The sequence below is a fragment of the Vigna unguiculata genome, chromosome 10 (assembly GCF_037176805.1).
Source record: "Vigna unguiculata cultivar grain cowpea cultivar isolate G323 ecotype 2 chromosome 10, ASM3717680v1, whole genome shotgun sequence".
Classification (NCBI taxonomy): Eukaryota; Viridiplantae; Streptophyta; class Magnoliopsida; order Fabales; family Fabaceae; genus Vigna; species Vigna unguiculata.
In genome coordinates, this window is record NC_140801.1 from 13,254,535 (window position 1) to 13,319,149 (window position 64,615).

Below are 64,615 nucleotides of genomic sequence, written 5' to 3' on the forward strand. Positions count from 1 at the left end.
GAGCTTAAGATCACCTCTCAACCCATTTTCAAACTTCTTGCACTGCTAGTCTTCAGCCATCTTCAGGGTATGAAATCTGCCCAGATGTTTAAACTTTTCAGCATATTCAGACACTGACATGTCTCCTTGCATCAGCTGCAAGAACTCGACCTCCTTTGCATACCTTACACTATCTGGGAAGTATTCGGCATATAACTTTTTCTTAAACAGTTTCCAAGTGATGGGTTCCCTGCTATCTTCCAACATCATCTTCATGTTGGACCACCAATGTACGGCCTCTCCAGCAAGAAGGTACTCAATGTATGCTAATCTGTTCTCCACAGGACACCTTTTGGCATCATAGATTCGTTCCATATCCCGCATCCACTGGTCTGCTCCATCTGGGCTAATCTTGCCATCAAAGCGGGATGGATGATGCTGTAGGAAATCCCCCAAACTCCAGCTGATGGTGGAGCTTGGGACGAACCGACTGCTGAACGGTTTTCTCCCAGCTGATGTAGGGATTCCAAGTGCCTCTGCTGCTACTCTTGCAGACTTCATCTGTTGTAAGGCTAGGTTTTGTTGATTCACCATGTTAGCATTCTACTGCTGCATGGCTGCAATCATCGCCTCTATTGCTCCCACTAAATGAGGATTATCTGGGTTTGGAATAGGAGGAGGAGGAGGCCTAGGTGCCATAGCTCTGACCACACAAAGAAAGAATCATCAGTCTAACTAATAGATACCACAACTATGCCAAAACACTATGATGAATACGCAACAAAAACTAAGCAAGCTCACACCTACAGATCCTAAAGGAACCACTGCTCTGATACAAAAAATGTAACATCCCATTTAATAATATTCAAACTACTAAACAAAACATCATATCATGATTTAGCAAAGCAGATAGTCAGAATAAGCCATACATGAGTTTAATACAGTCATCCAAAGTAATTGTATGAACTTCCAAGCATAAGTATGGTCTATGCTAGAGAGAAGACATAATATGTATATATATATATATAGTCCAAAAGGGCTCTAATCCCCAGTCTAAAGAAACAAAAGTTCTACCAAACGTCTTTGGTTGTGAGTCAACTCTGGTAAAAAAGGGGAGTATCTTCTCCTGGATCCTTTTCTGCTCACACCAAGACATAGGTGATCATTGCAAAAGAAAACATACACAAAGATAAACAAGTCCATACAAGAAGGGTAAGCTAACCAAATAAATCAAGCAATTTAATTATAATTATCAGCAAGTAATTTCACATCTATCAGAATATTTAAGCTACTAACACAAAGCAACATAGTTACATGACACTAGACTCGATATCTGGATTATGTAAGCAACATTGGATCTCTTGGTGGCTTGCACCTGTGAAGGTTCCCAAACTCTGCAGAGTTTAGGCTCAAGGGGTTATCACCCAACCACTCCCAAGGTAAGTCCCTTTCGCGTCTATGATTGATCGGGTCCATAGACTAGGACCTCCCGCTACTCCTCACGACATAATCCATCACACACTACATGAGTCTTAAAGGATTATTGGAGCGTCAGGATGCCAACCAAATTTGAGTCCTTAAGTGCTTACACACACTAAATACTTCTCTTAGAATTTCCCTAGAAATCCTATTTCCATCACATCTCATCACAATCTCATTCCCCAAAATTTCATCATACAAATATATAAATAAATATATATATATATATATATATATATATATATATATATATATATATTACCAATCATGGTTATCCAAGCATACTATGAGCAAACATCACATTATTTCACTAAATAAAGCTTTTGTTCATCTAAAACAGAGAAAATAACATAACTCTGTAGTGAAATTCGCTTAAGCTAGAGAATCTCGCCTAGGCTAGGGGTAATCTCGCTTAGGCGAACCACCCTCGCCTGGGCGAGACCCCATACAGTGGGCAACCCAAAAACCTGAGCGAATTCTCGCTCAAGCTAAGCTGGTTCGCTTAGACGAGAGGATCCCTCCCTCAAGCGACCCTAGCTTGCCTAGGCGAGACCTCGCGCAGTAACAGATGTAACTCTCTAATACTTTCGCTCAGGCGAGAGCTGCTTGCCTGGGCAAAATTATTAGGATTCCAATTTGTTCTTCACATGCAGAGCTACGAAATTCATGCCAAATCCCAAATTTACACAGCAAGTAGTTCCAAATAGCAATTAAACAGAGAATCATGCCATCCAAGCACTCAAAGACACTATATACCCGAAAATTTAGTTAAAGGTTAGCTTCCCTTACCTTTTTGCTAAGTATTGAGTTTGGTGGAGTCAAACTAGTTGCAAGGAGGCAAAAATCTCAAATTAACCTAGAGAATTTATCACCAAGACATAGAGGAAGAAGAATCCCATAATTAAACTCAGAATTCAGAGATTAAATAGCGAATTTTAGCTGGAAATGAACCAAAACCGAAATAGAACTTACCTAAGAGGAAGGGAGTTGAGGGAGGAAGCTGCAGAGGGTTCTGTTGGGTTGTTCCTTCCGAAATCTGATCACGGTTCAAAGAATTGGTGAGGAAACTGATTAAAGGGGTAGAGTTTGAGAGAGAATTTGAAGTTGAGGAGGAGGGTGGAAGTAGCTGGCTTTTGGGTCTTTACAACAGAGAGCAAAAAGAAGCCAATAAAAGAGGGTTTCACAATTTTCATTTTCGTTATTATTTTTATTTATAAAATTTCGTTTTATTACTATTATCATTATTATAATAATAATAATAATTAGTATTTATTTATTTTTTTTATTATTATTACTATTTTTATTTTTAATATTTTTATTATTCTTATTATTCTTATTATTATTTTCATTTTTTTTATTTTATAATTATCTTTATCTTTATTATTAATATTATTTTATTTTACTATTATTTTTATTATTATCATTTTTTTATTTTATTTATGATTTTATTATCATTATTATTTATTATTATTGCTTTATTTTATTTTTATTATTTTTTATGTTATTATTATTATTTTATCTTATTATTTTATCTTATTAGTATTATTCTTTTACTATTATTGTTTCATTTTATTTTATTATTATTTTTATTTGTATTGTTTCATTTTATTATTATTATTATCATTATTGTTATTGTTGTTGTTTTTTTATTATTATCATTATTACTCTTTTATTGCCCGTGTGATATTTTGGGACAATGATTATGTGTTCTTCTTGGTTTGTATATTGTTTGGTTGTGCATGATTGTGTGTTGGGTATAACACTTTGTTTTGATAGTTTTAAGTGGATTTATTATGATTCTTCAGGATGTATAAAAGCAAGAATATGGTTGTGTTTGATGTATGACCATGTGATATTGTGTAGTTGAGTTCAACTTAATGATATGAAAGTGTATTTACTTGTCATGGATGCATGTTTTTCGTGCACTGAGTCTCATGTATAAATAGGTTCATTGGAAACTATTCTAAAGTGCCAAATACCAGTAAATTACCAATTACTAGTGTGGCGTCTGGCGGAACGGTGTAAACTGCCAAGAGATAGGCCACAAAGCGAACTCTAGAGTAAAACCTGAGAGTTGGCGCTTGGCAACGAAAGTGGTTCCGCTAGGCAGTGTGTTATAGAACTGGGCTTGGACCAAAATCCAGTGGGTTGGCGCTCGACGGCGCCAAGTGTTCTGGCAGGTGGTCTAGAACGCGAGTTAACCTAGCGACGTGGATGTTGTGCTAGGCGGTTTTGGATGCTGTAATGGATTACGCGAGGGATTCTACATAGCTTTGGATGGAGGTCTTGATGCGATGCTTTGTTGGGAGCCCAGTTATGAGTGTAACTTGTATTGGGATAACACATGGCCACTTGAGGTTGTAGCCTGGTGGTTTTGGAAGTCCAGTGGAGTGTGCGAGATCGTGGCTCGTATGGCGGGGTTCCGGAAGATTGTAATCTTCAGTGTAACTGATTGAGTTTGGTAGTTCGGGGACAACTACGGACTACGGTTCATTTTGGGGAACTCCACTTGGTGTCGCGGATTGTGGCTGTGGCAATTTATTCCCGCGTGTGGACTATTAGGTGGTGGCCTGTAGTCGGAGGGGCGAGTAAACACTCGTGCAACAAAGATCGATCAGTGTACTCATCAAAGGGTGTAGAATCAAAAGGCGTCCAGAGGAAGATATGAAAGTTTGGGTCCGAGATTTGAGTGTAGTAGAAGTGTTAGGGGTTTTTAATTGTTATTATAATGTACCTTGTAATGCGTTTTTATTTTGAGCTCACCCTATCTGTGTGTGTTTGGCGATGATCATGTAACTCGTTACATGGGAGCAGATGTTGATGCAGGTGAGCATGTGGATACTTAGAGCCAGAGTGGGATCAACATGAGAATTTTTACATGGAATTATTTTATGGATTATTTTTGCAATCAATTACTATAAATTGTTTTATAATTGTAAGCGTGAAACACATTTATGGATTTGATATTTTGGCGCGTGTAAACTAAAGTTTTACTTTTCCCATGTTTTTGGGCTGGAGGTTCCGCTGCATAGTCTGCTTGGACTGGATCTAAATCTTTTTGGGCTTTCTGGGCTATGGCCCATGTACTAGTTTGTCTTTTAAATTCCTTTTTTATTACTGTTGAATGTTGTAACTGGTTTAGTTTTGGCGTCGTGGTGTGTCATGGATATGTGTTAGGAGTTATGTTTTAAACTCTAGGACTGCGCTGCTATACTATCTGTGTGGTGACGTTTCCTTTAATTATGTTTATTGATTAAATGAGACGTTACAGAAGGCTTCGTAGCAATTTTTTGTTCTTATTTTTGTAACAATAATTCAATGTTTTTCCTCTATTTATTTTTACTCCATGTGGTTTATATATTTTTTAAGAAGATTTAGTATGTTATATTAGCGTCATTTAGAAGATGATGTAATGTATGATCATTCACTCTTTTTAAGTATTTATTGTCCGATCTTAGAAACCAAAATAGGAATAATGATGGTAATAGTGATCTAGTATAAAGATAACCATTTAAAAAATATAGAAACCAATTAAATAAAAGAAATTACTAAATAATTAATTTACATATAGAGACCAACAATGTTATTAAACTCCATTCGAATTTTGGTGATGAGAAATGATAAAAAAAAAAATAAAAGAAAAAGGTTATTTTTATTAGGCCTTTCGATAAGATTGCGATGTATAAGCACTACGCTGGTCCTAATGTCCTATGATATAGTCCTCGTGCATGCCTACGATGGTGTGGTCTGGTCATATATACTGTTTTTATGATTATTTGTGTGCTCGTGCACTTGGTGACCAGACACAAATATGGTCCCAAAAAAGAAAGACAACTCAGATCTTCAATTGGATCGTCCTGTTATAAATTCGAAATCAGAATCAAAATTATATTATATTGGGATAAATAAGATGGTGCTGTAACAGTGAGTTGGAGGGAGGACAAATTAAAGGAAACAACACAAAACATTCTTCGGGTTTTTTCTTTTCATCATTCATACATTGAATTGCATTGCATAGTACATTTGTACATTTTCCTCTATAGATTCTACAACTGGTCCATGCTCTCATAAGGGGACCTCATGTTTACATTTTCTTTTTCACCTTCATAGAAAAATTAAATCTAAGTTTTTTTTTAATATTTTATTACCAAAAAGATTTTGAAGTTTATCACACAAATTTATCTCTATTTTGTCAAGAATTGTGAGTGTGATCATGCAATTATATGAGAGTCTTTTTTAAAAGGAAAATACAATGATTCAAATTAAAATCTTGTTGAACTTCAAGTGGATCATTAATATGAAAAATAATTTAAAGGTTCAATATAAATTTTATTTCTAAATTATTATGGAAAAGTGTGTTTTTAAATTAAATGACAATATATTTTGTCCCAATATTTTATAAACATTATATAAGATATTTTTTTTAATAAATAATGTAAAGATTATATATATTATAATTTATTATGAAATTTTGTTTGTAAAGAAAACACCTATTTAATAGAAGAATATTTTACATATTTTATATAAGCTGCAAAAATAAAATGTTTATAAAATATTTTTTATAATAATTTAGAGGCAAAAACATATTTAATTTTTAAATAATTTTTTTCAAGTAATACATTTGTCAATATATTTTAGAAAAATTAATTAGTTGAGCCAAAAATAACATTTATATAGAAATGAAATTCATGTATTTCTTTTAATAAGAAGAGATGTTTGAGGAATTAGAAGCTACTATTATGGTTGAGAAAATACAAATGGGAATGATGTTTGAATGGTAGGTAGAATTGAATGAAATTCATTATAAAAAATTGAAAAAAAGAAAACACAAAAAAACAAAAGTGATACAACAAAAGGCACAATCCCCAATCCCCATCACCTTTAGTAAAAACAACAACCTCTCATTGTTTATTTTCTGTAAATAGTGACAAGTTCTGACCCCATAGAACTCCACACTCCACACCTAAAGTTAAAGCATCAACCTTTATTTTTTATTTTTTATTTTTTAAAAAAAAAAAGAAAGTTAAAGTAGCAACCCAAACAAAACGGAAAGGAACCAGGTCAGAGAAAATACTAATAATATTCATAGTAACTGATAACGAGATCTTATTATAAATAACCACAGTTATATGAGTTGCTTTATGGATTAGCAAATGTTTATGATTCTATATTATTATTATTAAAGAATTTCGACTTAATCTTAAAGACTTTTAATTAGTTTACAATTTTGTATGCTTTCTTATTTATATTTATTTTAATAAGTAGAATAATATTTTTATTTTATTTTTTAGATTGAGTTACTTGAAATTGCTTAAAAAAAATTAAAGTTTAATGGATGACTTTGAAATGTGATATGAAACCACTTTAAGAAATAGATTGATTTAAACCATTTAAAATAGTTCGATAATATCTATTGTTGGAAATGGCTAACAGGAAAAATAAATTAAATGATAAAACTCATGTGTACAATAATATAAATATATGTCATTCTGAATTTATTGTCTATTCTAATTTGTAATTATAACAATAACAATTATAATATTAAGAATACTAATAGCGTTTTATGTAATAAATTTGAAAAATAAGAAACTTGAAAATTCAACGTTAACAATTGTTAGGAAATGAAAGACAGTGTTGAGAGACTTATGAAGAACAGTAATTTTAGGTTTCCATGCTTTCTTTGAGTTTGAGGCCTTTAGAGTCACTATCAACTTTTGAAAAAATAACTCATAATATGCAAACAAATATTAAAATATCTATTTTATTTAAAAAAATAATTGTTTGTTGTTCATAATTTATCACAATGATTGACAAGGAAAACACTTGTTAAATTAACAAAAAAATGATATTTATGCGTCAAAGTTTCATAGTTCGAATTGAATAATTTTATTATGTATTTAATTGACATAGAAATAAAAAAATTGTTAATATAATTTATAAAATAAATATCATAAAATTCAACAAATTTATCGAATATTATTGTAAGATAACAATATAAAAATGTATTACAAATTATTTTCTCTTACGAATATGTTAAGAATCACTTTTATGGTAATTATTAAAAAATCAATAAATTTATTCAAAAAAATTATGAAACTTAAATACATTATTTTAATTCATTCTTTAACCAAATTTAGACTTTTGTCTCATTAATTTTATACAATAAATAATTCCATCAAATATAGAAATCCATCACAGAAAAACTATGATTGTATTTTAGAAAAATAACATAAATACCACCACCTGCGTCTATTTGTCATTACAATTTTTGAAACGGACGCTTTACACTATCTTTTCTATACATTAAATTGTCTTTTGAGGTCATCCACGTTACTTTAATACATATAATATTTTCTTAATAAATAGATTCTTAAACCCTAATTCTTTTTAATTAAAAATTAATTTTCCACGTTCCCTTTTAAAATACACACTTATTACACTTCAATGCAAGGAGAAACTCCAAATTCTTGGTAACCGACCCTACATTTTTCTTTACGTAGTTTCTTTCATTGATGTCCATTAATCCAAATACTTTAACAAACAATCGACATAAGAAAAATTAAATATTAAAATTGGTTCTCCAAAAATTAAGATTATTGTATAAACGAACCATTAAAAATTTAATTTGTGTATATATAATTTAATTTGTACTATATATATAATATATAATATCAAATATCCTCACATAGTTTCAGACATATGAATTTTTTAAAAAATTTTAATTTTTAACACATTAATATTCTAGGGATGAATTTGAGTAATTACTCTGTATAGAAAACCCATATCATTATTATTATTTTATTTTGCATTCGTCCACATAGTATAAACCTTAAATTTTTTTGTCACGCCACGCCACTTTTGTTTTCTCGCTGTCCCTGGGAACCAAACAGTGCCACCAACCTTCACAACCTCTCACTATCATCACATCACTCTCTCTCTCTCTCTCTCTCTCTCTCTCTTCCTTTCTCTGTCATCACTCCACACAGACAAATCACACTCAATACTCACTCTTCTTCTTCTTCTTCACTTTCTCTTTCACTTCATTCTTCATAACATGACCAAAGCTCAAATATCTTTTCCCCACTTTCGGTTATGAATCCCCCCCAACCGCCGCAGGCCCACCGTCCCTCCACCTCCTGCCCCCGCCACCCCGACGAAGCCTTCACCGGCTTCTGTCCCTCATGCCTCTGCGAACGCCTTGCTCTCCTCGACCCAAACAACAACAACAGCCCGGCCACTGCCCGGAAACCTCCATCCACCGCCGCCGCCGCCCTTAAAGCCCTCTTCCGCCCACCCGCCTTCCCGGAGCTCCGCCGCACAAAGTCCTTCTCCGCCTCCAAAAACGAACCTTTCTCCACCTCTTTCGAACCCCAGCGCAAATCCTGCGACGTCCGCGTCCGCAGCACCCTCTCAAACCTCTTCCACCAAGACCTGAAACCCCAAAACGACAACCCCCCAGAACTAAACGACGTTCTTCCACGTGTTCACGACCACCCAGAAGATAAACAAGAAGCCCAAGAAGAAGAGGAAGACGAGAAAGACGAGATCAGGGTTGTGGAGGAGCCCAAGGCCAATGTGAACGAAATAGTTGAAGTCATTGAAGAGCTTGAAGTTGAAGAGATAGACACAGAGAAAGAGAAAGAGAAAGAGAAGGAAGAAGAGCTTGTTGCTATCGTTGAAGAAGAGGAGGAGCTGAAGACAATGAAGGACCATATCGACCTTGACTCATCACAAGCGAAGCAGCAAAAAGCGCGTGACTTCAAGGACCTCGCGGGAAGCTTCTTCTCCGCGGCTTCGGTTTTCAGCAAAAAATTGCAGAAGTGGCGCCAGAAGCAGAAAGCGAAGAAGCGGAGGAACGGTGCTCTTCCGGTGGAGAAGCCGATCGGGCGGCAGTTCCGGGACACGCAGTCGGAGATCGCCGACTACGGCTTCGGGCGGCGGTCTTGCGACACCGATCCGCGGTTCTCGCTGGACGCAGGGCGGTTCTCGCTAGACGCGGGGCAGTTCTCGCTTGACGCCGGGAGGATGTCGTTCGACGACCCTCGGTACTCGCTGGAGGAGCCGCGGGCGTCGTGGGACGGGTACTTGCTCGGCCGGAGCAATTTTCCGAGGATGCCGACGATGCTGTCGGTGGTGGAAGACGCGCCGGTAGCACCGTTGCAGCATGTGGTGAGGACTGATACGCAGATTCCGGTTGAGGAGGAGCCGGTGAATGACGATGAGGGCATTCCTGGTGGGAATGCACAGACTAGAGAGTACTACTCTGATTCGGGTTCTAGGAGGAGGAAGAGTCTTGATAGGTCTAATTCGGTTAGGAAGAGTGTTAGTTTGGAGGTGGATGAGTTGAGTAACAATGGAAGTGGTGGTGCAAATGGGAATGGGAATTTGAATGTGAATGTGAATGTGAATGCTAAGGTGGCTCCTTCTGGAGTGGATTATGTGCAGGGTGTGAGAATGGGGTTTAATGAAAGGGAGTTCGGGTCAAATTCAATGCGGGAAGATTGCTATTCTGAGAAGATGTTTGATGTTGGGGTGATTGGGAATGGAGATGGAAATGGGAATGGGAAGGGGGGGAAGAAGGGGCGGCGATGGCGGTGGAGCATATGGGGGTTTATTCACCGGCGTGGTGGCGGGAACAAGGATGAGGATGAGGATAGGTATAGCAGAGTGAATGGGGTGGAGAGGTCTTATTCGGAGACTTGGGGTGGTGATGGTAGAGGTGGTGGCGGTGGTGGTGGTGGTGGCGGTGGTGGTTTTAATGGGAGGATGTTGAGGAGCAATAGTAGTGTGAGTTGGAGGAATGCTCAAGGAGTTGGAAATGGTGGTGGGGGGTTTGGAGGTTTCAGAAGGAACGGTGTGCAGGGTAATGGAAATGGGAAGAAGGGGAAGGAGGAGTTTGTGTTGGAAAGGAATAGGAGTGCAAGGTATTCACCCAACAACATTGACAATGGTCTCTTGAGGTTTTACTTGACCCCCATGAGGGGAAGCAGAAGAAATGGCTCTGTGAAAAGTCGCTCAAATCAAGCACATTCTATTGCAAGAAGTGTTCTTGGATTGTATTGACATGGAAGAAGGTCCATAACGTGTTCTTTTGGTTTGATGTTGTTCATTTTGCTCTGCATTTCTTGTGTAAACCACACATGCCCTATGTATTATTACTATTTACTACTATTCTTCTTCTTCTTCTTGATGGTTGGTTGGTTAAAGCACCTGCATTTTTCTTTAACACTGAGTAGTAGCATGCTTCTTCAGTTTAGTTTACTCTTAACAAGTGTTTCTGCTTCTGCACTATGCTGCTGGCGTTAGTGAATAGTGACCTAAAACTCTTCCTTCACACACCATGTTCACTTTCTTTAATTTGCCAGAAAAAAAAAAAATAAATAAACGAGACATGTGGCTAGATTCATGGCGCCACTCAAAATATGCTTTGTCTTTGGACCTGATATGGTTTCTTTTTCTGTCTTTATGCTGCAAAAGCAATGCTGATTGGCGTAGGATCGGAGGGGTTATAATTTGGGAGCATTTTAACCTGAATTTTGGCATGTTTTATATTCCTGCAAAAGTGGTTACATTGTGGGCTCATGCCACCTGCAATTGCTCTTTGTCATGAGTTGTAGTTTTGAGTACAAAGATAACCGGTCGATCCTTTTTCCCTTTGGCATCAATTAATCACACTTTATTACATGTGACTTAGCACAGACCATGGTCCCATAAAACATCCATCAACGTATCTTTGTCCACAAAGAAAATGTTGGAGCCTTGAAAATTTTTCTAGTGAGATTGAACTCAACAAAGGTGCGATCTTAACAGTATGTGAAGAAATTACAACATTTTACTGGTGTGGAAAGAGAGCAATGGGTGGAGGTTGAGATTAAGACAGTTGCATTTGGGTTTACCGAGACAATGAAGAGTGTGTGGACATAAGGAGGGTGTTAACAGGAACAAGACATGAGTAAAAGAATATATAGGGATAAGAGTGCAGAAAGCTGACCCTCCATGTTTGTAAAAGAAGAACAATTTTGCAGATTCTGTGTTGGAGCTACTGATTGACTTGAAACTAGAGGAATATTAATGCTACTGGTATGTCAGGTCAACGTCAACTGAAACTTGATAGTGCAATAAAGGGTTATTTTTCAGTATACAAATGTAAGAAAGTATAGCAGGTGCTTGCCTCTTTGGTTCTTCAATTCACAAACTATGCTAATTAACTGCTCTATGTAATATTTACTGTGCTTTGCCTGTTACTTGGGTTACTCATAAAATTAATTTGGACTAATAACCAGTTCCTAAATTTGAAATCAAATGTCTATACGTTTACTAAAATCTTTGGTAATTGATATTGTAACATGACTCTGCATTAGTTTAGAGTGTTGTAAAATTTTTTTGAACTAAACTCATTTTAAAGTGAAGTGATTTAACTTTGGATATTTTTATATTGAAAGTTTGTTGCTAACATAGTGCAAATTCTTCTAACTTAAAAAGTTGTTTTTTATTAATTATAGTTGAATTGTACATTGATCCGAGTGGTTCATCAAACACTTCTCCCTAAGCTTTTTTTTTTCTTCTTTTCTTTACTTAAGAACGTAGTAATTTAAATTTTTCGATTGTGACTTGATCTAAACAATACATACTACAAGGTAATTGTGTTCACTGGAAATTAAATTTGCGACTTTGATTCCTATACAAATGATTAGATTGAAAAAGAATATTTTATGGCAAGCACAGTTGAGATTCTTATGGAATTTAGAATTGTTGGTTGCATTAGAATATTATTTGTTGGGAGAAGTTTTCTTGTGTGAGCATGCAGATATCGAAGGAAGCAGATTTTGGATGCCCCTAACGAGTTTTCTAAGAAGAGAATTGCCGACCTTCGAGAACTACAGGGAAAGCCAAATGATGCAGAATATATGGGTCGGTCCCTTCTAACACAAACAAATGCCTAAGTGAGATTTTGTCGGTCCAACCTCATAATTTATCATCTCCTTTATCATTATTTATCTTAATCTTCACAATATTTTTTCTCTCTTAAGAATGTGTATAAGAGAAACTTTGTAGATATTTTAAAATTTCTTAACATGTGAAAAAGTTCATGTATGATTGATTTCTAAATTTGGAATCGGGTTTTCAAGATTAAAACTATTGTTGTTGGAGAGTTTATCCATGTTCAACACATTCTTCTTATAAAGTAAGAATTTAATTTGATTTTGTGACGGATTTAAATACAAATTGATTTTTTTCTCATTTAAAATAGTAATCATTGAATTATATTATCCTTAAAGAAGAACATGGTGTTTTGGTTAGAGACTACATGTATCTGTTTATCTAGTATTTAAATATGACACATTAATTAAGTTTGAATAATCTCTATCTACCATGTGTTGACGATAAAGAAAAAACAGACTTATTCTTGGCAAAGATTTATTACAATTTGGCATTTTAATTATTTTAATTTATGGAAAAAATTATGAAAGATTATTTTTAATTGTCGCAAAACAAAAAATAACTTCTTTACATAAAACATTTAAACATATATAACTTTTTTTTTTTTAATTCAAACAGCTTGTATTTTATTATTACCCTTCAATTTTTACCTGTCTATTCATTCATTCTCCACTTTCAGTTATCAGTTTTTACCTACATGGTCTCAGAAAGTGAAAGTTATTATAAACCCATTAAACATTGCATTCCCACGAAGTATTTTTTCTTCTCACTTACTTGTAAAAAGTTGTTCGTAGATTTCTCATTTATATCGATACCCGATTATGTTCAATCATGATGCCTTTGATGCATGTATCATACCTTATTGGAGAAAAGTTTGGTTATCATTATTGTAAACATATTATATTAAATGTAATGCAATTTAAGATTAATTAAATCTCAAAAAATTGGTTTAGTAATTTTACTTATATATTCTAAATTAATACTGTGTTTCAAAATTTGACTAAGAGATACATATTTTATTCCAAAATTTGACTAGAAGGTAATCCGATTAGGATTGAAGCAATATTAAGACATTACAATTTAATTTGAAATTGACCTCACAAAACCGCAATTGACTCGATAAATGAATGATATTTAAATTTATCTTATTTCTAGTTTTATATTATTTAAAGGTCAAGATTAAAATTAACTTTAAATATATTTTTCTCATCAAATTTTTTGAGACACTTTCTAAATCTTTGTCAACAACATAATATAAGTTTCAGACTTCAAAACAAACAATATCTCAAGTGTGATAATTGAATGTAATAGTGTTATTTCAACAACTTAAGTTTAAAACACTAAAATAATATATAGGATATTCAACATATTTATTGAAATTCTAAGGACTAAGTTACAACTCATAAACTTACTTAAAATTGAAGAGCAATTTAATCTATTTGAATGTGAGCAATAACTCCAAAAAAGAAGCACTTTAAACTCTGTTTTATGAAGCTGAAATCCCATAATGTAGACATAAATAAGAAGTTAATGATTGTGGTTGAATAAGTAAGATGAATGTAGATGTCCCACTAGGATATTGAAGGAATAAAATCCATGCCCATTTCAATTACCAAGTCTTATATTTGGTGCTTTCTCTGTTTTCAATACAATTTGTAAAGCTCTATTATCAAACAGAAGTCAAAAAAGTAGGGGGAAAACATCTCTACATCTTGCTCCAATGAAAGTTCGGTGATAAAGAAAGCAAATTACGGTGGAAAAATAAATAAATAAATAAAGGAGTGTTGTGGGGTAGTGTGAGAAAAACATTTGAAAGAAAAAAGGGTCATGACACTGATGGCATGTCTAATTTGACTAAGTTGGAAGAAAACTGTTCTGGTTTTACACTTGTCTCTCTCTAATGCCATAACTTATTCACACCACACATTGCTATACTCTGCGCTAAATCATTAAGATATATTAATTATGTAATTGTTAAGAGTGGTAAATAAACATCAATGATTTGTCAAATGTTTGAGCTTCGATTGATCCTTTAATATTCTTTTTTTATTCTTTGAAAATATAGTCGATTAACAATATATCATTTTGAAGGTCGAACCATTTTTGATGAAATAAATTAAAATGCGGCCAAGAAGATTTTTTTTTTTCTGATTTAATAAGAAAGGATAATTGAGAATTTATTTGCAAGATCGCATTGATAGTCCGTTACTTAAAAAACAAAAAAACTATTCATATAAGAGAGACGTTATTCATCAATATAGAGGTTATTCTTTAAAACAGAAATTACTCATCGACGTACAAGTTACACTAAATGTGAAAATTGAAAATTAATGATATATTTATCTTTTGTAAATTGTAATAAGTGAACTTTCAACAAAATAATAAAGTGTAAGACTCAAATGATAAAATATCGTATTTATATATAAGATTTTAATATAACTTTTTAACGGTGATGGTATTGAAATTTTAGTGTAATTTAAAAAAAAAATATTATGTTTTAATTAAATTTATTACTAATTATATTATATTTAAAGGAAGAAAACATACAACAAACACGATAATTTTTATAAAAGCTTTTAGTTTCTTTCTCTTTATTATCTTTTAAAAATATTGATATTTATAATATTCGAAAATTATTCATCATATTCTCGATCAATTAAATGAGTTGTTGTATTTTCAAGAATGAATATATAATATTTTACTTTATTTTATAGTGAGTGTGTTTTCTCTCTAATGACACAATTATGCATGTATCAACCTAAGCTCTTTCTAATTTTTTCTTCTTTAATAATATTTATTTTGTATTGTTGTGGTTTATCATAAGAATTGTTTGACTTAATCAGTTTCATGTATTTATGTCTATGCCTTTTTGCTAACATTTTTAAAGATAAATTACTCATTATTCCTTTTATTGTAATAGTCAAAGATTATTATATATCATATTTTACTTAGAGTTTAAAATAAACTTGAAATATTTTCTTTTGATGATTTGCTTGTGTCTTCAAATTGAGAAAAAAAGTCACTTTTCTTAAAAGTTTATTCAAAATTTTCAATCTAATTTCAAGTCCTATCTTGTTAAGAACTCTATTAAGCTTAAGAACTCTTGTAACTCTAATACAAAATCCTTAAACAAGTATAGTTCTAATATAAATAAGTTTGTAAAAAGATTTTTTTTTTCTAAAACAAAGAAGAACTTTGGTTATAACAAAATATGGCGAATGAGATATTTCATTTGTTTGTTGACAAACTAATCATGTGGCCAAATATTGCTTTCAACAACATCTTCAACCGATGTCTAATTCCAACCTTGAACCCAAAAATAACTGGTTGTGTTTTTATTGAATACTCTTTGCATAACACTAATTATAGATTATTGGTTATTAATTCTGAAGTGATCGAAATTTCCAACAATATTATTATGAAATCATATTGTTTTCTTTAAAAATATTTTCTTAAAAGATAAATTGACTAAAATTATTTATTATACCCATAGTCCTATTTTGTCTTCGGATAATAATGTTATTTGTAATGCCTCTAGTTTTGTTTTTTCTTTTTGGTGAAAATACTAATAAAAATGTTCAAAATGAAAGAAAAAAAAGTAAATGTTTTGATTCTATCTTTTATTTATTTATTTATTTATTTATTTATTTATTTTTCGTTTGTTTAAGGATATCCTAAAACTTATAATGAAGCAACAAGGTCAATTGGTACTTTATTTCTTAAATAAGTTATTAATAAGAAAATAAACTCTCTTAAATAGAATAAAACTTGACGTTAAAATTTCTTTTTAAATTGTGATTTAGAAGAGAAAATAAATATGTACATATAGTTTTTAGTCATGAAGAGAGTGGTAGTATATATATGATTAATAGATCTTATAAAGGCTTTAAAACTCTTTTCTCGTGAACTAGTTCTTGGGATTGAACTGAACTATACCAGACTATATTCAAGAGAGGGTAGATGTTGAACTGTAAGATATAAGAAAATAATTATTGTAAGTTGATCCAATAAAGGAGTGGAAACTTGACAAATACCATATTATTGTATTAAACATGCAAAAAACTATCATAATATGAGTAACAAATGAATTCTCTAGAGGGAAATTACCATCAAAGGTTGCTTTCCTATTTCTATGTCCTATAATAGTCCTTATAAGACGGATTAGGAAGGGAAGAAAGGTTAATTCCAGAGTAATCAATACAAAGCATCTTTCTGGATCTAGTGGTTAATTTCAGATTACGCTATCTAGAACATATTAAAATTCCAACAACAACCACACATCCCCACTGGAGAAAACACCACAACATCGAAAATAAAAACAAAGTGATAAATAAAAAGTGTTGTTCAACGGAAGACACCCCTTAAATAGAGGACTATTCCCGAATTTCATACAAGATGAAATTGAAGATGAACCTTTACAATTCAAAAGACCTATTATAAGGGCAAGGAGCAAGAGATTATAAGAAAAATCTATTCAAGGCTTATGATGCTACAAGCAACTAAAAATTCAAAGCATATGAAGATCATGGCTTGGAGCACCTTTATAGATTAAAATTTTAAGCATTTAAAACATTTGTAATCTATTTTGATTTTTTAAGTTCGTTGGGCGAACAATTCGTTTCTTTTTTTAATTTTCAAGTTATTTTGGACCAAATATCTTTGGTCTTTCTTTTAGGGTTTCTTAGGTTGTTTAAACATTTGTTCCTATATATAGGGGTACCAAATACATTTGTAGACACCTTTGATGGTCATTATATGAAGAATGGTCTTTCATTGAGAGAGAATTATCTCGGTTCTTATGAAAGATTGAATTATTTGTGGCAAATCTTCTTTGACTTATCAATATGTTAGATTGTAGCGTCTCCAATTCCAGCTCTTACCAAAGATGACAATCTTTGAGGCGAACCTTCATTGACTTATCAATTTGTTAGATTAAAAGATGACAATCTTTGTTGCAAATCTTCATTGATTTATCAATGTGTTAGATTGTGGCATCCCTGTTTTATTACACGTTTTTCTCTTATTTATTTTTCTTTGTGCCTCTTAAGGATTAAAAAAATTGAGAAGCGATTATACTCTTTCATGGATAGGATCATATCATCTAGTATCTAGAGCAAGGTTCTAGTTTCAATATCCTCTTTTATCTTATTTTTTTGTCACATGAAATAGAACAAAAAAAACCTAAATTTTTTTGAATGTATGTGTTCTGTGCTTGTTTTGAAATTATGTTCTTCATTTTTCTTAGAATTTTGTAAGTAGTAAAACAATTAAGGTTTTATCCAATTCCGTTGAGTTTTTAATTTTTTTCGTGTTCTTCGTTTAAATTGTGCATTTCTACATTTAATTCGTGAAAATTATTTGTTTTTTTGTCTATCTGTTAATTGTAGTACCAATTAACTTATTACTTTGATTTTGCATGAGTTTAGGTGTTTGAAGGGCAATCTATTTAGTTTTCTTTGTTTGTGTGTTGAACTGCAAAGTTGAAAAGAAAAGAAAGAATAGTGGATCCAAGTCAAAAATGAAACAAATATATATTCAAAGAAAAGATAAAGAAAAGGTAAGGATCCAAGAGGAAAAAAAATAAAGAAAGAGTTCAACATAAACTTTTGTTGCATTTTTTTCATTTGTGGTTTATTGATCTATTTAATTGCAATCATTCTTTTTTTAGAGTCTTCGTGTTGTCTCATTTAACTCTTTTTTGTACTCTTATTATTTTCTAATTTTATTGTTTTGTGTCTTTTAAAATTCCTTGAAGTTTTGTCTAGAGTTTTGTATTTTCTTTGACCTCTTAAGTTAATATTTAGATCTCGCAACGCTTTTTACATTGATTGATTACTCTTTGCTTAAGCTATTGGAGTTCTTTGTCAAGTGTTAAAAGGAATTTGAGTGGTAAAAGGAAAGATAGTACATTTAAGAAAAAATCTATAAGTGTGATACATAAGTGGAATTGGAGTGAAACACTTAGAAGAGTGGTGAGGTCCTAAAAAAGTATATTTTATTATTACTAACATTTTCTTACAGCACATGGCTTCTTCCTAAAATAATGATCCTTGATCACCTAAGATTGCCACAATTATGGTTGCACTTAAGAAGCTCAACTTACAAATGACTCAAATGCACAACACACTCAATTACAATTTGAAAGGCTCCAAAACTCTAATGAAGATGTGAGTGTAAGATTGGATGGAGTGGATAGAAAAAGGAGACATGATGATTCAAACCATTCTTCTCATAATGATGAAGAAAAGCATGCTTTTATACCATAGAGGGGCCAAAGTCGAGAGGAGTTTGGGAACCACACACCTAGGAGGGATAATGATGAAAATGAACATGGTTCTAACCCAAGGCGAGGCCAAAGACTAGAGGAATTTTGGAACCACACACTTAAGGGAGATACATGGGGAGGAAGATTATAATCCCTAAACTTAATGGAGCTAATGACTTAAAAGACTACCTGGCATGGGAAATGAAGCTTGACCAAATCCTCAACTCTCATGATTATGAAGATGATGGTGAGGTTCTCATGGCATCCTTGGAGTTTGAAGCCTATGCTTTGAATTAGTGAAATCAAATTACCATAGACATCACTAGAAATAGGGGGTTGCCAATTTGTACATGGAAACAATTAAAAGTAGCTACGAAGGAAAGATTTGTGTCTCCTTATTATAAAAATGAGATTTACAACAAATTACAAATATTTACCAAGGAAATAGGAGTGTTGAAGAATATGTCCAAGAGATGGAAGTCAATGATTTGTCAATGATTCGTCAATGATTTTGGTTTAAATGCATTAAACATAAGTATGGTTTCAATTTAAAGTCAATTATACTTGAAGACATAATATCCTTAAATTTCATAATTAGGGTTCACAATAATTTCATAAAAGAAACCCTAAATTACATAATTAGGATTCATACTAATTTCATAAAAGAATCCCCAAATTCATGATTAGGGTTCATCTTAATTTGGAAGAAAAATAATTTGGGAACAAACATCATAGTGGGAGAATCATAAATCTAACAATGCATGTTATGATACCACATGTTAGTTATTGTAGTTTTCTTACATTCTTAATTCAATTCTCAAACATTAAGATAAATCATAATAGGGAGACACTACTTTGATCCATGAGAGATCCCACACGAATATATATACATTTTTTGATCTCATTGTTCTTCAACCACATTTTTTCAATCTATCTCCTTGCCTTTTTTTCTCCTCTCACTCTTTCTTGATGGTTAATAGTGAGAAAACTTTATAGGCAAAGACATAATCCTAATCCCTTTTATTAACCAACATCCACCAAATTTACTTTCAATTTTTATTTTATTTCTATAATTACTTCTCATAATAACCAATAAGTCCTTATATTTTTTTAAATCATATTTGGGCTCATTATTATATGTGACATGAATCACATAATTGAATTAATTTATTAATTAATTCCAACTGTTTTCCCCGAAGACAACCTAAAGTTAGAATCACTTTCTAACTCAACTAGAATTCTAATGGTGTGGAAATATTTTGAAATAGATATTTTAAAAGGTATTTATGAATTTAAAAATATATTCTCGAACATTTACCTTAGAAAATATTTTTATAATTCAGATGAGTATTTCAAAAAATATTTATAGATTTGAAAATACATTTTGAAACACACAACAAAGAAAAAAAAAGGAAGTGTAGGATTTTTATTATACTTTATAATGAGAGATAGTTTGACAATTGCATATTTTATGGGGTCCAAGGAGAAAAAACGGGGTGCAAGAGGAAAAAATCTGTATTTTTTTAAAATATTGTAGCTGCTTTCTTTTTTACATATTTTTGTTTCGGATTCTTCTATAGCTTTCGGATTAAAACTCGAACAGATTTTGAAAAGGCCGCTTCTTCCTATATACTCTTTTCTTTTCGCACCTGCATAAATTATTATATTCTTATTTTACCCTTCAATAAAAATATATTAAAAACCTTAATTTTTTTTCATCTTTTTTTCCTCAGCACCGTAGACTAATATGCCCCTCCCTCCATCGCTTATCTTTGTGATTCAAGTTCCCTCTACCATGCCAAAGTTGACGCCAGAAAGAAGAAGGAACATAATAGAAGCATGGATGAGTCCTCCACTACAAACCATTCTTTTTGTTCCTCACCCCTAACCACCCAGCCATATAACGTGAAGAGCGTGAAAAAGATGATTGGTAATCGTGTGGTGGGTGATGAAAGATTAAAGGAGAAAGAAAATTTGAAGATGAATCATGGTGGAAGAAGTTGTTTGATATATTTAAAAACAAAAAAACTTTTGAATTAAATATTTTAGAAGATATTTTCATAACACTCATTTAAAAATAAGCTTAAATATACATTTGGTCCCAATTTTTGTTATTTTTATTCAATTTGGTTCCTATTGTCGTTTTGTGTTCAATTAGATCCTCATTTTCGTCAAATTGTGGTCAATTTGGTCCTTTTCACTAACCGTGTTTAAATAGTTAACGTTTTTGAACATTACATGTCACGTGTCAGCTCCTGATTTTTAAATTTTTTTTTAATATTTTTTAATATTTTTTTAAATTTTTTTAATTTCAAAAAAATTGTCCACGTGTCAAGTGAATTCAACCCATTCTTCCACTCACGTAAGTTATTTTCAGTTCATACTCTTCTCCTTTGGTTTGATTTTTTGTGATTATAACTAGGGTTCACCATGGTAACCCATTTGGAATCTGTTTCTGCTATTTTCCAGCTCCCAAATCCGTTCTCAAAGTTGTGGTGCTTGTAGCTTAAGTGTCAGGGGTTTTTCTGCTATCTTTTGCAAGGTAAGGGAAGTTCAGGTTCACTTGTTCATTTCATTTTTCTGCTTGCTTTACTGTTATTTCACGATTGTATGGTTGTTATGCTTCTATGAGCTTATGAAATGCCTTATTGAGTTGTTTGGATTGTGTTTGTTGGACTATTACACGAGAGAACAGTGGTGAGCACTAGTTTTCTCGCCCAAGCGAGCACGTCTCGCCTAAGCGAGCACGTCTCGCCTAGGCGAGACTAACAGAGGCTCACTCAGGTTTCCTGCTCGAGCTGTCGCTTAAGCAACGAGTCTCTGTTTTGAGTGAGGTGCAGTCTCGTTCAGGCGAGGGGGGCTTGCCTAAGCGAGAAATCGCAAGAAGCCACTGTTCTTTTTTTTTTCGAGCTCTCGTCTAGGCGAAAGAAGCTCGCTTGAGCGAGACCTTCCTACCTGAACGAGAAGCTGGGTGAGAGGTGTGCTTGTTCTGTTTGTTTCTCCGTTCTTGGATGTTTTGCCATATGTTTGGATTGATTAATCTTGTGAAGCTTGAATTGGGTGGATATATATGAGTAAAATGATTTATGACCTGTGATGGATAAGTTTAACATGATCTTGGTATGCGAAATGCATGGAATGTTTGGTTATACAAGTGGCATGGAATTGGCGTGAGAAATGATTCTATATTGATTGATGGAACACGATGTTGGTATGGTTAGGACGTAATTCCATGATAGTTTCGTGGTGGTGCCTCATTGGTCAGGACGTAATTCCATGAATCTCTAGGTGAGATCTCATGGTGGTTCCTTAGTTGGTCACAACGTAATTCCATGACCCATGTTAGTGGGAGTTCGTGGTGGTGCCTCATTTATATAATTTAGTAAGGATTCAAGGTAAGGATTGCATCCTTACACTCTAAAGAGTCAATTAGTCTCACGTAGAGCGTACTGGCTCCAATGGTGAGAGTAGCATGAGGCCTGGAACACTTTAGGGTTGACCTTGTGTGTGGGGATGAAATATTGTAACAATTAGCTTGGTAGAGCAGCTCAGTAGAGCAGCAAGGGCCACCACAAGTGCAAGCATCCGCTGAATCCGACTAATTATATGTATCTGGATTAGTCGTGTCTTGAGTCTTAGTGTATTGTTTGAAAGTCATAACATGATTGGTTGATATATGTATTTTGGACTATGAAAGTGTATGTAACTGTATAACAAATCATTTTCTACTCTAGCTTACCCTTTTGCTTGTTGTATGTTTTGTGTGTGTGGTTTTCTCTTTTTGTGATGATTATCAATTTATTGATGTGAGCAGATGCGAGAACTCCTCGTGGTCAACGGGGAAATGGTGATTCCGCTGCATAGCCATCTGGGTTGGATTCCGCTCATTTATGTCTTCTTTTAGGGTTGTGGCTCATGTATTGCCTTATCCTAGAACTTTATTTGGAATACTTTAGACCCCTTACTCTATTTTGTTACTAAATCGTGGTGTTGCTTAGTTTCTTTCCTGTTTTCTTCTGGATAACTGTAAGGAGTAGTGTTTATACTCCATGACTTTGCTTCATATATTATTGTGTGACATTTCATTTAATTAAGACTATTATTTAAATGAGGTGTTAAATAAACTAGAATATTATAATTTATGGGGTTGAAGAAAAAAGAAGAAGAAGAAGAAACAACCTTTTAAAAATCCCAAAAAAAACTTATCTAGATATGCTTTTACAATTATTATTTATTTAAACCTTTCTTAACTAATTTGGTTCTTTTTTATTATAAGATAGAACTGATTATGATAGATTATTCTTTTTAATATATAAATTATATTTTAGATTTATAATAAATAATTTATATTATCATGTTGTTCTAAATTTGTTTATTAAAATAACACATAAATCAATAATTCTTCTTCTGAAGTGTTTGTGATCTTAGTCTCATTCATTTCATTTCTATCTAATAATTATTTGGAAAATTCCACTTCTAGTAGTTTACTTTTTCTCAAAGGTAAAAGGCATATTTTATTTTTTCTGTATTGTTTTCTTCTAAAAATACTTTTGGAAAAAATTGTCAAACACTATGTAACTACTAACAAAACCAGGAAGCTTTGTCTAACATTTTCCTATACTCTAAAAAAAAAGAAAGAATAAAAGGTTTTTCTTGTTAGGTTCGAGTGCTTACCACTAAGCCAAAAACTATAGTCATTAGTCAGGACGCAACTCTTTTTATTTAAGAGTGTAATACAAGTCCAAGCGCCACGATTCATTCGATTGTGACCCAACCCACTTGGCCTCTCTACCACGAGACAATTGATGTCACCTGCAATAATTTTTCCCTCAACAATTGTTCTACTAGGAATCCCACACTTGGATTGTGACTTGGCACACTTGGCCTCCGCCACGGGACAATTGTGCAACCCGCAACAATCTCCCCCTTAATAATTACCCACTGAGAATCAAAGTCGTGACCTTGACTCTGATACCAATTGTTAGGATAAAGAAAGTTCAGTTTAAGGGAGGGCCACAAGAGTTAGAAGAGAACCAATATGGATGACAAATTATGTGACATGGGCTGATTTGGCTTATTTAGCTACAAAAGAAGAAAATATCATGATGTTCATAACTAAAAGTGATCCATTCTCTTTCGAAGAAGCACGAAAAAGTATAAAAGGCAAGAGGAAATGAAAGTTGAGATGAAAGCTATAGAGAAGAACAACACATGGGAGCTGACAGATCTACCAAAAGGTGTCAAACCAATTGGAGTCGTGTGGGTTTTTAAAACTAAGTTCAACGAACATGGAAAAGTAGAAAAGCACAAAGCAAGATTGGTGGCAAAAGGATATGCACAACGATTTGAAGTAGACTACACAAAAGTTTTTGCACCAATAGCTAAACTTGATACGGTAGGTCTAATTCTTGCACTTGTAGCTCAACATGGAGGAAATATTCCAAATTGATGTAAAAAGTGTGTTCCTTCATGGAGAATTTGAAGTAGAAGTTTTCATTGAACAACTAGAGGGATTTATCATAAGGGGAGACGAAGACAAGGTGTACAAATTGAAAAAGGTATTATATGGCCTTAAACAAGCACTAAGGGCTTGGTATAACAAGATAGAAGCATATTTTACGTGTGAATGGTTTGAAAAATGTTCCAGCAATCACACACTATTTACGAAGAAAGAAGGAGGTAACATACTTATTATTAGTCTTTATGTAGATGATCTCATCTTTACTGGAGACAATAGGAGTATGTGTGATAAATTCAAAAGCTCAATGATGAGAGAATTTGATATGCCTAACTTGGGAAGGATGAAATATTTTCTGGGAATTGAGGTTATACAAAATGAAGTTGGAATTTTTATCTGCCAAAGAAAATATGCTCGAGAAGTCCTTGAAAAATTTGGCATGAAAAATAGCAACTCTGTGAAGAATCCCATTATTTCTGGAACACGATTATCAAAAGATGAGACATGAGATGAAGTAGATTCCACCATGTTTAAACAAGCAGTTGGAAGTCTTATGTGTCTCACAACCACTCGACCAAATTTGATGTATGGAGTAAGCCTAATTAGTAGGTTCATGGCAAATCCAAAGTCATCTCATTGGCTTGTAGCAAAAAGGATTTTAAGTATATAAAGGCACCACTTATTTCGGTATACTATACTAAAAAGATAGCAAAAATGCAGGTCTTGTATCTTATACATATAGCAACTATGCTGGAGATTTGGATGATCAGAAGAGCACTTCAGGTTTTGTTTTTATTATGGTATCTAGAGCAATTTCATGGATTTCGAAAAAACAACTTGTTGTGAGTCTCTCAACCACAAAAGTTGAATATATTGCTACTGCACTTTGTGCTTGTCATTGTGTTTGGCTTAGGAGAATATTGAAACAACTTGGAGTTGCGGAAAGAGGAAGTACGAAGATTCATTGTGACAACAACTCTACAATTCAGTTGTCCAAAAAATTCAGTTTTCCATGGACGATGCAAGCATTTTGGAGTAAGATTTCATTTCTCAAGGACTTGGTAAATGATGGAACTGTGAAGCTGAGGTTTTGTAGCTCTGAAGAACAAATTGTTGACATAATGATAAAGTCTCTCAAATTGGAGCAATTTATGAAATTTTGTAGGATGCTTGGAGTAATTAACGCAATTGAAGTTTAAGCTCAATGTCAAATCATATGCATTAGCTTAAGGGAGGGATTGATAATCAATTAGTTTTTATTTCCTGTGTATACGAGCCATGAAATGTGGCCTTTCTGTTTTACTTCATTACGTGTAAAAGGTTATAAATGCTATCTGTTACTGCTCATATTTTATAACAAGACTTATCGATTCCTCTTCGATTCATGTTTACCTTTCATTTCTTACATTTCTTAACCATATAAAGATAATGTAAAATAAAGTAATATGAAATAACAAAAGTTGTTTATACAGACAATAAACCACATCATTGGAGAAAAGTTTGAGTTAACATTTACCTTCCCTTTTTCACCTCATCTTCTCGAGAACTTTCTCTTACAACCTTAGATGATATTTTTTAAGTGATTTTTCAAAACTAATTAAAAAATGTTATCTTATGTTATAAGAAAAAGGTGTCAAGATTTAGTAGTCAAAATATCATTATTCTATTTTCTTTTTCATTTATCCATCTCAATAGGAAATTGTGAATCCTCTCCCTTTACATAACCCCTTTGTTAACATATAAAAAGAAAGAATATGAGAGAAAGACTTAGAAACACAGTTTGCTTCTAAATATAAATTTGTAACAGCCACAGATGAAGATGCTCCTAAAAGCTATGTACATATATTTTCAGCATCAACACAAGATTTTTAAAGTAATTCTACATTACTGTTTTGACATCAGCAATATCTCAGCAGAATTTTAAGCCAAAAAGCTGGTTGATGCATCAGTCCAAGTTCAAACATGCATTACCAATTCACAATGTCATCCCCCAGAAACTTATTTTTCTCAAAATGAAAATGAACTTTGAGTTTTCTTCTCAGTCTTTCTTTTGGTCCTTGTTTTGTTCATTGATGAATAAAGAAAACAATAGCACAAGAATACCTCCAAGAACTGAAACTCTTTTCCAATCAGCACCTGAAGATGAGGCAACAGAATCAACTATTCCAAAAGTCAGCAGGCCAATAAAGAAGAGATAAACATTTTTCAAGGTTTGGTTTTCACTGTTTTCTATTTTCACATCTTTGATCTTTTCCACCTCTTCCTTGGGTTTTTCTTTATCAGCAAGTTCCTTCTGTCCAAGGTTCTTAAAGAATAGTCCTTCGTTTCGGTCCTTCTGCATTTGGTCCTCGAACTCCTCTATTTTCTTTTCACTCTCCTCAATCTCTAGTTTGTTAAGTTCAGTAGATTCCTCGAATGCTAGCATTTCGCTCTCTATGTTTGCTGTTATCTGTTCATCACAAATCAATGTAAAAGGGTCATTCAGATTGAATTATGCAGTATTTTTGAGGTCTGTTGTTCTGTTTAAGGTTTTAATTTTGTGATTACATTATTAATTGATATTTTCCTTTGTAAGGATTTCATTGTAAAAACTACTTATTCCTCACTGATTTAATTAAATTTGTATATTTTTAATTAAGATTTTATCAAATTTTATTTATTTATTAGATATTTAAAAGTCTTAAATTTTTTAATTGATTTTATCCCATCAATATTTTATATACAATTATTAAAAAATATTAGATTTCGTAATTACTTTAAAATAATATTAATAAAACTATTCATTTAAAAAGTTAATTTCGTCATTATATAACCTGTTCATCTTATTTTTATATATTATTTTTAACATTAAGATGATCATAACTAAAAATATTAAAGATTTATGATACGAAGACTAAAATTAACTAAAATAATATATAAAAAAACACTGAAAATAAATTATATTCAAGTAAAGAAACTAAAAAAAAAAGTAACATTATATAACTATAAAAACTAAATAAACAATATTATTTTAGAACATTCATTTCAAAACTGAAACTTCATGAAACTTAAATTTAATCTGAAAATTGAATCTAACGATGAGTAAGAAGAAGAACATTGAATTAAAGGTTAAGAAGTTGAAGAACACATACTCTGGCACCAGCTTCATCCAACTCTTTGAGAGCATCTTCTCCGATCTTGTCAAACTCAGCTTTGGCCTCTTCCCCAAACTGCGACAAATACGCAGACCTCTCCTCCAGAAAATCGGTGAGGCGAACCTTCTCCGTCTGAAGCATGGCGATTCGTGCCAGAAGCTCTTGGCTCTTAGCATCTCCTTCCGCCGAGGAACCCTCGGAATCGGACTCCTGCGACTTGCAAACGCACCAAACGGAACCTCTCACGGTGTGGGGCGGCGCGTTGTGGAACGCGTGCAAGGAAGCGTGAACAATGGGCTTGAGGGCAATCATTTTCTCATGCCTATTTGAGTGAGTTTATTTGTTTTCAAATGGAGATGTTTGCGTTATCTTTTGAGGGAATACTAAACAGATAAGGATTGTGTTAGTAGCTGGGAATAGGCGTATGCTTCTTGTGTGTACTTTTTTTTCGGTTTTGTTTTTCGTTGTTCGGTGAAGGTTTGGATAAGGGATGAGTGTTTTTGTTTCATAGGGTGACTTTTATTTTATTTATTCTTTGGTTTTAATTATTTTAAATTTCTTTCTTAAATTCATTTTCATAAAATCTCACCAAAATGTATTTAATATATTTGTAAATACTTTTAGATATTTTAATTTTAGTTCTTTGTTCAAAAGTGTAGGTTAATCGAGTATTTGCTCTATAATTTTTTTTAACTATTATTTTATTTTATTTTGTAATTTTGTTTATATATCGGTTAAAAAATATAAATTATGGCTAATATGAAAATAATACTGTAATTAATATAAGATATTGAGTGAGGTTTAGTATTTTAATTGAATACATGTTGAATATCGAGGTCATATGTTTTTTTTATGGTTTCTAATATTATCACTTACAATGATAAAAAAAATTATCTTTTTCCATTATAATTTAGGGGAATGTCTTTGTTATTCAACTTAAACAAAAAAAAAAAAGAAAAATTACTTAACGTATTATATTAACCACAATATTTATAGGTTTAATTACTCGAACACTTTGAGAGTAGTGTGCCAAATTGATATTCACTTTTTAAAAAAATATCAATTTGGTCCCTAAATGAGGTAATGTGAAATCAAGCCTATCTCGTTAGATTCTCAGAGGCGACGTTAAGATTGTGGTTATGTGACAATGGAAAATGGATACGTGTCAATTGATAACGAATATGTGTAAAAAAAAATTGTACAGTTACGTGTACAAGATCTCATTTTATGGTGTGAAGATTGACCTTTTGTCCTAAAAAGTGGTTTGGTTCTATGTCTTCTTCTCCTTCGAAGTTTCTTATTCAACCCTGAAGAGGTGGTGGTTGATCAATTGCGGAATGTCTCACAATTAAGGTTGTGCATGTTCTGCATGGGGTACACAAAAGCACAACGTCTTCTCCCATGGTGGTTCATATAGGAGCGTCGGTGGAACACCAATTTGCTGTTGTAGGAAGGTTGTAGTGTTGAGAGTGACTAAAATAGTTAAGAATGGTGGAAAACAATTTTGGGGTTACCCTAACTACAAGGTATGATTTATGGTTTTAATTTTAATTGAACCTATAATTTTTTCCTTTTCGTAAACAGTGTTCTATTAACAACATTCTTCTTTTTGTTGGTTTCTATAAACAACAAAGTGGTGGCAATGAAGAATTTAAAGGGTGCAATTATTTCAAGTGGTTTAATGAAGATAATGGGGATGAAAGGGATGCTACCATTAGAGACAATGGAGAAAGATCTACAATCTGAAAAAGTCCCTTATGATCTTTGAAAAATGGGTTAAATTTTTAATAAGGATTATATGTTTTCTAGGTTTGATTAATGTAATATTGGTTTGTAAGTTGTTCAAAATTCCATGAAATGTTGTAAACATGGTTCGTGTAGTCATTTGGAAGCTATGTATTGGGTGTTTATTTTTGTAATGGATTTTTATTAAATGAATGACAAGTCTTGTATGTTCTTGTTAAGTAAATTTATTGAATGAATGAAGAGTTTGAGTAATTTACATAGAAGCATATATGCTAAGCAAAATAAGGTGCATAATAAGGACATGAAGTAAAATATGGGCTAAATCATATATGTTAAATTATGTTGCAAATACACATGAAATTAATCCCAAATGCCTCTGAATACATAATATTGTTCTTCAAAACACTTAAGGTGCTAAGCAAAGTAGATAACATTGTTGTTCAAAACACATAACGTGCTAAGCAAAATCAATTGCTAAGCATTTCAATACATAACATTGTTCTTCCAAATTATATGGCTTCCAAACAAAACAAAATATTAATTCAACTTCCAAATACATAGACAATTACAAAATGAAGTGAAATAAAGTCTTCATGGCTTCCAAATTGGGACCTTCCTATATGGAAATTTCTCTCTATAGATGGCTCTTGTAGTTGGCTGACTTTGGTGGGATGCATAAATCTGAGTTGCTTGTGTTGGCAGACTTGGTTAATGTGGTTTAGGTGGAAAAATTTGTTGACCTACTTTAGTCTCACTTGCCTAACTTGGCTAAATTGGCGGACTTGCAGTGATCTTAGTTGCCTGAGTTAGCTGTGTATGCTGACTTGATTGAAGTGGTTCAGATGGTTGGGTTGGATGAATTCCTTTAGGATGTTCAGCTGTTGTGGTGCCTTGCTGTGTAGTTTGTGAAGTTGGTTGTTGTTCTATTTGAGGAGCTTATGGGCAACTATTATTTTTTGTCCTAGTTGCATGCATATCCCACATCTTTTACGTGTTCCAATTTGCCTTAGTTGTGTGTCGTCCTTCTTCAACTCCTATGACTCTAGTCTTCATTTCCTTTTTGGTCTTCCAGGCAAGACCCTTTTAGTAGGAGGATAACGTCACTAGTAGAAGTCATTTCCCATAGATGAGGATTGTTGACAGGGTATATTATTAACGAATATGTCTCTTTATAGGTTGACTTCAGAAACCAGTGTGGGAGGAATTCTTCACCATTCAGATTTAAAAATTTGATTGTAGTGAGTGCTTAACAACATGGAATTGCTAATATGGTCCATTTCCTATAGCCACATTCTAGTTTATCTATGTTAACCACAAATTTCTCCCCAATCATGAAACTATGGCTGACCTATCGTCAGACCAACTGTTAATGAAGTAAAATTTGTTGACATAAATAGCCTGAATGTTTTGATACTTGAAGATTTGATGAAGCTTTGATGAAGGTACATGAAGCCATTACCTTGGAACAAGTTGGAACCATGCTTACATTGATGAAGATTTGATGTTTCACGTATTGATCAAGCCTTGTGTGCGTGCTCTCTATCTGGATTAATCATAGGGAAAACAAGCTTGAAGATTATAATTCATGTTGTAGACCATTTTGCCTTAATTATATGTATAGGGTCTTTGTTGTGTCTTTTAATATGTTGAAATATTTTTCAACAGATTTAATGGTGTCTTTTAATCTGTTGAATGGATTTTTAACATATTAAAAGGTTAGCTGCAATAGTTTTAATTGACACATATTCAACTAGTTGATTTATTTTGTAATTAACTATTTTCACTTAAATTAAGTGAAATCGACCGATTGATTTGAAAATCAACCTGTTGAATTTCATAATAGTTTGACTATAAGAGTTATATTTTTTGAAAGAGAACCGCCACATTTTACACGTAAAATGTGATAGTTTACGTTACTTTCCCAATATTCCCTTACCTTGTGTTTGGATGAAGCATTTCAACAATTCTAAGAAATTGAAATGCATTGCATTTGAAATTCTTGCAATTGAATTCCTTTAATTTTCTAAATAATTTGTTTAGATAGAGTAATTAGAATACCTTATATTTCAATTTCTTGTTTAGATAAAATAATTGAATTTCTCATATGAGATAAAATTTCATTTTAATAATATTTATTTTAATATATAATTTTTTAAATTAAATTTAACAAATATAATTGTCAACTTAAAATATTTAAATTCGATTAAATTTCGATCGAGCTGACTCGACAAAATTCAGCCAAATTTTGGCGGGCATAAACTTAGTCCAATTTGGCCAAATTTAGGTCGGAGCCAACTCAGTCAAATTCAACCAAATTTCAGTCGTGCTGACTCGACCAAATTTTTCCAAATTTCGATCATGGTCGGTCGACCCTGTTTGGATCGTTGGGTCGGTCAGAACCATTTGGGTCATCATGCCGGTCGAGCCCATTAAGGTCGTTGACCCATCCAGAATTACCTAGGTCGTCGCCCCCCAGCCCGTTTGGGTCATTGGGCACGCCTGACCCGTTTGGGTTGTCAGGTTTATTTGGGTCATCTGGCCCAACTGGCCTGTATGTGTCGTAGAGCCCGTTTTGGTAGTCGAGTTTGCCCGACCTGCCTTTATTGTTGTCTCGCTCAGCCCGTCTTTGTTGTCGAGCTTGCCCGTTTTGTCTAGATTATCGGGCCGACTCGGCCCGTCTATGCCATCGGGCTAGCCTGACCTATCTAGGTCATTTGGGTTGTCTTAGTGAAATTGATACCTCGAATCTTGAACAATGAGGAATTCAACAAATTGCAGAATTTCAATTTCCTTCCTTTTTGAGTGAATTTCAAATTCTACTATTTTAGTGATTTAAAATACTTAAAATTTCTCAATTTCAATTTCCTTATAATTTCCTCATCCAAACAAGTCATCTTATTTAAAAGAAATTCAAATTCTACAAATAAATGAATTGCTCTCTTAAATTACCTCATCCTATAACTTCATTTCCCCCAACGTTTCATCCCTCACTTTTTCTAGCTCACATTTCGAATTCCCAGCTTTTCATCCTTCACTTTTTCATCTCGATGCTCCAGTGAATCACATTTGGATCTCTCGCATACCAAGCTCTAGTTGAATGATAAGTTTACGAAAAGAAATTGATTTACCTTGTGTTTGGATAGAGCATTTCAACAATGCTTAGAAATTGAAATGATCTGTTTTTGAATTGCTTGTAATTAAATTCCATTCATTTTTTAAATACCTTGTGTTAGTGTATAGCCGGGTACATCCCGACCCAATAAGGGGAAAATGGTCGGGATCATCCCGGCCCAGGTACGAGCACCCTCACACTCTGGCCCAACTGCGAGGGCTTGGATCTAACGCGACGCTGACAGCCCAATAAGTGTGATGGCCGGGTACTTCCCGGCCTTCTTGGCCGAGTACATCCCTGCCCAAGGGAGTGGCAGATGGAACATGTTATTATGATGCAGAGGTACAGAGGAGCAGCGCGCAATCTCAGCCAAAAAGGAAGGAGTTGATATTTGGCGAAGTACAGACGGGCAAACCCCAAAAAGGAAGGAGTTGATATTTGAGAAGTACAGACGGCCAAACTGCAAAAAGGAAGGAGTTGATCTTTGACAAAAGTACAGACAGACAAATCTTAGAATGGAAAGAGCTGATCTTTAACAAAGACACAGAAGAACAATCTCAACCAATAAGGAAAGAACCGATGCGTGTAACCTCAGTCGGAAAGGGAAAGAATCGATCCTCGAATACAAACGACCCACAAATAGTAGTAACTGGTCCATTAAGAAATTAGTATAAATTAAGGCCTAGTGAACAGGTAAAGGTACGCTTTTCTCACTAACCAATTACACCTCATATCAATCAGTTTCTGACTTGATCGTCAGAGTGCCTGCAGGTACCCCCACCCCCGTAGTGCAAACGGTAGGGAGATCCAGGAGGAGTCCAAGGAGGAACAGGAGGAGGTTCGACACAGAGGGTTCTTGAGATCGTCTGGTTCCGTACTGAAATAGTATCGATCAGGTACAATTGGCGCCAACTGTGGGGCCAGACAATTCTCAAGCAGGATGGTGTCGACAAGAGTAGTAGTCGATCAAAATACAGTAGTAGCGGAGATGCAACGAGAGATGAACCGCTAGTTGGAGGAATTGAGACGCAAGAACGAGGAAGAATTAAACGCCCTAAGAGAGGAGAACCAGCGGATGCGAGCGCAAATTGAGCAGAATCCCCCATAAAGGGAGGAATCACGTAGCAATGAAGAGGGAGGGGACGGTACCGGGCGAGATGAGTCCCGAGTACAGACCACCACCAACCAAACAGAAGCGAGGCCCAGAGCAGCCAGACGCCACCCCTTCGTGGACGGGATCATGGAAGTGGAACTTCCCGCGCGTTGGAAGGGGTTGACTATGAGCCAGTACGATGGCACTACTGATCCGTAGGAGCACGTAGACGTCTTCACCACCTAGGCAGGATTGTATACTTCGGATGACGCAATCCTCTGTCGTGTTTTCCCAACATCCCTAAAAGGACCTGCACTCAATTGGTTCACACGATTACCACCCAACTCTATCGATTGTTTCGATACGTTAGCCACCCGTTTTGGCATACAGTTCGCCATCAGTAAGCCACACCATCTTACTTCTTTGGCATTGGTGAATATACGACAGGAAAAAGGAGAGTCTCTATGGGAATTTATGGAACGATTTGGGAAGATATCCTTGATTATCTCTAATTTGAATCCTGAGGTTGCCATGCACCACCTCATAACAGCACTAAAGCCTGGCCCTTTTGTTGACAGTCTATGCAAGAAGCCCGTGAACAATCTGGATGAGCTTTGGACCAGGGCCACCAAATTCATGCAGATGGAGGAACTGAAAGAATTTCGCAATACAACTCGATCAGACGCCTAGGAGAAGAGGCACCATGATAGAGAGCGAATGTTAGCACCCCGATCCGGCCACAGGTTCAAAGACTCTAGGCACCTGAAATACAGCAGGTACACGCCCCTTGTGTCCAACAGAGCCAGAATTCTAGAGGAAGCATTGAACACCGATCTAATAATAGCCCCTCGAAGGGTTCCGACTCCCCCGAACGCCAATACCACCAAGCATTGTTGGTATCATCGAAATTATGGGCACACAACGGAAGATTGTTTTACCTTGAAAGACAAAATCGAGGAATTGATACAAGCAGGACACCTAAGAAGATTTGTAAAACGGGAAGGCGGGGGATTCTCTTTTAGGGGAGAACGAGAAAAACGCTACGGGGAACAACCACGAAGGACATCAGGATACCGAGAAAGGGAAGGAGAAGGCACCCGAAGAAGGGCCGAACCCAAAAAAGATGATAAGCAGGATACGAGAGAAAGACCGCTGAGAGGAGTAATCAATTATATTTTAGGAGGCTTTGCAGAAGGTGGAGCCACTACGTCCACAAGAAAGAAGTACGTACGAGCAATTCAGAGCATCAATGTCGTAACAGTATGTCCCAGGTGGCACATGCCACCCATCACGTTCTGAGACGATGATTCCCAAGCGATCGACCCCCAACATGACGACCCAATGGTGATATCAGTAGAGATCGAGGACTTCGCAATAAGGAAAACCCTGGTGGACTCGGGTAGTTCAGTGGACATCCTATACTGGGGCACTTTCAGAAAGCTGAGAATTCCAGAAGGGAAAATCCAACAGTACTCAGAGCTGATCGTGGGCTTTTCAGGAGAGCGAGTGAATACGAAAGGCTACGTTGACTTGTTCACCAAATTCGGGACATGAAGCGTAACGCGAATGGTAAAAATTCGATACCTTATTGTTGATGCTCACACCTCTTATAATATTTTGCTAGGGAGACCCTCGTTGAATACGCTTGGTGCAGTAGTCTCCACATATCACTTGGCCATGAAGTTTCCGTCAGCTTCAGGGGACATAATCACTGTGCACGTAGATCAGCTGACTGCTCGCAGATGCTATGTGGACAGTTTGAGAGAAAGACAGTTTGAGAAGGTCTTGGAGGAAGCGGAAATAGACTTGGATCCTCGGGTCAGCAGCGAGGAGAGGGTGGAACCAATTGAAAGTACGGAAGAATTCCATTTTGATGAGCATTGGTACACCCATGTCAGCAAGACACTTGTAAAGACCCCTGAGATGTGGGAATTATTACAAAGGAACGTTGATTTGTTCGTCTGGAGCGCGACCAACATGCCAGGCATTGACCCGAGAGTAGCCAGTCACAAACTGTCTATTTTTCGGGAAGCTCGGCCTGTTGCTCAGAAGAGAAGAAAGATGGGGGGAGAAAAAAGGGAGGCAGCCAAAGCGGAAGTACAGAAGCTAATTTCGGTAGGCTTCATCAAGGAGGCCACCTACACGACCTGGCTAGCCAACGTAGTGTTGGTAAAAAAGGCGAATGGCAAATGGCGGATGTGTACAGACTACACCGACCTTAACAAGGCGTGCCCTAAAGACATGTACCCTCTCCCAAGTATCGACAGATTGGTAGACGGTGCAGCTGGACACAAGGTGCTTAGTTTTTTGGATGCATACTCTGGGTACAATCAGATCCCAATGTATCCTCCTGATAAAGAAAAACAGTGTTCATCACGGAGGAAGCTAACTTCTACTATGAAGTCATGCCTTTTGGCCTAAAAAATGCTGGAGCCACATACCAGCGGCTGATGGACAAGGTGTTTCATCATCTCATCGGAAAGTGTATGGATGTCTACGTCGACGACATGGTAGTCATGTCAGATTCACTCGAACAACACGTCAAAGATTTGGACGAGGTCTTGGCAGCCGTACGGAAGTATGACATGAGACTGAATCCATAAAAGTGTGTTTTCGGGGTTGCAGGCGGGAAATTCCTGGGTTTCATGTTAACCCACAGGGGAATAGAGGCCAACCCCGACAAGTGTCAAGCAGTTGTTAACATGAGAAGTCCAGCCAACATCAAGGAGATACAAAGATTGGTGGGGAGGCTAACTGCGTTATCACGTTTTATGCCTAAATTAGGAGAAAGAATCCAGCCGATGCTTAGGCTCATGAAGAAAGCACAAAAATTCGTATGGGATGAGGCTTGCGAGCAATCTTTTCAAACATTGAAGGAGTATTTGTCTTCTCCCCCAGTACTACAGAAGCCTAGCAAGGGAAAACCCCTGTTAGTATATCTAGCCATCTCTACCAATGTTGTTAGCACGACCATTGTACAAGATCAGGCGGGGGACCAGCGACCCATATACTTTATCAGCAAAGCCCTACATGATGCAGAATTGCGGTACCAGACAGTGGAAAAGGTAATTCTAGCACTCGTGATAACAACCAGACGATTGCGACCATACTTTCAAGGGAACTAGGTAATAGTCAAATTTGACTACCCAATACACAAAGTATTGAGGCGACCCGACCTCGCTGACCGAATGGTTGGGTGGTCCGTAGAACTATCTGAGTATCATCTTCGATGTGAAGCCCGAGGGTCGATTAAGGGACAATGCCTGGTAGATTTTGTCAACGAATTAACAGGAGATCTTGACGTACGCGAGGAAGGCTGGATCCTGTCGGTGGATGGCTCCTCCAACACGAAAGGCGGGGGTGCTGGAATTGTTTTGCAAGGGCCGAATGATTTGGTACTCGAGCAAGCCTCGCGCTTTGGCTTTAAACCCTCTAACAATCAGGCAGAATATGAGGCATTAATAGCGGGGTTGACCCTCGCAGCAGACATGGAAGCAGATACGGTGACATGCCGAATTGATTCTCAGCTGATAGTAGGACACTTGGATGACACTTTCCAGGTAAAGGACTCCCTCCTATTACGATATTTTCACGTTGTGCAGGGCATGTTGAACATATTCATAACAACAAACGTAAAGCATGTTGATAGATACCAGAATTCCATAGCCGACTTGCTCTCGAAGTTGGTGACTGCCAAAATAAAGGGGCAACATCATATAGTGATCCATGCCACACTCGACCGTCCTACTGTAACCTTGACAGAATGCAATACTACTGAGACAGTCGCACAAGAGGATGAAGAGTGGATGGCTCCTATTATACAGTTCATTCAACATGGTGACACAGGCGGAATTGATGACCCTATCATGCGTAGAAAAGCTTCTCGATTCACTTTGGTTGGTGAAGAATTGTACAAACGAGGCTTCTCCAACCCTCTGTTAAAATGCATCACAAACCGCCAAACCCAGTATATTATGGAGGAGTTGCACACGGGGATTTGTGGCTTACATTCAGGATCTCGAACCATGGCAGCTCAGGTGTTACGAGCAGGATACTATTGGCCGACTGTAAAAGAAGACTGCGAGAAGTACGTAAGGAAATGCGCCCAATGCCAACAACACGATAACATGATACATCTCAAGTCAGAAGAGTTGCATGGTATTACCTCCCTTTGGCCTTTTGCCAAGTGGGGCATGGATATCCTAGGGCCCTTCAACCCAGGGAAAGGTCAGGTAAAGTTCCTGTTGGTGGCTATAGACTTCTTCACCAATTGGATTGAGGCGGAGCCACTGGCCCTGATCACGGCCCAGCAGGTACAAAAGTTTGTGTGGAAGAATATAGTGTGCAGGTTCGGCATACCAAGCATCGTCATAACAAATAATGGTAGACAGTTCATCGACAAGGGGCTAGCCGAGTTCTATAAGGGACTCCATATCCAACATATTACCAGCTCGGTCGAGCACCTACAAACAAATGGGCAAGCCGAAGCAGCAAACAAGGTCATACTGCGAGAGCTTAAGAAGAGGCTGGGAGATACCAAAGGAAGGTGGGCTGACGAGTTATTAGAGGTCCTATGGACATATCGTTGCACCCCGCAGTCAACAACACAGGAGACACCCTACTTCTTAGCCTATGGAGTAGACGCAATGATCCCGGTCGAGATTGGGGAGCCCTCTTTACGAAGGCATTTGTTCAACACACGTTTTAATAAAGAAAGTATGCTAACAAGCCTAGACCTGGTTCAAGAGCTCTGAGATCAGGTGCGCATTCGGGAAGAGGCAACCAAACTAAGGGCCCAGCGCCGCTATAATACTAAAGTCAAACCCCGGTCTTTTCACCAGGGAGATCTAGTATGGCGTATGGCAAGTGCTGCCCGGAAGCATAAAGGGAAGTTCTTGCCCAACTAGGAAGGACCATTCCGAATCAACAAAGTTGTGGGAAACGGCGCATACAGGTTGGAGCACCTATCTGGTGCCCCTGTCCCGGCCACCTAGAACGCCTCACATCTCAAGTTTTATTACAGTTAGTTTGTCAAACGTTTATTTTTCAGACTCTTTTGTGATTTGATTGCGCAATAAATGATGTACTCTTTCCTACATTGATCTTTTTAACCTAAAGAGGGTTTTTGGTCAAGAAGGATTTAACGAGGCATCATAGCCATAAATAAAGCATGATCATTTCATTATTATCCTATGATTACCTTGTCTATTGTCAAAACACGCATATATTCCGATCAAGCACAACAATCAGTTAATATTTCGCACTCTCTCATGGGAAAGGAAGCTTCATCGAACTAGATGATCCTCCCATATCTATACCAATGGGAAAGGAAGCTTCATCGTCCTAGATGATCCTCCCATACAAGCAAAAACTTAAGGTAATACATAACCATACAAAAACTTAAGGATTAGACGACATAAAGGAAAACACCATCCTGGCCAGAAGTGGCTGAGTACATCCTGGCCAGGAGCGGTCGAGTACATCCCGGCCAGAGGTGGCCTACCACATCATGGCCAGAAGTGGCCGGGTACACCTTGTGCCCACCTTCACCTGCAAATAAAAATGGCTAGCAACATGCAAAGAGGCACAAGCAGATGCAAACACAAAAATCTAAAGAAGAAAGTTCAAAGCATGGAATCAAAACATACAATGTGTGTTAATACATGTCCAAAAGGTAATAAACCAAAGCTCGACAAACAATTTATAAAACCAGAAAATACAAAGCAACAGGTCAATCCTCAGGAGAAGCAGCAGGTTTCTATTGCCTAGCAACAGGGATGTCCTCCACAGCCATGACGGAGCCTTCGTACACATCCTCATCAATATTAAAGCGCTCATCTCCCACGTCAAAGTTAAAATAATGAGAAGCCTGGCGCAGGGCCTTGTGGAAACCCTCCTCATGTTGGGACATCACGTACCCCTCCAACTGGTAAATTTGGCCAGCTTTCTCAACGCTCTCCCTCTTCTCGGTTGCCAGCTCCTCCTTTAGACGCTCCAAGGCCACCTAAGAATCCTCATCCTTTTTCTCAAAATCCCTACAACGCGCTTTCAAGACATTACGCTCCGCTAGCAGTTGTGATAGCTCATTTTTCACACTTCCCAACTGAAGCGAAACCTCTTGCTTCCTATTATTGGCCTCAGCCAATTCCCTCTGCAGACTCTCTATCTCAGCAGTCAGTTTGCTTGTTTCTGGCAGTTGGCTTAGCATTGTATTTAGATGGCGACCCATCACCATTGCTCTGGCATGAAATTCATTTAGTGCATACAGCACAGTCTCAGGACGCATGGCTGGCACAATCTCAGCTTCCTCCGACGATAGGGAAACCTCTATGCCTTGGTTAATTTTGAGTTGTGCATCAAACATTGCAGCCAAAGAGTCGGCCACACTATCAGCAGAGGAAGTGCCTCGAGACTTCTTGGGGGAAGATGACCGGGGAGTAATCGGCCTTGCGGTACGATCCCTACGCTTGCTTTTCTTCTTCTCCACAGCAGAAGGCATCAGGTCGCTCTTTTGGGAAGACATTTCCGCGGGAGCACGGCAAGTACTCTCACCCCCTCAGTTCCAGAAACACTTCTTTACCAAAGAGACCAGCAACAGCCATGATATCTGCAAAAAGAAATAAGCGTTAGTCCAAACATACCAGAGGCATATCTATGGGTAGTCAGAAGAACATACATACCGAAAAGATCATCGCGTGGATGAGAGGAACTAAACACACCAATAATTTTCTTGGAGGAGAGTTTCTTGGGCAATTGGTCCAAATAAGACAGCACATACAGGTCCTCCTAGGTAAGGGATGTTCTCGGCCAAACTCGATATGGGGTGGGATGTTTGGTCCAGTAGAACGAGAATTTGGGCTCGCCATTTTCAAAATAAAGATATCCAGCCCCAGCGAACTGGATGACTACCTTAAATAAACCAGTCTTAAACCTTTTAAAAGATTGCGTATAAGACGCAAGTAGACATTGGTGGCTTTGACCCACTAAAGAAAACCAATTAACCAGCTCCCCTGGACGTGTACAATAGTACTGCAAGAAAACTTGCGGGGAGGGTCTCAAATGAAACACTCGACAGATCAGTCGGAACGCCTGAAAGGACGCCCAACTGTTAGGATGCAGCTGATTGGGTGGTACATTTAGCACCCTTAGCACTCCCATTGTAAAGTCATCAAAAGGGAGACAAACATGCAAATCAGAGACTAAGGTAGAGTACATGTAGAAAAAATCATGCGAATGACCTTCTCGACCATGACATACACTATCCCCACTCCTGGCTCGCTCTACACTAACAATGCGATCGTCTACTATATCAGCTAGACTGTCATACTTCTTACGAAAATCAACTATAGTGGCAGATTTACTAAACCTAGACAGAGGGAGTTTCACTCGGGGATTTACCCATTCGTACCCCAGGTGACACAAGGCCGAGAACTCCTCGGCACCTACAGAGTCCTCATCGTCGCTCTGAACACTATCACTGCACGGGGAGTCAGACACGGTCCTCTCCTCCTCTGAGTCACTATGCCTACTAGAAAGATAATAAGCAGAGGAGGATGACATACCTGGGGTGGTGCAGACAGGAAACACTCGGCTGGAGGTGGCTCACTTCCTAAATGGATCCTTTGCCTCAAAACATCAAGACCCCACCTCTATTTATAGTGGACCACTTTCACAAGAGTAACCCCCTCATCACCATGAGACCTTGCTCCATCCAACGGTTGTTGGCACATCTCCTTTAACTCCCCACCTACACCATCTCATTATTATGACAAGACAGCCTCGAACGGCGAGCCAAGTTAATACTTTCTCTTTCCCCATAATTAAAGCAAGTCTCATAAACACAAGTGGTTGGGGATGCCTCGGCACCATTTCCAAGAACAACACATCATAGCCTCTTGTGAACTTTGTTCACTACGAGCCTAGGGGGTTGGTGTTAGTGTATGGCCGGGTACATCTCGGCCCAGTAAGGGGAAAATGGTCGGGATCATCCCGGCCCAGGTACGAGCACCCTCACACTTTGGCCCCACCGCGAGGGCTTGGATCCAGCACGACGCTGACAGCCCAATAAGTGTGATGGCCGGGTACTTCCCGGCTCTCTTGGCCGAGTACATCCCGGCCCAAGGGAGTGGCAGATGGAACATGTGATTATGACGCAGAGATACAGAGGAGCAGCGTACAATCTTAGCCAAAAAGGAAGGAGTTGATATTTGGCGAAGTACAGACGGGCAAACCCCAAAAAGGAAGGAGTTGATATTTGAGAAGTACAGACGGCTAAACCTCAAAAAGGAAGGAGTTGATCTTTGACAAAAGTATAGACGGACAAATCTTAGAATGGAAAGAGCTGATCTTTAACAAAGATACAGAAGAACAATCTCAGCCAATAAGGAAAGAACCGATGCGTGCAACCCCATTCGGAAAGGGAAAGAATCGATCCTCGAATACAAACGTCCCGCAAATAGTAGTAACAGGTCCATTAAGAAATTAGTATAAATTAAGGCCTAGTGAACAGGTAAAGGTACGCTTTTCTCACTAACCAATTACACCTCATATCAATCAGTTTCTGACTTGATCGTCGGAGTGCCTACAGGTATCCCCACCCCCGTAGTGCAAACGGCAGGGAGATCCAGGAGGAGTCCAGGGAGGAACAGGAGGAGGTTCGACACAGAGGGTCCTTGAGATCGTCTGGTTCTGCACCGAAATAGTATCGATTAGGTACACCTTGTTTGGATAAGGAAATTAAAATACCTTACATTTCAATTTCTTGTTTGGAAAAAAAAATTTGAATTTATTGTGAGATAAAATTTAATTTTAACAATATTTATTTTACGCTTAATTATGTTTTGAATTCATGATAAATTTGGAAACATGCTCGACAACCCAGATGGGTCGGGCAGACTAGGATTGGCCCGAGGACCCGGACAGGCCCGACGACTTGGACACGTCTGATGACCCAAACAAACCTGACGACCTAGACGGGCCCGAGACGCGAACGGGCCCGACAACTAGTACGGGCCCTTTCAAACCGTCGGGTCCGTTCGGAAAGTCTGGCCTATACGAATCATCGGGCCCGTCTGGATCGTCGGACCGTCTGGGTCATCGTGCTTGTCCGGGTCATCGTTCTAGTTCGGGTCATCGAGCCCGTCCGGGTCTACAGGCCTGTTTGGGTCGTTAGACATGTCCAAGTCGTCGAGCCCATCCGAGTTGTCCGACTCGTCCGGGTCCTCGGGCCGATCCTAGTCGTCTAAGCTTTCTGGGTCTTAGGGCCCGTGTGGGTGTACGTGTCCAATGATTTGGAAGGGCCCGTTTGGGTCGTCGGGCTTGTCTAGGTCGTTGGGCTCGTCTGGGTTGTTTAGCTCGTCTAGGTCGTCAGACTCGTCCGGATCATCAGGCTCGTCTGGATCGTCGGGCCTGTTTGGGTCATCAGACCTGTTTGGATCATCGGGCCCGTCTAGGTCGTGGGGCACGTTCGGGTCGTCGGGTCTGTCTGGGTCGTCGGGCACGTCCAGGTCGTCATGCCCGTCCAGATCGTCTAGAATGTGAGGTTGAGTGAGAATAATTTCAAATTCCACCTATTTTGAGGGTATTTGAATTTCAACTAATTTAGCTAATTGAAATCCTTCAAAAAAATGCTTGCATTTGAAATGCTTTTTAATTCTCTATCCAAACAAAGCATTTCATTACAAAGAAATCTAAATTTTTCAAAAAAATGAATTGCTTCATTAAAATACTCTATCCAAACACACTCTTACCTTGTGTTTGGATGGAGCATTTCAACAATGCTTAGAAATTGAAATGCTTTGCATTTGAATTGCCTTGAATTAAATTCCATTCATTTTTTAAATAATTTGTTTGGATAAGAAAATTAAAATACCTTACATTTCAATTTCTTGTTTGGAAAAAAAATTTGAATTTATTATGAGATAAAATTTAATTTTAACAATATTTATTTTAGGCTTAATTATGTTTTGAGTTCATGATAAATTTGGAAACCCGACGATCAAGAAGGGACCGACGACACGGACAGGTCCGACAACCCGAACGGGCCCAACGACCTAGACGGGCCGACGACCTGGATGGGTTCGACGACTCGGACAGGCCTTCCAAACCGTCGGGTCTGTCTGGGTCGTCGAGCTCGCCTGGATAGTTTGACCCGTCCGAGTCGTCGGGTCCATCTGTGTCATTGGGACCATCCATGTCGTCGGGTCTGTCTGGATCGTCGGGCTTGACAGTTTGGACGAGTCCATCCAGGTTGTCGTGCTCGTCCAGGTCGTTGGACCCGTCCAGGTCGTCTTGTAGTCCGTGTCGTAGGGCCCATCTGGGTCGTCAGGCTCATCTGGGTCGTCGGGCCCATCTGGATCATCGGGCCCGTTCGGGTCATCGGACCCGTCTGGATTGTCGGGCTCGTTAGATCATTGATCTTGTCTGGATAGTCTGCCTTGTTTGAGTTGTCGGACCCGTTCTGGTCGTAAGGCCCGTTTGGGTCGACGGGCTCGTCCGGGTCGACGGACAAGTTCGTCTAGATCATCGAGCCCATTCAGGTCGTCTAACCCGTCTGGGTCGTCGGGCCCGTCTAGATTGTTGAGCCCATTCGGGTTGTCGGACCCGTCTGAATTGTCGGCCTCGTTTGTGTCATCGAACCTACCAAAGAGTCTAGAATGTGAGGTTGAGTGAGAAGAATTTCAAATTCCACCTATTTTTAGGGTATTTGAATTTCTACTAATTTTGGCTAATTTAAATTCCTCAAAAAAATGTTTGCGTTTGAAATGCTTTTTAATTTCTATATCCAAACAAAGCATTTCATTACAAAGCAATCTAAATTCTCCAAAAAAATGAATTACTTCATTAAAATACTTTATCTAAACACACTCTTAGGGTTTTATCTTAAAGAATTTTGATGTTTCTAAAGTGATAAAGCTTAACATAATTTCTTTTACATTTTGATTCGTAGTGAATTCATCCGCGAGCATTTGCATTGAAATCGTCTCAATTGGGCAAAGGTACGAACTGACTGTTTCAACCTTTCTTCGTTTCTCTTGTTAAGTGTTATTGAACTCGTCTTAGTGGCAAAGGTACGAACCTACTATTTTGACCTTTCTTCGTTTCTCGTGTTAGGGTTAGACATTGGGTTAGAGATTATGGGAAAAGGATAAGAAATTGAAGTCCAAAATTTGAAATGTAACTCATTTTTTCATTTTCCTTAGAAACTAAAATCTGGAAGCGTTGAAAATATATCACTAGAAGTCGACTTCCGAAAGTCAAAATATATTACCGGAAGTCGACTTCCGAAAGTCAAAAATCATTACCGGAAGTCAATTTTCAAAAATAAAAAAACATTACGGAAATCGACTTCCGTAAGTAAAAAACTTAAGTGATTTTAAATATTTTTAATTCTTTTTAAAATTTATATTTTCTAACTTATTTTATTTTATTTTTTAAAATACATATTAAAAATTGTAAAACATATAAATTTAAAAAAAGTTACTTTAAAAAATGAAAATAAATAATAAAAATACTAAATAAAAACTTGAAAAATAAAATTAAAAATAATTTAAATTAAAATAATAAAACTTTAAATTTAAAAAATGAAAATATATATATATATATATATATATATATATATATATATATTTTCATTCTTTTTAAATTTAAAGTTTTATTATTTTAAAATGAATTTAAATATTAAATAAAATTAAATGAAGTAGAATAAATTTTTTATTTTTTTGTTTTTTTTATTTAAAATTTAATGTTATCTTAGTTTTACTTATTTTTATATTTATATTTATTTTTCAGTATATTAAATAAAAATAAAATTATATATATAGATATTAATATTTTTAAAAAATATATATATTAAGAAATATGAAAACATAAAAAATAAATAAAATAATAAACTAAAAAAATTATTAAAAGTTAAAAAATATAAATTTTTAAAAAGAATTAAAAGTATTCAAAATAAATTTCTTTTTCGACTTACGGAAGTCAACTTCCGGAGAATATTTTTTGACTTCCGGAAGTCGACTTTCGAAAATATTTTTTGACTTTCGGAAGTTGACTTCCGAGAATATTTTTTGACTTCAGAAAATTGACTTCCGGTGATAATTTTTTACTTCTGGAAGTCGACTTTCGGTGATATATTTTGACTTCCGAAAGTCGACATAATTTTGGGGGTGTGGTGTCTGCGGGTTTCCTTAAATGGTCAAAGGGTTTTTTGGGAATTTAAAGAAAGTTTGGAGGTGTAGAAGAAATTTTGGAGGTGCAAGAAGAAAGACCCATTTATGTTTAGACTTGTAGTTGGGCTTTTGGGGTTATTGAGGTTTACATCTTGCAAACCTACACCTCCAAAGAGGTCTACTACACCTCCAAAAATTTCAAAATTCCAATAGTATCTTTCTGAACTTTTCACTATTTAACGGCAAAAAAGTTAAACAGATATAGATTGTGCACCGGTATTTGAAATCTGGTTAAGTGATTAAACGGAATTCAAATTTCGTTTTCTTTGTGTACCGACATTCGGAGTCCGATTTAATTTTCTATCGGCATTTGAAGCTCGGTTAGGAAATTTAAAATCAGCTTCTTCTTTTTAACCGACATTGGTAGTCCGCTGATGATTTAATTTTTTGTATATTTTTATAAATTTGTTTGTAAGATTTAATTTCTATTATTTTATAATTTATGTATTAATTATTTAATTTTAGATTATTAAATAAAATTTTATTATTTTAAATTTTGTAGTTATTTTTACTTTGTTAATTTTTAATTAATAATGATAAAATTTTATTTAAAATATTTTACTTTATAATATGTAGATTAATTATATTTAATTATTTTCGAATAATTTTGACTTATTTATTATTTGTTAGCTTTTTAATATATTTATTTATTTATATAATTTTATTTATAAGATTTAATTTCAATTTTTTTATATTGTATATTAATTATTTAATTTTAGATTCTATATTAAATAAAACTATATTCCGACAATGGAAATCCGGTACGTTAACTATTTTTTTATTTAAAATTAATATTTGTATACCGGCCTTCTAATTTCACTAGTTTACTTCTTTTATTTATTTTACATATAAAATTTAATTTCAGATTAGTATTCTTAAGTTACTATTTAATTGTTTAAGGATATATTTTATTAATATTTCTTTTTTTTTATTCATTTTATTACTTTATTTTTAATTTAATTTTTCATATATTCTTTTAGTTATATATTTTATAGTTATTTTTACTTTGTTAATTTTTAATTAATAATGATAAATTTTTATTTAAAATATTTGTCTTTATAATATCTAGATTAATTATATTTAATTATTTTAAAGTTATTTTTACTTATTTATTAGTTGTTAGCTTTTAATGTTTTTATTTATTTATTTAATTTTATTTATAAGATTTAATTTCAATTTTTTATATTTATATATTATTTATTTAATTTTAGATTGTTTATATTATATATTATTATATTAAATAAAATTAAATACGGCAATCGAAGTCAGGTTGTTAAACTCATTTTTTGTTTAAAGTTATTGTATTCCAATTTCACTAGTTTACTTTTTTTTGTATGTATTTTACATATAAAATTTAATTTCAATTTGATTAATATTATTTAGTTATTGTTTAATTGTTTTTAGAATATATTTTATTAGCATTTATTATTTTTTGAATTTTAAACTTCAGCTTTTATGTTTTTATTTTTATTTTTTTTAATTTGTTAAATTTTTTATTCATTTTATTACTTTATTTTTAATTTTATTTTTCATATATTTTTTAGTTATATATTTTATAGTTATTTTTACTTTGTTAATTTTTAATTAATAATGATAAATTTTTATTTAAAATATCTGCCTTTATAATATCTAGATTAATTATATTTAATTATTTTAATTAAATATAATTATTTTAAAAAAATAACAAATAAAATATTATTAAAAAAATATTTAACATTAAATTAAAAAGAAATTAAATTTTCAACCAATTAATAAAATTAAAAATAAAAATATAAAACAAATACGTTAAATAAATAAAATATTATACCTAAAGCTAACACAGCACAACTAACAAAATATTCAAAATAATCGAAAAAAGCATTTCAAAAATAAAAAAATTCAATAAAGCAAAATAAAAATTAGATTTCGATTTCCGGTTTGTGTAAAATGAAATTCGTTGGTTAGCATTACCACTGGAAGTTGGTTTGTATTAAAAACAAATTCAAAATGAAGAATTAAAGATTTAACAAAATATTTTATTTTTAAAAGTTGGGAAAAAATATAAATTAAATAAAATATATAATGAATCACAAAAAATATAAACAATTTAAAAATTTAACAATTGAACCGTTTTCATGAAAATCGGATATCGAAATTCATTTAATTTGTGAAGCGAATTTCTAAATTCATTTTTGGACAACCGGATGTCGAAAGCCGGTATATGTGTACAAATTCATTTTCTGGAAAACCAGATGTCAAAATCCGTTTAATTTTTGAACCGGATTTCTAAATCCGTTTTTGGGCAGAACCGAATGTCGAAACACCTAACACAGTAACTATTTTAATTACTTTTACCTACTTAAGACAGAGGTGAGTCAGAAGGGTAAAATGGATTGCGCAATTAATATTTGGGATGTAGTAGAAGTCTTTGGAGGTGTAGGGAGAAGCTCCCCTTGCAAAATTTGTAGTGATTGGGCATAGCACATACCAAACTATCATTCGTGGGGCGTGTTTGACAAAGATTTGTAGCCTATGTCTTTTGTTCAAATCCAAGATAGGCTTTGTTACTGATCCTATACTATTTGAGTTTATGCCCTTGTGTTGTCCCTTGTTTGTCTCTTCAAGATGGACAAAAGCTTTGTGTATTTACTGTTGGACTCAAGCTTTGTGTACTTACTGCTGAGAACTTCAAACATCACTTATTTCTTCATGGTTAGAAAACTATAAACAAACTCAAAAGTGAAATTGAAAAACAATTTCAGTGTGTTTCCATGTCTTGTTTCTTGATCAAGAGTTAAGTAAAAGGAGGAACTAGTTTTTCAGGTAAGTTTACCTTTTCATCCATTATTACTGTTGTCTTGAGGATTTGAATGTGCATAAATCACAATTGACATAATTTCTCTTAACTTAAGGCAAGAAACCAATAATAAAAATGAAGAACCCCTACTTAGTATATAAATTGAAATATAGTATTGAACAAGGATAGTTCAGATGCGTGAATAAAAGAAAATCTTTATTATATATATATGGCTTTTGATCCCTCACTTTCTCTGGTAATGCTAATGGATATTTTTTATTGAGTAAATCATTCGATTCAACACCATGTGTTGGAATAAAAGCTTATGTCCTGGAGTATTATATACAAGAAGAATAAATGCATATATATATATATATATATAGATATATATATGTATATATATACATATATATATATATATATATATATAAAATAAATAATTAAACGTGTTAAAGGTATTATATTATTAGTCAAAGTATTAAAGTGATATAATTAATTAAAGGTTAAAATACCTTTTTTTCCTAATTTTGGTCAAGTTTTTTCAAATAAGTCCTAATTTTGGTTTTGTGTTCAAATAGGTCCCAAATTTCGTCAATTTTGTTCAATTGGGTCATTTTTTGCTAACACCATTTAAATCATTAACGGCCATGAACAATGACTGCCACGTGTCACTTCGTGGTTTTTTTGATTGTTTTTTTAATGTTTTTTTAATTTTTTTTAAAATTTTGTTAATTTTTTTTAAATGTACACGTGTCAACCTAGGAGTGTGCCACGTGTCACTTCGTGGTTTTTTTGAATTTTTTGAATTTTTTTTAAAATTTTTTAATTTTTTTTTAAAATTTTTTTTAAATGTCCACGTGTTAACCCAGTAGCGTGTCAAAGTCAATGTTTTAAATTCAATTTGGTCCCTATATTTGTTATTTTTGTTCAATTAGGTCCCAATTTTTGTTAACATTAACCAATTTGGTCCCTCTCCAAATTAAAACCAAATTTAATTTTTATATTAAAATTCATATTTTTATTAAATATCTTTATATAATATATTAAAATTCACATCATTATAACTTTGATATAAAAATTAAATTTGGTCACATCTTTTATAGGGACCAAATTGGTTAATCTTAACAAAAATTAGGACCTAATTGAACAAAAATAACAAATATAGGGACCAAATTGAATATAGAATATTGACTTTGACATGTGGCACACTACTAAATTGACACGTGGACATTTAAAAAATAATTCAAAATAATTCAAAAAAAATTCAAAAAAATAAAATAAAAAATTCAAAAAAACCACAAAGTGACACATGGCACACTCCTGGGTTGACACGTGTACATTTAAAAAAAATTTAAAAAATTAAAAAAAAAATTAAAATTTAAAATAAAAATAAAAAAAATTCAAAACAACCACGAAATGATTTGTGGCAATCACTATTGATGGCCGTTAATGATTTAAACGGTGTTAGCAAAAAAGGACCCAATTGAACATAATTGACGAAAATTGGGACCAAAAAGGTATTTTAACCTTAATTAAATATATGACTAAGAACATATACATATCATAATATATTAAATGTGTAGATAACAATAATATTTTAATTTGATGAAGGGGTCAAATTAGAATTATTGAAATTAAGTAACTTAGAGAAGTTACATAAAGGGTTATGTCCCTATTTGTGAGCACAATACCTATTATTCTTGTTCCTTTCTTCCCAGAGGAGAAAATCAAGAGGACACTTCAAGTAGTCTACATATAGAAAATCATGTATATTCTTCCACTACAAGAAAATTTGATATTAGTCCCAGGTAAACCCTTTCAAAAAGCAAATATTGACTATAGTGCATCCGCCTAGAGTGAGTAAAAGGCCAACCCTCCAACTAAGAAAGCTATGGTAAATTAGACTCGTCTCAATTATCCATGGTTAGACCCATATAATATTAGTTTCTTGTTTGTTTATATATTAATAAAGTAAGTGACAGTTAGACCGTCTCTTTGAATGTAATTTTTAAATTTTAAATTAGAAGAATGCTAATTAGTGCTGGTTAAGGATAACAGAGAAATGACTTTGAAATTTTTAAGGTCTTTATTAAAATATTTTATTTTTTTTTCTTTTTTATAAAATTTGTAGATATTTAACACTGTTTTTTTATGTTTGTACTATTAATTTAAACTTCTTTATATTTAATTATATTTAATTTTTAAAAATATTAAAACATAGTTATTTTATTATTTAATTATTTTTTAACATTTATTGACGAAAGTTGAATAAAATATGAAACATACATGTATAACAATTATTGACATTTCTGTCTTTTAAATAAAATAAAATTACATTAATACTAATTGTGTCAAATTTAATTTAATATTACATTTATTTGTGTATTTCTTATAGAATTTAATACATATTAATTATCTTAATCAATGTCATGAGGATATCGGTTACCAAGACTCTTTAAATTAATATAACATAAAAGGTGAGTTTGTCTGAAGTTATATGAGGATTAAAAAAATAATGATTAATAGCTTTGTATTCTGCTTCTATTTGCTACATATTTCAAATAAATATAAAAGAGAATACAATAAATGCACTAAATAAAATTGATATATAAGTTTAGTTAAAATCTAAATATTTATTTTGAAATAGACGATGTCGAGGGACTGGAAGTGGAATCTTCACTAGCAGCGGGTCATTAAATCTTTAAACAAGTAGAAAAAGATCCTTCATTCCAAAGAAAAATAAAAGCAAGATACCAATTTAGAGTGAACACCTTAGTAAGCATGCATCTAAAATGAAATCAATAATTTCTGGATTAGACAAAGAAAATCACTTAATATTTGTTCAACATACACAAAAACAGTACCTAATCTTATAAAACAATAGCACAACATACAAAGTTGTGGCTCTTCACACAATCAACAATAATTAGTCTATGCTTCTAACATCACCTAAGAGAAAACAAAAAAAAGGGCTTTAAGTGAAGAAAATAAGAAACAGTAGGAAAAGTGGCAGTGTGTGGTTTGATAGAGCATAGTAGAGACTTGAAGGAGTGGTTGTATATGTAAGATTGGTGCGGTGGAAAAGTGGCAGAGCTGGAACTTGAAGCGGTGGTACATTTGTGTTATAAGGTGAGACTATGAGCAGGAGTTCAAAACAATAGGGAAGGTTATAACATCTTTAAACATATTTCTTGTTTTCCAATTGATCAAAAACCCACACCACACACTACCACCAACACAAACGAAACTAACCTGGCTTGAAAAAAACGAAGAGACCGAAATTTGTGGCTTTAAGCTATCATTTTTCCTCTTTCTGAAGGAACATGAGTGTGGCAGTCGTGCACCATCACTAATTCTGAGATTTCTTTGGACAACAACTAAGGATCGAAGAGCAACTTAGAAGAGTCTGGGAAAGGGAAAAATAAATTTAAAATATGAAGAGTATTAGAAAAGGAGGGAAAACTAAATTTTACACGAGGAGAAATAAATTTTGGACACAATTTGTTAAATTTGTTAAAAGTTATCTGTGTTTATTTCTTTTAATAATATCATAAGTGTCAAACACAATTTTTTATTTTTAATAAAAAAATTAATTATTTGTATCATTTAAACGGACACAAAATTAATTTTAATTTCATTAATGGTTATCATTAACTATTTCGATTCTGTAACCACTCAATAATATTATTTAAGTTAAATTATTTTTTTTGTCTTTGTATTTATCAAGTAGTGTCAAATTAGTCCTTCAATCTTTCGCTGTCTCAATTTGGTCATTGTTTTTGTAAAAATGATTTAATTTGGTCATTTTCGTTAATTTTGACAAAACGGTGTTAAAGTCAACCTCACATGTCAATTTTTTATTTTTTTAAACTTTTTAAATTTTTTTTTAAATTTTTTGAACTTTTATTTTTTACGTGTCACTTTACAATTGTACCACGTGTCAAAATAATTCAATTTGATTATAAATTTGTTTTTAGTTTTAATTTAGTCCAGAAAATTTTATAAAGTTGAAACAATAGAAAGTAAAAACCGACACTAATTTAACATTTTTGTCGGTCCAGTATTGGAAAAGGAACAAAAAAACCTTGGACGTAAAATTTATTTGCGTCGCATTAGGGACACTGATTTGAGTTCCATATAGCGTCGGCCATCTAAAGTTAAATGATAAAAGAAAATGTAAAATGTTAAAGGATAGTGAAGGATAGCCGACACTTAGTATAAAAGTTATTCTAAAACATTTAATGTTGCGTGGGCTAGCCAACACAAATAAATGTATTATACTATAAATAAAATTAGAACATTCCTAATATTTCAAAATTAAAACTATTAGCACATGCTGCAAAATGAAATGGACTTCTTCATGGAATAAAAATTTCATAAATTCTAATTTCCAGATAATTCATTGTCACAATATATAGTCTAGTTATAAAGTGTTAGTGTATTTGTTGATAAATCTTTCTAAAGTATAACTATTACAAACTCAATTAACAAAACATATATCAGATTTTAATATCATCCTTCTTCGTAATCTTCGTCAACAAGCTGAAAAAGATAATATAAATTAATGTCACTTACAAAATAAAGATATAATTACCAACAATAAAATAAAAGAGGTATAAAATAGTATTTTTCGGTGGTTTTAAAAAGTTGAATGAATTACCTCCCCTCAAACATGTAAGTGAATGCCAATCCAACCATGAAGCATGCCATTTTTGCACTGATGACAAGTGCATATACTCCACCTTCATCTACTATTCGTAGAGCATTACCAGCATTGAAAGCAAGATTCTATTGTGCCCCTGTAGCAATTTCATGAACAATTTGAAAGTGGAAAGTGGTTTAGAAATTAATCAAAATTACTACTCTGAATCAACCAGTTCAATCATACACCCCATTTTGCTTGGGTCTTTTAATCCAATCGACTGATCTAGAGACCAAAAGACCAAAGAAAGAAGTATAGTTCAAAGAAAATAGAAAGAGTGTTGTCTTATAAGTCAAAGCTCTGGACAGAAAAAGAGCAATAGAATAGTTCTTTAAATTCTAATTTTTATTTGCTAGTAATCATTACCCACTTTAATGCTTGATTCCTGAATTGAATCCATACCTATAATTCCAAACTAAAAAGTAACTTCAACAATTAAGGTAGTTTATCTTTTAAAGGTCAGTGTTACGAGACTCAGCTTCTGTCAGCTCTTGGTTTAATTGAAGAGCATGTTGTTTCTCCTTGCTGAGTGATGATTCCAACTCTTCTTTCTCAGCTTTCAAGACTGATATAATATCACCTTTGGGTTTCTGTATGACAACAAAATATCAAAGCAATTACTGTTACAACGCAATGTATCAACATAAAGCAATTTGATAAAATCAAGAGACGAAATGCCATATCAGACACCAATAGGTCTATTAATTTAGCTGAACTAATTAATAGTCAATTTAACTGCAGTGTCAACGCATGTTTGAGTTGGAATATATTTCTGAATTTACACAATATAAGATTTTTACTATCCCAAATGATATCACAAGTTATCGTGCAGACAATACAGTACTCTATATTATCTACATATAATCAACTTCAACTAAAGGTATAGTAAAACAGTGCATATTACTTTGTATCAATAATAAAGGTACTCATCCTTAAACAAAACAAAATAACTATCAAAATTTATGGTGTAAAATGGTTTGGCTTGGCCAATTCAAACATGGATGCAAGCCTCGAGCTCTGATCAATAGAAGAACCACATGGTCTCCACTTTAGCTCACAATCCTATAAATGTAAGCTACATCACATAAATCAGACCCTATATTCAACTTGAAATAGTAGAAAATAAAACTGTTTTCCAAACTCCTTAGCAGGTTAAACTAATGTATAATCAAACATTGAAAACCCCATTCCCTTCTCTGAGTTCATCGCAAAAAAATCACCAAGGAGTTAGATTAATTACTATAAACAAGCATTAATTGGAGAGAAAAAAAAGACCTGGGTAAAAGACACGACATTTTTATATCCTAGGATCAGTTCCTGCATCTGCAAACACAGAGACATCAACACCTTGGTTATAAAAAACATTTTATTCTCAACGAAGGCAACGACCGGTGAGAAGGCAACGAAGAGAGCTGTGGAGCGTTTTTCACTTGATGAAGAGAGGCGTGCGGTGTTTGCCGCGTGATGAAGAGAGAGACAGTGAGAAGGAAAGCCAATGGAGGGAATCGCGTGATACGAGCTTCTATAGCAAGGAAGAATGAGGGTGAGCAATTCAGGAGAAGGCCAGTGGGGGCTATGCGCGAGATTGAAATTGCAAGAGAGGGGAAATGAGTTCACCATGTCTAGGGCGCAATGGGTGGGTGTGAGAGTGAAATTGGAAAGGGAAATAGCGCGAGGGTACAGGGGAAAAAAATAAGGAGGGAAATGAAATAGAAAGCGAAAATTTAATTATATTCAAGCAGTGTGTGTCCATTAGCGGACGCAAAAACAAAATAAAAACCTTAATGGGGACTGGCCCACGCTAACTGGAAATAAATTATAAATTATATGAATTTTAGCGTCTTACGCCGAAGCGAATTGAAATGAAACAGTGCGGGTTAGCCCACGATAAATAATAATATTATTTATTTACACATTATGACAAATAATAATATTATTTTTTTACACATTATATTGAATTGGCGTCGCATAACTAACGTAACCCGTAAATATTTTAGTGTCCATTGACCCTCACAAGTAAATTGTTCTAATTATATCAAATTAGTGTCGCATGGCCAACACTATTATGGAATGAAATAGTGTCGAATAACTCTTATAAAAGAATTAATATAATTTACTATTACTTTTATTTTAATTATTTGGGTTTAGCGTCGTGACGGACGCTAAAATCAACTCTAATAGTGTCTTGTACAAGCCGACACTAATCTTTGGTGGCTAAATCAATGTATTCTTGTAGTGTAATATTTTTCATTTTTGTATAAATTTTATGATCATATTCTTACTAAAATTTACATTTTTATCAAATATTTGTAGAAATATTTCTAAACAAGTTTTTTTTTAGTTTTAATATTAAACAAAGTTAAACCTCAAACTTAATTTCAATACTTAACAATTTTGCCATCATATATATATATATAAAGGCATCAAGTGTACCATATTATACAAACTTCGTGAAGATTAAAAATCAAATAATTTGTTATACATAAGTTTAGGAACTAAATTTCAAGTTCAAAACAAAATCAAAGTTTAATGCTTTGTATAGAATTTAAAATTAATTTAAAATATTTCTACAAATATTTAATAAAAATGTAAATTTTAGTAAGAATATCATCATAATATTTATACAAAAAAGTAAATTGAAGGAAGGATAATATTGTTTCATTTTTACAAAAATTAGGACTAAATTGAAACTAAAAACAAATACATGAATCAAATTGAATCATTTTGACATGTGACACAACTGTGAAGAGACACATGTTAAAGTAAAAAAATTCAAAAAATTCAAAGAAAATTCAAAAAAACAAAAAATTGACATGTGACATTGACTTTAACACCCTGTTAAAATTAATGGCAAGAACCAAATTGAATCATTTTTAAGAAACTGAGAACCAAATTGAAACAGAAAAAAAAAAACTTGAGGACTAAATTGACATTATTTGACAAATAGAAGGACCAAAATAATATTTTAACCTATTATTTATGTCATAATTGTGTTTTCTCCTTATGACACGTTATCTAATTATTATTGTATTTTTTTAGTTTTTAAATTCTTAGGGTCTGTTGAGCGTCCATTTCGGTGACTTTAATTTTTTTATTTACTTTATATCATATGGAGTTGAGTTGGTTTAAGGGACGCTTAATAGTGTCCCATTTTTAACGGACACTCCTTTATGGTAGCTAATGTAATTCTTGTAGTGTTCATGTATATTATTTCCATTATTCTTAAACGGTTCATCAGGTACGTTTTTCAATCTATTATTTAGAGTATTGAGAACCGATGAATTACTCAGTTACTGTATAGGTTTATTGCTCATACTATAAACTAACAGTTGCATGATAATTAAGTTGGAGAAGGTTAAAATTAGCATACGAAGACAATGCAGAAAATAGAGGTACTGCTAGAATTAGAAAAAAGAAAAAAAAAAAAGCACGTGAAGAGAAAAGAGAGAGAACATAAGAAATATGTAAAGGATGAGTGCAATTATATTATTTATTAGATTGTCCTATGGATTTTTTAAACATGAAAGCAGTGGAGGTGATGAGAGGGAGATTAGGGCATAAGCATCCTTTAACTTAGGGGGGCAGTGGTGGTTGAACGTCGTGGTGGAGTAGAAGGAACACAAATAATGAGGTCGGGGCGGATAATGCATGTTAGTAGAGGTGGAGGTGGAGGTGGACCGTTAGGAGTCTTCATGAGATGTCGTGCTGCTACTACTCCCTCCATCATGCATGAGAAGGAAATAGCAATCACAAAACCCATAATCATCCATTTCTCACACTCACACCCCATGCCTATGCTTCCTTCAATCCCAACTTCAAAACTTTGATTACACTTCACAACTGCATATTCCACACACTCCATTATATTTACAAGATTACAAGTACCTTACTACACTATTCTACCTAATACTGCACGTACTTTATATTATTCAATATTCTATTAATTATTGATATGGTTTGTTACGTGTTTGGCAATCCAACATTAATATAGAATCAAGCAACCACATCAATTAATCTATCGTTAAGAAGTTAGTATAGTTCTAATGCTTCATGGTTACCCTCAAGCTACCACAGTATGCAGGGCCAAAATTTTTTTATCAGCATCAACAAATCTATGAATACTCCATTATAAGTACCTAACTAGACTACGGTATTGTTACCAATGGTTAACACTGACGTTGTTTGGTATTATTCAATATTGTATTAATTATTAATATGGTTTGTTTCGTGTTTGGCAATCTATCATATATATGGAATGAAGCCACCACCACTCCATGCTGAAGTAGTTATTATTAGAAGAACTCAATTTGATGTTTGAGTTTTAAAATTTGTGCCATATTGTCCATAAGTAAGTGAGAGATTTGTTAGGTTTCAAAGAGGTACATCTTTTATATATATATATATATATATATATATATATATAGAAGTATTCGTGTTACAATATAAATCTAATGCATATATTAATAAAACAGTATGCAAAATTATCCCACTACACCATTTATTGTTTTAGTAACATTTTCTTAGTTACGGTTTGTTTAAAATGTTACAATAGATAAATTTTTTCGTACTATTGTAACATTTTTCATATAAATGTTACTAAATGCTAAAATTAACTATTTTTTTTCTTTTTTTTTTGTTACTTGTTTAATTTATTTTTCCTTAGTAGTCATTTCATTACGAAATTTTCTTTTCCTTCCCTTCGCCAAAAAGACCTCAATATACCTCTTTCTCCCACCCTCATTTCAAAAGGGTTTGATCTCCTAAACCGAAGTTAGATTCTAAAATACGCGATCGATTAGGTGTTCTTCTACAACTACGTTACTCCTGAATCCTAATTTCAATTTACAAAAATTTCTTCCCTCTATCCTCTCTGTCTTCGAGGGTTTCTTCCATCATCACCGTCTGTGCCGTTGTTAGAGATGTCTCCAATGATGTTCATTCCTTTGATCCAGTGTTGATGTGAAATAAAATACCTCAGAACAAGTTTTGAAATTACTCAATTTTGCCCAGGAGTGTAAAAGGATAAGTGTGTGGGTATGATGAGTGCGTATTTTTGCCCTCATTCAGTGTTTAATTCTGGGTATTTAATTGAATTTGTGTGTTTAAATATTGATTTAATTGGGATTTCCTATAATTGAGTTTATTGAGCATGAGATACAAAAACATGTTAAAAATAGCTTTTTAGTTGCATAAATGTTCTTTGGATATTTTGAGGTGTGTTAGCGCAGCTGCAGCTAAGTTGAGCTCATGGAGGTGTGGAAATAAATTGATTAAAGCTTCATGACACCTTAAAGATAAATCCAAGAATAAGAAATTATCAAAAGCACAAAAATTCAGGCCAAGCATTGCATGAAGACGGCAAGAAAAACTTGAAAAAGTGAAGAAGTTTGGCTAAACCAAGAAGAGATGAAAGAAAATTGGACCTTGCAGTTTTCTTTATCTTTATGATAGAAGATAATTTGGGAAAATATATCTTTAGATATTTTATTTGATATTTTTAAATAATTATCTTATTTAATTATATCATAAAATATTAAAAGATAATAACTACCAAATCTTTTTAAATATGACAAGATCTTCTTGAATCTTTTTAGTTCCACAACAAACAAATATATCTTGAAGATATTGGATTATTTAGAAGATAATTTGAGGAGATTGCAAAGGGTTGATTTGGAAAATTAATACAAATATTAATTGGTGATAATTTATCATATATCTTTAAGTAATTAATTAATTTAATTATATTAAATATTGATATTATCAACCAACTATATTTGTCAAATACTCTATATCTCTCCAAATATTTTTAAATATTTATATTTATCTTTATTTTAAAAGATATTTGAGAGATTTTAGCAACAGAAAAGTCCAGTCCAATTCTTATATAAAGAGACCAAGGGAGAAGTAGAAAACAAGCTCGGCACTTCGAAATTTAGGAACCCTTAGGGGGACCTAATTTCTTTCTCTCTCTTTTCTTCTCTTTATTCTTCTTTTATTCTTATTTTGTATTCCATGGATTGCTAAACTTCTTGGGTTGATTCCATTGTAATTTCATTATGGATTCTGAGGTTAGAATGAAATAATTTCTTTGTTCTTTTTATTATTGTTAAGGTTTTAATTCATCTATGTCTTTTATCTTTGAATCACGTAACAAGTAATGATTTTAAATCTATATGCATGTTGATCATATGAGTTCAAGGGTTTTTAAATTTAATTGAGACTTTACTTTGATTTTATTTAGAAACTTTCATATGATTAAATGAGTTTTTACCAATAATTGAGACTTTACTTTGGTTAAAGGTATTTACTCTAACTACAATTAATTGAGACTTTACTTTGATTAATTAAGCTTTTTATTTGGTGAGGAGATAAAAGAATAGACATGATTAGGCATAGTAAATTTGATTGAGACTGTACTTTGGTTGAATTTACTGTGGATAATCTAAAAGTTCTCACTTTTAATTGAGACTGTACTTTGGTTAAAAGTGAGAACACCAACAAATTAATTAAGACTTTACATTGATTAATTTGTAAATCTATAACAATAATTAATTGAGCAATAATCTTTAGATAACCGAGGATGAATCTATTTTGAAAAAACAATGGAATCAATCTATTTTCTTTACTATTGTTTTTATTTCTTTTTATCATTTAAATTTTATTTCTATCTTTGTTTATCTTAATCCCCTATATTTTTTATTTTATTTGGCTAACTCATTTGTATAGTTTATAAGAACTAATTTGTTAAAAATCAATTCCGTGTTCGTTGGGAGACGACTTTGGGTTACTTTACCCTTTCTATTTTGTTGACTACTTTCTTAACAATACTGAAGTTGTTATAGATAAGTAGTATTAATTTGAACGCGTCAACGACAGCGTTATCAGAGATGTATTAAAATTCAAGGTTCAGTAACTTTCAACTGTGGAATTTATCCTAAACATAGATGGAAGAGATTATAAATTTTAGTATCTTAGACCTGATGTCTTGTGAACAAGTTTACAAGGTCATTCGAATTTAGAATTCCCTGTGCCACATGCCTCCATGTTCTTTTCCGTTTCTGATATTAAATGATGCGAAAGGGAACAAAACAGAGCACAATATGGTGGTGGGATGGGAACATAATAAAGGTTGTTGTTGAGTTTGGTACTGTAAGGTAGGAACTAGTTTGAATGATTATGCAATAAATGTGTTCTAAGATGAGATTTATGTACAACGCATTTTATGCTTTTAGAATATTTCTTCTCTGATCAATGTATATTTAATTTTTGGCCTATAGAAATGGCCACCATTGCTTGAGGATCTCCATTGGATTTTTCTTCTGTTAATTTTTGGCAGATAATCAAGTAGAATCGCCTTCAAGTTCAATTTTGTATCCTCTCTCATATTGGACATACAGGGACAACTCTAGTTATATTCCAGGTAACATGTTCTAGATGTTTAAGGATATTTATGTGGATGTGAACGACACAACCTTTGAGGTATAGCTTTGTCATTATTTATCCTTAGCCCTGAATATGCATGTTCATAGTTTCAAATGAGGAACCTGGAAAGATAAATTACTTCCTTCTAAACATGTTGAACACCTGTTATAAAAGCCACTGAAATCTTAATATTATAATCGTGAGATTCACTGTCATTATTAAAGTGCTTTGGTACTTATAGGAATCAGTGATAACTTTTCTAAATTTTCATTATAGTCAACATAAATTTTAAATTTTTTTCAGGAGATATTATTGGAGGCCAATATTTAAGTTCTTTTTTCTTCATTTTCATATCACATACACTATAAATGATGCCTTATGGAATTATTCTAAGCTGCTGCAACTACTTTTTTTAAGCCAAAATGGTTAATTTACTATTATATAATCTATGTGCATATTAATAATTTTTTCTATAAAGACAAAAATAAAGACAAGAGGCATATCTATTTTAGAATAAATAAATAATTTGGATTTTAAATAGGTGAATAATTGTTGAATTTTGAGAGAATCAACCTCCCATTTAGTTTTATAGTAAGTAAAAAGATTGATAAGTTTATTCGTTATTAAGTGTATTGTGGCATAAATTTTACTAATTACAATTTTTTAAAATTATTTGAATGGAAAAACACTAATACTTTTAATTTTATAAAAAAACCAAGTTTCTTGTTTTGCTCCCCCTTAATCACTTAATGATATTTTTGATGATTTTGTTTTTCTCAGTCATGAATGTATTGGCTCAGATATTCAGGATAAAGAAATTCTAACTTTTGTCACAATGCTAATGGACTTCACCAATGATTGATTTGCTTTCTTGATTCAGTCATTTGTCTATCGTAATTCACATCGTAATTCGCATCATAGTTATTTTTTTCTTGACAATTTCTAAATTTCTATGTTTATATTAGTTTTTAAACTTCTCTTGATTGAGGTCTTACACTTATGTTGTGGTTGATTCGTGCCTTTTTGCAATATCAGGGAATAAGTAAAACTGAAATCATGTCTCTTGATTTCTCCATTTCTGAGAATGGAGGAACAGTAGAATGTTATGAAAACACTTTCATGGAGATGGAAAATCTTAAAATACTACTTAATAGAAATGTTAAATTTCTTGATTCTCACCTCTGATGTATAGACGCAATGCCATAGCTGTGAATGAATTTCTTGGTCGTAGTTGGAGAAAGGTAACACACTTTGTTTGCAATGGTTAATATATTTTGTTTCTTGGATCCTTTTATATAACCGCGAACATAATTTGTTTTCATTGAATATGTTTCTTCTGCAACATTCAACTGGTTTGCTAAATTTGCATCTAAAAGTTAGAAAACATTTTGTAACAGTTTTAAAATGTTAAAAATAAAGGCAATTTGTAACATTTTTTAATTGTTACAAAACAAGATAATTAGTTACATTTATTTAAATGTTAGAGAATATATAGGTAACATTTGTTTAAATGTTAGAAAATGTAGAAGTAACATTTTTAAAGTGTTACAAAAATATTAAATTCGCAACATTTTTCTAATGTTAGGAAAGATACTGATTAGTAACATTTTTTAAAAGTGATGTTAATAATACATAAAAATGTTGCTAAAACCTTTTGGTAACATGTATTATACACAACATGTGTATAAACATTTTTTTAGGTTTTAGTAACATTTTTTAAATGTGATTAAAACTAATATATCTAGTAAACCAAATGAAAATTTGATTTGGAATAGCGTCCTTTTAAATGTTCACATCAAACCAAATCACATATAATTTTTATGTTCGATTCAAATGTATTTAACAAAAATTTGAATCAATAAAATCATGTATTTTAGTTGTTTCTCAAATTATGTATCTTAGACACTTTAATTTTTAACTATTATCTTTATCATTTTTATTATGAAATAAGTGAAGTCTTTGATTGAACCGATTAATTTTGGTTGTACTCCAATAAATATATAAAATAACTTAGAAAAAAAGAGAGAACATCTTTAAGTAAGTTAATCTACCTAACTCAATGATTTTGGTGGTCTAGTCGCACTACAAAATTTTTAACCAACCAAAATTGAATCAGGTTAACTTAACTCATTTTTAATTCAACTCATGGTGAGTCATGTCTTGTCTTACTTGAATAATCTATTTGCTATCATTTTAGTTAGTGTTGTTAGCATAGACTCGTGTTTTAGGTCTATTTACTTTTGATTCTTAAGGTTAGCTTTATGTGTGTATATATCACACTTCTTGTAATATTTTATACACACTAAATAATATGCAATTCGCTTCTTCCTATATTTCTTTGTTTTCATCCTATATTTCTTTGTTTTCACAAGGGCCATCTTCTTATCTCAACGCTTTGCTTGGGTTGCCTAGCTAATTGCACTCGTCTGGTTTGTACATTACATTGTTTATGCCGAGAGAGTTTATTTGTTGCCCAATGCACATGTATGAGAAATCATCTAATAACTCATCTAATTTGTATCATCTGGTGCATTGCTTGGAGGACCTCATTTGTACCTCCTCTTTTTTATGTGTTCAACTTTGACTTTTTACACACATAAGTTGTTATTTGGCTACCATTATGAGCGAGATTCATGGAAGATTTTGATGTAGTGAAACATTGTTATTCACACTGAATATTAAATGAACAAAAACTATTTAATCTCTTGAAAATCAACATGGAATCTAGGTCATATATATCAATGTTAAAGCAAACAAAGCATGGTGTGAATTTTGAGTATTCGCAATTGAAGAAATCACGACCAAAAAGCATGGGCAAAGTGTAGTTTGGACAACAACTAAATCCATATCCAGCATTGGTATAAATATAGAGCACCAGACTACTTCAACATCAATCATTTTTTTCCATAATTAGTGAGTGGATTACTTAAATCACTACTGCCTCATTTAGGGGTGGTCATGGACCGGATTTTGAATAATCCAATCCACATTCATTTTAGATCAAATAATTGAATCACATTTTCGATCCAAATCCATTTTTTCAGCAAAACTAGTTTAGATTGATTTTAAATTCATATCCAAATATTTGGATCAAGATTTAAATCCAGTCCAAATATTTGGATCAAGTTCAAAATTCAGAATCTGTATTTTATAAAAGAAATTTAAATTGAATTTTCTAAAACTGGAGTCCTTAAGCCCAACACTATACAATTTGGTTAGAATTGTCAATTTGACAAAATCCACAGGATTAGGGCCAAAAAAGTTCACAGTGCAAAAAAGCCCCCAATAAAGAAGCCCACAAAGCCAAAAACAACAAAAAGCCTTGTAGGTCAAGGCTCGCCCATGGGCTTTCTTCTTAAACATGAAAGATATATTACTTTTTAAAATATATTATTAAACTTTCTGTCATCGGCTTAGGGTCGATAGGTCTAGGACCCATCTAGGTCGTTAAAGCGAGCCAAGCTGACCCATCAAGGTCGTCAAGTCGGCACGGTCTGTTTGACCCGTTGTGCTGGCCCAACACGGTCAAGTCTTCATGTCGGCACAACCTCACACGGTCGGGTTTCGGGCCCGCCTTGCTCGTCAGGCCTGCCCGATCTGTACAGGTCATCTGCCATGGCCTATTTGAGTTGTCAGGTTGATTTAACCTGTCTGAGTCATCGGGCTGACTCAGTTTCTTTGGGTCATCGGGTCGTCGGGCACGATCCATCCGAGTTATCAAGCCGACCCAGCCCATCTAGGTCTTTGGGCCCGATTGGACCGTTCGGGTCATCGAGCCCACCCTACTTTTTTGGGTTATCGAGCTCGATCTACTTGTTCGGGTTGTCGGGCCTGCCCGGTCCTTCTGGGTCGTCAGGCATGCCCGGTCTTTACAGGTCGTCGAGCACGACCCGTCTAAGTCTGAATTTTTAGCCTAGCTCATCTCGACCTTTAGCCTAACCTAGCTAAAAATTTAAATTGAAAATTTGGATTATCCATATTTTAATATCATGATTTAGAGAATGAATATCCAATCTATAAAATATATAAAATGTAGATTAGATTGAAATCTAGATCCATTAAATTGGATTTTAAATGGTTGGATTTTTAATAAAATGGATTTTAAATGAATTAGATCAGAGTAATAATGGATTAGATCAAGAAAATTAGATATTTTTGTCCATCCCTAACCTCATTGAGTGAATTTCAAGTTGCTAAACAAATTAACTCCAAAGCGGAAATTATAAAATTATGAAAACATAGATTCATTAAATGACTGGATATTCTCTAGGTGAATGT

The 64,615-nt window shown here is 34.0% G+C and overlaps 3 protein-coding genes and 1 long non-coding RNA gene across 4 annotated transcripts; 2 read left to right on the forward strand and 2 right to left on the reverse strand.

The window, feature by feature from the left end:
- Nucleotides 1-8,342: 8,342 nt before the first annotated feature.
- LOC114165267 (protein OCTOPUS-like) lies at nucleotides 8,343-10,684 on the forward strand. Its single transcript, XM_028049925.2, has one exon. It carries the CDS (start codon nucleotides 8,551-8,553, stop codon nucleotides 10,519-10,521), a length of 1,971 nt encoding a protein of 656 aa, XP_027905726.2. The 5' UTR covers nucleotides 8,343-8,550; the 3' UTR covers nucleotides 10,522-10,684.
- A 15,193-nt stretch (nucleotides 10,685-25,877) lies between these two features.
- Nucleotides 25,878-27,734, reverse strand: LOC114166333 (uncharacterized). Its single transcript, XM_028051045.2, has 2 exons — nucleotides 27,254-27,734; nucleotides 25,878-26,571 (listed from the first exon to the last, which is right to left on the reverse strand). The coding sequence occupies exons 1-2, from the start codon at nucleotides 27,566-27,568 to the stop codon at nucleotides 26,161-26,163; spliced, it is 726 nt and encodes a 241-aa protein (XP_027906846.1). The 5' UTR covers nucleotides 27,569-27,734; the 3' UTR covers nucleotides 25,878-26,160.
- Nucleotides 27,735-36,395: 8,661 nt separating this feature from the next.
- On the forward strand, nucleotides 36,396-37,961 carry LOC114165269 (uncharacterized). The gene has a single exon (XM_028049927.1). The coding sequence runs from the start codon at nucleotides 36,396-36,398 to the stop codon at nucleotides 37,959-37,961; it is 1,566 nt and encodes a 521-aa protein (XP_027905728.1).
- A 14,646-nt stretch (nucleotides 37,962-52,607) lies between these two features.
- LOC114167406 (uncharacterized) lies at nucleotides 52,608-54,599 on the reverse strand. Its single transcript, XR_003600219.2, has 3 exons — nucleotides 54,191-54,599; nucleotides 52,874-53,505; nucleotides 52,608-52,755 (listed from the first exon to the last, which is right to left on the reverse strand). It is a non-coding gene; the product is annotated as an uncharacterized LOC114167406 (long non-coding RNA).
- Nucleotides 54,600-64,615: the final 10,016 nt, after the last annotated feature.

Coding starts and splice junctions, on each gene's coding strand:
- LOC114165267 (XM_028049925.2), top strand. CDS start 8,551: ATGAATCCCCCCCAACCGCCGCAGGCCCACCGTCCCTCCACCTCCTGC.
- LOC114166333 (XM_028051045.2), bottom strand. CDS start 27,568: ATGATTGCCCTCAAGCCCATTGTTCACGCTTCCTTGCACGCGTTCCAC. Junction 26,572..27,253: donor TGGATGAAGCTGGTGCCAGA/GTATGTGTTCTT, acceptor TGTGATGAACAG/ATAACAGCAAACATAGAGAG.
- LOC114165269 (XM_028049927.1), top strand. CDS start 36,396: ATGGTTGGGTGGTCCGTAGAACTATCTGAGTATCATCTTCGATGTGAA.